The sequence below is a fragment of the Eucyclogobius newberryi genome, unplaced genomic scaffold, assembly GCF_026437365.1.
Source record: "Eucyclogobius newberryi isolate DKJ021-1_F unplaced genomic scaffold, fEucNew1.0.hap1 SCAF_1, whole genome shotgun sequence".
NCBI classification, from domain to species: Eukaryota; Metazoa; Chordata; class Actinopteri; order Gobiiformes; family Gobiidae; genus Eucyclogobius; species Eucyclogobius newberryi.
Window position 1 is genome coordinate 36,678,738 of NW_027315723.1, and position 72,089 is coordinate 36,750,826.

Here is a 72,089-nt window from a genome sequence, read left to right on the forward strand (position 1 = left end):
AATGATACAAAGTTTTCTTGAATTATGATCAAATTGAAATTGTGCACATTGCATGAATTAATATCTAGCCTCGCTTTAAATGACTTGAATAAAAATATTATCATAATTTGAGTATTTTTGAGTACCGGTAGTTAGATTTAAATACTTATGTGATGTACAATATTTCGCTGGTTTTGATCATTTACAATTTTATAATTTTTGAAATAAAATTAATTTGACCATGAGGTAAGTAAAAAAAGATCTTACCCCAATGGCAAATAATTTGTCTTGATGAGACGAAATCTAAAACAAATTTAAACAAGCCTGGAATAGGTCCATCTGAACTAATAAACATTGAAATTAAGATATCCTGAAATCAAGTCATTTTAAAACCTACTGCTAAATAGTAGTACATACACTAATCTTTATTTTTTTATTCACATGTTTGATGATGCCTAAATAATAAGCTAAAGCCTCGTTGAATCAATAGCTGGAGCACTTCCCCTCTCTGCCCTTGACCCTTTTGCAGACACGCACCAGACTCGCCTCGGCAGTCGCCCTGTGTCACTACGGCTCAGCGTCTTCCACTCTAACCTGAAGGAACCCTCGCCTCCCCTGCCCCTGCAAGAACCAAGCAGACCTCCAGCTACATGTGCACCCTTCGCTCTGCCCATCACTGATAAACAGGTTCCGTATGGGGGGGGGGCAGGTTGTGGCTTGGCTGGTCGGCTGCTTGGATGTTTGGTGTACTCCGCTCGGCCCCTCCAGTCAGAAGAAGAGCAGCAGCAGCGGCGGAAGAGACAGCACTGGCCTACAGACACTCCCAGTCAGCTCTGCATATGTCACATGTTAATGACATCAAGTCCAAGGCCACCCACAGACCGCAGCTCACCGCAGGGTAAGCACACACACACACACACATTCACACACATACACACATGCACACACACATACACATATACACACACACATACACATATACACGCACACACACATACATATAAGGTGATATCATTTCACTTTTTTAATTTTACAGATATTTCACATTTGTCTGATAATTAGACCTCAACGAATGCGTTCAAAGACATGTTTAAACAGATTTATGTTGGATTGACATAATATCATCTGAATGTCGTTATCCAGATACTACCAATGTCAATATTGTCCACACATAATACATAGACTAGTGTTCTCCGCTAATATTAGTTCTCTTAATAAATATGGCCAAAAAATAGATCGAGAATATTCTTATTTGTTTTGATGCGTGCAAATAAATTAATATGGATTTTTTTTTCAAGGATTGTCTCCCAATGCAGTTTTTATTGATCCAAATCACTCTAAAGAGGTAAGATTACATTTGTGAGTTAGTAACGTGAGCACGTTTTCTCACATAATTCTTGAACTCAAATAATCAAATTGTTATTTTGATGTCGATTTTTTTTCTTCTTCAAATATTTGTACATGACTCACTCATTTCTTGTATGCAATAAATAATGGCTACTCAGCCCATTTCTGCAAGCTTCATCTCGCAATTAATTTGGCACACTAGACTTTTTCTTTGCTACTAGAGCCAAAACACATCTACACTTGTACCCCTGATCATAATAGTGCCCAGTCAAATTTGCATCCCTGCCTCACTCTTGTAACCACTGAAAGGACATCGTTAGCATCTTTTGTCCAAACGTGTTGTGATTCAGGCCTTCATTCCCATTGTGTCGGGGAGCTTTGCCCTGGTATCGATCACGCCTGTGCCAACTGTTTGTTTTGTCTTTTGATATAATGCGGTACGCGCCCCGGGGTTAGGAGGACTCTCGCTAAAGGGCTTTTTGTCAGACGCTGTCACGCTCTCCTCTCTGCTCTGCGCTTCTTATTATTCATGGTTCTGTGTGCGTTTGTGCGGTAGCCCCCCTGGATCAAACGGGCCCATTCGCCACGCCTCGCACCCACCACGGCTGTGTGCTTCCTCCGTGTGTGTGTGTGTGTGTGTGTGGACTTGGCCCTGGATCAGTAATGACAGGATTTGTTAAACAGTAAATTAATGAATAATGAAATATCCAGTGCCTTGCTGGAGATGCCCGAGGTGACGCAGTGCCTTCGAGCAGGAACGACTACAGGCCTGGCGTCTGCTGCGGGACGTCCTGTATGGGATAAGTCAGGGCTTACATAGAGCAGGGAGAGATGGAGCCGGCTGAGGGTTGTAACCTGCATGCTCAATGAAAAAATCATGATATTTTCCTAATTGGTAAAAAAAAAAAATCTATTGTAAACAGTATTGTTTTCATTTTTGGGGGAGTTATTTTTCAAAAAGAGTTGACTCAAACGATGAGTTGTTTGATGCAATGATAACATGCTCCATCAACACAAAATTTTATATGAATTTAGTTTATTTCTTTAAGAAATTTATAAAAAATAACTAACATCAGCCCTGTTAGTGGTTTTGATGTAATTTGATTTGGAAAATAACATATCATTAAACACACAAATAATTTTACATTAAGCACTATTAATATAGTCTTTGTGAAATGTCATGTAATGGCACACATTACACCCATATTTAGTGTTGTGCCTGTTTATTTCTCTTCCATTTTGAACTTGAGCAGTTGTGGTGCCGTGTGTAACCTGCATATTTACTGACAAACATTTAAAGAGGCCCTTGGCTATAGATGCGGTCAACATATTGCAGCATATGTAAATACATCGTGACAAAATTGCGGTTGTCTGCCAAGTTCTGTCAAAGTTCAATCTAAATTATTTGATATATAACATATGGTAGCTACATAGAAAAAGTGAACTTAATATTAATATAAACATAACTCAATATTAATAGAAAATATTCCTATGTTTTAACTGATTGAAAAACATTGAAAACAGCTGTTGCCTGAAATTGGGGAAATGGCAAAACTTGTGTACTTCCTGTTCTGGACCATATGAATCCCATTTTCAAGAAACACAGTAAGTCAGTAAACACTAGTCATTTCAAAAACACTATGAATCTTAAAATTAGGTATTTTAAAAATGTGTTGGTAAAACTCCTAAGAAGAGTTTATTTTATTAAGATGAGGGTAAATTTTACTGTTCCCATTGGCATATTTTTCCTCGGCTTTTCAAACTCCAGATCAGGATTATGATAAGGAGAACCAAGCTGGAGGATCGGTTTATTGTACACATTTTGTGTTGATGGATAAAAAAGAGCACTGACGGAAACCCAACAGAACAGTGGTGCAACCCACAGAATGAGCTTATCCAAGGAATCAAACCAGGGAACTTCCTGCTCTGGGGCAAGAGCGCTAACCAATCTCTAATGTAACACAATTGTCATCAGATATAACACATTTGACGTTGATTTTCCACCAATTTAAGGTTACTACTGTTGGTGCTACTACGATTACTAAAATCCCAATGCCCATCCTCTGCTTTGAGACATTTTATTTCCAATCATGATAAAAAATAATTAGTATATTTTTCCCATGAAAGACTAACAAAATATATACCTATTTTCTAATATTTGGATGTAATTGGATATGGGTATAATAATGTTTTGATCAGTGCAGTTAAAGCCTTGTGTCCAGAGATCCCTTTCACCCTGCCCTGGTTGTGGGACTGGGACAGGGACAGGTTGGGGCGGGGCGGGGCGGCGGGGAGTGAATAGCTCCAAGACATTCGCGTGCTGAACTCTGCACCTGCGTCACGGCGCGTTCCACTCCACGGGTCACCCTCCGCCCGTGGGACACTCTCCTTCTCCTCTCCCATCCCATCTTCTTCTGCTTATTATCTTTCCATGGAGCTGCTCTCCCCTGGTGTAGCTCCCTGGTCATTAGCGTGTACGGCGGTGGATTCAGAGCACACGAGCGGCCCGCGAGGCACCACTCTGTTCCCCCTCTGTGTGAGTGTGAGCCAGAGAAAGGCCTCCGATCCCAAACCAGGCGGGATGTACAGGCAATTATCCGCAGTGATACGACTGGAGACGATTTTGTGCATGTTAACCATTTGGAAGAAAAGACACCTGTATTTCGTATGTGATAAATGCCTCACGGTTTTAGTTACAGGAGCTTTTGAAAGATATATTTAATCCCCTTTTTTCACATGTATAAATGAACTTTGCAGTGTTTTGGTTAAAAGATAAGCACTTTTACGGTACCAATCATCATCTGGAAAGATCTTGGCATACAAATGTGTTCATCTTATCTTATACTATCAGATCATCACTTTTTTTCCTCAAATGTTGTTTTGTTAACATAACTTTTATCATATACAGTGTTGTCTATATTATTATTATTTCATCAAGACTTTTTCTATTCATTTTTCTGCATCCTTTCACAACTAGGCGATGCGGGTGAGGGTCTTGCTCTGGCTGGGACACATCAAAATGTACCTCCAAACTGCCATCCTTCTTGTTGAAGGTCTAATGCTTAACTCACTGAGCCACTGCTCAGACTATTTGTAATAAGGTAGACTTTCATTTCTATAGCTATAACTAATAAAATCTTGAATATGAAAACCATAAATCCCATTAGAAAAGGCGCTGTGGGCACACCCGTCGTAATAAAACACATGTTTATTATCAATGTGATAGAAATGAAATCACTGGACAATTAGAAGCATGTCTACCCATCATCATCACCATGACAACAGCTCTAGAAGAACAGAAAAACACCACGATCCTGTCCCCCAAATGTCACGAAGGTCAAATCACAGATAAATAGGTCTACTCCAAAAATAACTGGCGCACCTATTTACACAACCACCCATTTAAATTAAAATAAATAATATTTACACACATAAATTAACATCACGGCTCCATGTTTTTGTTCAGTAACCAGGAGAAGCGGTTTCACCTCACCCTTTTACCCACAATGCATTTCTGTGTGGAACCAGAGACAGTAGGACGGAATGGACCAGGAAGGGAAGAGTTTTTATATGATAGAGTCCTAAAAGCATCCCATTCAAAATAGTGCTGCAAGTAAACATTCTGCAGACAGGTCCACCATTTTAGCTGACGTGACATGTCTACCAGTATGTTCTTTACCATATCAGTATCCATATTGGTTGTTTTCAGATTCCAGGATCTTCTTATGTCCCTCTTAAAACTGGGGTCATCAGTGTTCTTCAAAATGACTATTCATAGTATTTATTTAAGAGGAAATTAAAAAAAAAAAGGAAAATCCATAATTGTTGCACATTTTTGACAAGGTCCAATATCCCACTACATTTATCCAACTGCACCACAAAATCTCTTTAATAATTATTCACAAATTTACCCTCCTTTTTTGATTATTATGAATTATTTGTCACTTGGTCACTGATTGCCCCTTGGCCATCCAAAAATACACAAATCATACTTTGTTCACAGAAACACACTACAATTTAATAAAACATTCAAATCCAGTGAATTGAATAGTGGCCAAAAAGCTCTCTACTTCTGCCTGCTCCAACCCCTCTGCAATGTCACTCTTCAACAGTCAACAGCCAGGCTTTTTTTGCACCTACTCTTTCTTCCACATGACATTACCCATAAGCCCCTGGTCCTTTTGTCCATTACTTTCTACTGCCTCCTCACACACAAATGTTAAGAAACACACACACACACACACACACACACACATACTCTCTTTATCTCTCTCCTCATGCACACTCACACACACAAAGCTGTTATCGGCCGATCAAGCCTTAGTCTCTCAGGATGCAAGCAGAGGGAGGAGGAGGGGGGGCGGGTCAAAAAATGATGGACCACAGTAAGCACCATGTCCTCGGGGGGAACCAAAAGAACGTAACACAGATGAAAAATCCCTCTGTGCGCGCTGACACTGGCCCAGGGCTATCTCCAGCTCCAGCCATCCTCCACCCTTTGGCCCCTTTGTGGTCAGTTAGCAGTACGGTGTAAAGCTAGAAGTATCCCGCCTCCCGTCTGACGAACTTTTGTTTTCATTTCCGCTGTTTGTCGTCCTTGTCCGCGCCCTTGTTGCCCTCGTGCCGGTTGTTGGTAGGGTTGTTGAGGAACATCTTGTCCAGTCCTTTGAGAGCCTCGGTGAGGTAGTTCTGCAGGGAGGTCAGGGCGGCGCAGATGGCCGGAGAACCGAAGCCGTGCGTGATGAAGCTGAAGTGGGACAGGCAGCTCTGGATGCCGGGCTCCAGGATGGGGGAGGGCCGCGAGTTCCCCAGCGGAGTCCTGTCCTGGGCCAGCAGGTCTGTGAACTCCTTACACAGCTGTCTGCAGGGGACAAGAGACAGGGAGTCAGATAAGGGTGGGATATGGGAGGAGAATGCAGAAAATAAGTCTCTCCAGGAGCAATAAAGTCCACCCAAAATCACCACTTTAACAAAATGTGACCAAATGAGCCAAAATATATATAAACAAATATCAGCTGTCTTTAAGTGTGCTGCACATCCCTTTGAATTGAAATAATGAGCAAAATATTTAACTATTTTTATTTACAAAACTTTTCCCACCGGCAGTGTTATTCTGTATTGAAGGATGGGTCAAATGCAGAGGACAAATTGCCTTAACCATAATCAATGCATTTCACTTGCAGACCGGAGACAACAAACAAAGGGCGATTGTTTGTTGTCGATATGAGTTAGGAAAGTTCCAATTCATATTTTTAAGAGATGTACTGTAAAATCTTTTTTGTTCACCTTTTGTTTTGTTTTAATAAACTCCTTTTGGGTTGGGCTGATGAAAAATGGCATGCAGTGACAGTTAGCCAATGTCAACATGGCATATTTACACAATTTGCTACAGAACACCCTTAGTAATATTTTACCTATGTATTTGCATTATTTGAATTTTACATTAAATTACAAAACATAGTAAGTTTTACAATGTTTTTTTGTTATAAAAAAAAGGCACTAAACACCTGGTCATACACACACATTTTCTTTAATATTAGTACTGATATCCTTAATTGTCTTTCAGTCACTTTTTCTATTTACATTACCATTTCTCTTGTATATGACAAGCTCCATGAAAACAAACTTACATTGACAGTCAGATAAAAAAGCATTTTACTTTTAGGTTTACTTTTTTAAGAGTACTATTGATTTTTTAAATTTACTTAATTTTGCTTCTAAAATAGTCACTATTATATACATATTTTGCTCTAATGATTATATTTATGTAATTTTGATTATCAATTAACCGAATCATCTTGACACCCCTAGATGAGAGCGGTTTAAGATTCTGTGACCTGCTCATTTGATAATGGCACACATCAGATATACGTCTCAGTGTTTATCAGTCTCATGTAGGCTCCTCTTGCGGGTGAGATTTCCCTACAACGCTCGCGGTCTCCGGCCCACGTACTTTATATTCATATGCACCGCACACGCCCCCTCCCCTCTGTTTGCGGCCTTAGGCGAGAGCTGCGGCGCATGAGTGACAGGCTGCGCAGGACAGGCCCAGCTGGGGTGGGGGGTAGAAGGCCACCCCGGGCTACACCCAGGGCCGTGTAGCTGTTGTTTCGCCACGAATTGAAACACTCCACTGCTAAATAATGAATTTCTAACAGGCACGGTATTGGAACAGGTTTGGATGTGAGCATCAAACAAGCGCCAAGAACGCAGGGTGCATATCGAGTGAATCCACGCACCCATCGGTGGATTATGCAGCGAAGGCCAGCAGACTGTTTATGTAGCTAAAAATACAGGCTTCCTCAAGGTGCATCTGCCAGGTGCTCGGGTAATGATTGGACTCCGAAAAATTATCCAAAAACATGGTAACACGTTTGAATAACTAAATCATAATAAACCATGTATAAATATGAATAAACAATTATATTTAATGACCTTTATGAAGTTGTACAATAAATGAGAAGCTATACATTGGATATCTCCATTTCAAGTGCAAAACATATAACTTTGTTTAAATTGATTCGTTATTCAAATATTCTGTATCACTAAACAACAATATATCTACACCTTAATTTGCTTTGATAAAGCATAAACAAAGACTGAATTCATAATGTACAAACTACTACTTCTACATGCTACTTAAGCGGTTGAGGTTATTGGGTTTTCATTTGTAATTTTAGAAGGGACTAAACCTGAATCATTCTTAATATAATGTGTGTTTGTTCATTCTTTACTAAGGCTAATAAAAGAGTAGTTATTATAAAGTGTTACCAAATATTCAAATATGTATATGAGATTATTAATCAAATAAGACATGATTAATGTAACATGCACCCTTCATTTCGGGTACATTGAACATATTTGTTTAGTATGTTTAAAAAGCTTGAATTCCATATGCATTATTTCTTAATCAGCTGTTATGTCAAGAGTTCATTCAATGACATTTTGAGATGAGAATCACTTTATTGTTTCCAATATATGTGATATGGGTGGAAACATATTGTATTATTAGTATGTCATTGTCCCTCAGGGTTCTCAAAAAAGCAACAGTGTTTAATTTCATATGATTTAATTTTGATCCCATTTGGGGATATAAATGTCCCGTGCTTTATCCTGTAAGTGTAGCCATTATGCAATTCATATTCAAATGTCATTGTCTTTATTGAAATGTGGAGCAGAGAAAAATGAATCAGAGGAATGCCATTATTTCTAACAGAAGTGTGTTTCAGCCCTTAATCAACCTTCCTCTTTCATTATTATTACAGGGTTAGAGTTTTTATTCTGCTGTCAAATTTATGGAAATTACCCCATGCGCGACCTAGACAGGAGTCGGGACCCATTCATTTTCGTAGTTATCCTATAAGATTATACAGGATGTTTTAGATAAATGGAGAAGGTGGAGAAAGACTGGTCATTTAACTGGAAATTGTGGTGGTTCGATTGGTTGTTGTCTCTTTTAAAGCGAAACACTTCCCACCATGCCTATAATAATGAAGCTTATCGCATGTAAAAAAAGACGTTGTGATTTTTCTAAATTTGTATTGTCTAATAAGGATTTTAAGACATACTGATAACCCTAGGGGACTTTTTGTCACGTTAACAGTTGGCAATTTAAGCAACTGAAATCCAAACATAACGTTTTCTCCATTTCTCCAAGAACACTTAAATTGTACTTATTTTTTAATCATGATCTCAAAAATTCACAAAAAGAAAAGATGTTTAGTGTATCTAAACTACTTCCGGTTTAACGTCAGCTTTTGCTGCATTTATTTCCCTTCTCGGTGACTCTACACTGCATTAGTTCACTCAGAGCCCTCACTACAACAGCTGATTTCACCATTTGAATATTTCCAAAGCTTTTTAATGCCATTCCCTTTATTGCTTTTCTGTGTTCGCATTTATGGTTTGTATTATGGTTGGGGAGAAAATTACATTGTGTAGTCCAGTGGAGATGGGGGCAGGTAAAATGTCTCCTGTAAATCTGCGGCTGTACACTTATAGCATAATGTGTCTTTAGAGCACATCAGAATTTACAGTTAGTCTAATGTTAAACCAACTAATTACTAACTACTCAATTTACTCAATTTAGTATTGAAGTATTTAGTATTTCATTTTTTTACCAGCAGTTCCTCAAGGTTGTTCTATCTCACTTTTCTGCACATTTTGAAGTTGTTTTGGCTAACGTATCTCTGTGGACGTTTTGCACTGCTGCTGAAAACATATCGTATTTTATCAATAACATTCACTTTTTAGCATTCAATCCCATGCTCTAATTGTGCACTTTTTGTCACCTTAATAAAGTTACCATGCATTTTATGGATAGGAATATGGCTCCAGAAAAATCCCACATATCATTCTAAAATCTGAAAAGCATCTCATGCAGGGTCCAATTTTTTTATTTTTTTTATTTTATGGATTATATTGGCAATTCTTCTTTGCCTTGTCAGCCGCCCAAACATAAAAAATAATGTTGTTTTTCAGGGAATTATCAATACAATGTAAACCAGTCACTCTCAATGCCATTATTTAGCATGGTTACGCTTAAATCCCCCTATTTCTGCTGTGTGGTGTTGGAGCCTGAATGCTTGGAGCTTTGACGTGACTTATAGGGGACGTATAGCACTCACTTGGTGGCGAGCAGCATGTTCTTGCGGGTGTGCAGCTCGTTGGGGTCGGTATGCTGTCGGTTCAGGTACTCGCTCACTGCTTTGGTAGGGAACTCCGTCTCACAGATGTAACCGAAGTCTCTCGCCAAGTGCACCGCCTCGCCTGTGGACGGGAGACACTGTTTCAATTCATTTTCATTTCCTGTATATCATTCATAAATGTGTTTTCTGGAGTCTGGCTGAATTCAGATTTGGTCACATACTGAATATTATGAAAGAACAAACACATGGATGCATAATGTGAACAGACAACCATTACCAGTGGTTTACCGGGCAAGCCCAATGTGCCATGCCCCAGACACAGGTTTAATATACCAGCTTTCTAATGGTGTTTCTTTGGCATTGCAAGATAAGGTTGTGTGTTTAATTAGTGAATGTCACTTTGAATTATGGTCATAAATCTACACAGATAAAAGCAAAAAATGTGTTGTTGATTTCTAATTATTTGACTGTAAGCCCTTGTGATGATCAAAATTCTTATTATGTATGTTGTGTGGCAAAACACCACTTAACATTAAATTGCAGGCAGATTAGAATACAATATAAGAACTAAAAGGCGTTTGCTGTTACATAGAGCAATTGTGGAATGAAAGGGCCTGAGTATTTAATTGAAGTGTTGAATTAATTATCTCATTCTTTCCTTGTCCAAAGTGAGAGTGATTGTCCTAAACTATCTTTAATAATTACAGTCATATGGAGGATGGTGGTGCTGAGTTTGAGGATGGCTGAATGGACACTAAATGAATTACCTTCTACCAGAGAGGTGAGTAGTGTGACATTAGCGGCCTTGCGTCTCCCGGCTGGTAAATTCAGCCCGATCTTCTCCAGCTTCTCTCGTAGACACTTGCCTCCATTTTTAGACTTTGCTCTAAGAAATAACAAAATATTCAGAATATAATACATACTGAATTCTCTATGATACAACTAAAATCAGAGACCATATGTTGGCTGGTCTGTTGCTATTGATTCATGCAATTCATTACGCAATATGGATTACAAATTTTGCTTAATGATTTAGTTAAATTTGCATTTCTTTAATTGGTAATAAGGCTAAATGTGATATGATTCATACATTCCTGATGTTAAAAATTACTGTGATGTCTATTACATTTGGTTACAACAACAAAACAAGAAAAGTATATGCCTTAGTTTGTGGGAACCATGAAAAGATGAAAGAAAGAAAAAATCTATTTGAAAAGCATGTTAAGATATAGATATTGACCTTCTGAGCACACCCCCCAGCAGCGAGGCGTTGAGGCACTCTGGAGGGGACAGTCTCCTCTGGACCTCCCCCACGGTCACTTTGTATTTGGAGGTGGAGCTGAGCAGAGACAGGCGGCCCGGCACCGAGCAGAACACCTCGTTTATGTTGACACTGATTCCGCCAATCAGGCCGTCCTTCCCCAGCATCAGACCCACGTGCTTGTGAGGCATCGGCACTGAGGAGAGCACAAGGCACTGGGTAAATGGTGATTTAAACATTACCTTTCATTTATGACATATTCAGTCGGTATTTATCTCCCCCGTGTAGCTTGTGGTTACTCCTGAGTAAGGAGCATGCCCTCCCTCGGTCTCATTCCCTTCCTCAGCTTGTGACTCTCTCCGTGGGGGCCCTCCTGGTCTAATGAAGCGTCAGACACGTATCGGGCACTTACTGTTATTTAATGTCGCGCGACATTCTGATTACCACGTTATCGATCGTTGATTGGCCCTTGTTTCTAAATCGCGTTAACCCCCTCTTGTTTTTCCTGCTCGCACGGCCGGTTTCCGTCTCCATCCCAGGCCCTGTGCTGGCTGCTCGTGGTGGGCCAGTGTGCGGTGCTCCTGATGGCTCCTGATGGCTCCACAGGGGATAATACTCCAGATTAGCTCTAAACGAGCTCACGAGATTCTCTGTGAGCGGTGCCATTTATTACATCAGCGGCTAAATGCCCCGCGGGGAGCGCAGTCACTCAACGTCCCGGAACTAAATCAACGCGCTTCAGGAGAGCGGGGCCTGTCAGCGCGCGCGTGCGCTGTCACAGCCCCGTCAAACCCGGGCTAACGGGATACAGGAGTGACAAACCCTGCCACTCGACAAGTATTCCCTTTATCCAATATTTTACGCACAGCCACAAAAAACGTGTATAATGGTTCATTTCTTTTGTCATTGCATCATAAACATGTCAATTGGCTATTCAAATTGTTAACCGTGTGCATATATTTTGACATACCTTTCTTGATTACTGACTGGTCCAGCAGGTTGGTTCCGTTAGTATCATCAATGGTCTGTTTGAATTAAAACAGGCATAAGTCATACTTTTCAAACATTTCAGCTGTTTTTTTTTATTTATTTTTTATACATATCATTGTTGTTTCAAATATTGCTGTTGTTCAAATATAATTGGCTAAAACAAAAACGTAGACACTAAAATATTCCTAAACATATCTGACCTAAAGCTAGTTTTAAATCACCTTTAAAACTCTAATAAACTCGTCTGTCTATAAACAGCTACAAAGGTCTATCTATCATCGCTTCAAATAAACGACTTGTTAAATTGATGTTCATTTCTTCACAGGAGAGAAATAAAAGGGGAAGAATGTTTTATATCGGGGTTAATAAAAGCGTGACACAAATGCGCAAAGCCAGAATGAGGCGAGGTTAAATGGCAAACAATTCGGGATGGCTGTGCCCCGAGGCGGCCGGAGAGAAGATGGAATCCATAAAGTCCATTTGACTGGTCACCCTTTCCCTCTCTATAATCTGCACAAGCTTCTCGGGAGCATGTATCCGTGAACCAAGGGGCGATGCATAAAAAGGTAGAAATACATATTTATTTATTTTTCCACAGACTACATACAGTTACTATAGCTGCGTAAAAATAAAAGTTTTAGGCATATATTTAAAATTGGTGAATGTATTTTAGGCCTACATAATTTTAATAATCTAAAGAGTCAACTATAACCGTACTTATATGGCATATGGAGATATATAAATCTTGTCGCTTCTCGTTTTTACTGAAGCCCAGAGGAACACGGACTCACCGACTAACTCACTTATTTAAAAAGCTGAAGCTGGAGTTTTACACATTTTTGTTTTTGTTAAAAAAAAATGAACATACGTCATATGTCGGCTACAGCCAAAAAACTGTAGGCAATATTAAAAATACTCAACATACTTTTTTAATATCAATACACATAACAGTAGGATATTTAATGCGTCCGTCAATTGATTTTATGTTTGTAAATTAAAACAAATTCGTTTTAAAAATGGTTCAATGTGTGCATCTGTCTCAGCGTGAAGACGCGCGCACTTGGGTTTGTTGGCACCTCTCACCTGAACGTCCTCGAGGCCGTGCAGTCCGTGGAGCAGCCCGTCCCCCATCCCAGAGTCCAGTCCCGGGTGCGCGTGCAACAGGACATCGGGCCGTCGCATGTGTCCATAGTCCCGACGCGGGTCCAGTCCAATCTGTGGCAGTGAGGCCCGGGGCTGAGCGAGCAGTGATGCGCTATCCACGCGCTCTCCTGACGCGTCCTGCCGCTGCCGCGTTCCCCACGCGCCTTGTTGGCTCTGGTGGAGTGAGTTGAGGGCATATGGATCGCTCACATGCGAATATGGATCCTGGCTCTGGTAGTGCGCCAGGGGCTGGTACGGGGGTGGGAAATAAGGTGGCTGGAAGTCCGAGGAGGGTGCATGGGACAGAGGGGGTGCGCTGGAATAGGGTGTCGCATGAGACACCGAGCCCAGCTGTGACAGGCGCGAGCCGTGGCTCGAGACGCCGTCATGCCGGTCCTTGATTACAGGCACAAAGAAAAGGAAACAACAAAGAGAAAGGGGAGAAAAGGGACGTTAGAAGTTAAATGAAGACTTTACCTCCAAAGTCAAGTTGAAGCATGAACCTGCCCTAGTTCTCGAGACCTGCCTATCGGACTCACCGTGGAGTAGGAGTGGACCAACATCCGCAGACTATTGCAGATCACGAACCAGGTCTCGGGGTCTGGGTCTATAGAGGTCTAAAGCCGGTGATAGTGCCGCTCGTGCCGCTTTTAGCTCCGCTTGTGCACGTCCTGCCCCGGAGCTCCCGCCGCTCTGAGTGTGCGCGCGCCCCTAGCCCCGGTATATGCTGTAATTGTTATTCATGACTGAGACTTACAGGAATATTAATGCGCGCAAGGCAGGGGACTGGCGACACGCGGAGCGTGAAGCCTCTCCCTCGCGCCACCATCAGTGACGTTTAAATTCCGTTGAGAGCCGCTGCGAGCACGAGCTGCAGGAGACAGACGGGACTCAAACAGAATCCAGAACCCAGAGCTATTCCCTGCGCAAAACCTTTCACCTTAAGGCCCTTTGGCTCACAAAGTGCGCCACTTTCGAGGCTTTGAGTCCCTTTACGCGTACAGCAGCACTAACGCACTGCACCACATTGCAATATTGAAAGAATAGCATATGTAATTATTTATAAAACGTTATAATCATACTCTACAAACTTGTCGAGGAACACTTTTATCTTATGATATTTATAATAGATCTCGACTGATATGTAGTGGGCGATGGTATAAAACCCACATTGAAGCACGCGTAAAATCGCAGCGTTGGCTCCGGGACCCTTGCTTCTTTTAGAGAACTTGTTTAACTGCCTCTTCTTTGCAACGATCATGTCCTGCGGCCCGAGACAACGACTTCTCATCGAGCTCCCCTGACCTCCCATGTTCTCCTCAGCTGCTGTGACAGCTACTGTATGTGTCAGCCTTTACATTGGCTGCTGTCCTCTCCTTCTCACTGTTTAGGTTTAAACCAACTAACCTTAACTACCTTAATAATAATCATAATAATAATAATAATAATAATAATAATAATAATAATAATACATTTTTGGTTTACCTTTTCATTTTCTCAAAAGTACAAATTGCAGCCTACGTTCAATATGGTGCAAAAGCATGATCACAAACTATATAAATATAGGTCAGTCTAATGCGATAACATTCATTAGCAAAACGGGTGCGAACATTTCACTTTATATTAAAAACTCAAATTCCCAGAGCCAATCCTCAGATTAGCCTCCAGTTTTTTGCTCAGGCCTCTAAAATCACCCCCATTCACCTGCACCCCACATTAAAGGAAAAGTCCATGTTTCCAAAAGTGCATCAGATCAATAGTGCATCAGAATGTGTCCTTACCTCATAAATGTCTTCATACTTGACATTCTCCACTAGTTTCCACAGCATGGTGGCGTCTCCAGTGTCATAAAGCGAATGCAGCCGAGTGAGGACGAATGGATGTCTGAAGTGTGCGTCCCTCCTCCCCCTCACTCTGCCCGCCCCCTGCTCCACGCTCAGCTCTGGAGGTGCCACTGGGGGACCCCTCTGGAGAAAGACTTGGAATTGTAACATATTTTATTATTAATTTAAAAAAAAAAGACTAAAACATCCAACTTTGATCATAGATTTAGTTTAAGGACAGCACATATTTGACTTTTGTGGTTACAGTTCATTAAATCAGCAAACATTGATTAAATTATACTGCTTTTACGTTCCAAATGGAGCCGTTAATTGCTAAGATTTTGTTTAAAAATTACAGAACTCTTGCCTAAAAGTGGTTACACTCTGGAAAAGTGCCACCTTTGGATAATTACATATTTTCTAATGGATTTAGGGATATTAAAGCCATTAAATCTGGCTCTGACCATATTAACTTCAAAATGCACGTTAAATACATATAAAGTTCCCATTATAAAAACAATCAAGTGAATTTCTATCATGTGAGAACAACGCCATTACGTCAATAGTGAAACAGAGACACAATTTCCAGGTAATTGCAGTATTAGACATGATTTGTCACGTTCTTGTCATTAGTGTGACTTATTTATGTTTCACAGTCTTCCCATCACTTAATTGGCTCAAACTGTGACATACAATACTTTTTAAAATTAGTTAATAACTTTATTTAGTATTCAACTTAAATGATCCTCTCATTCAAACTATTCATTGAGCGTTGTACAGAACATGATAATGAGGCTGTTTGTGAGGCTCAAGTGCGTGTACACTGCTCCCTCTAGTGTCCAAATATTATCAACACAGTCACAAGTGAAACTGAAAGACTCCTTGGTGTGAAAGTTGGACCAAAAACACACAACTAAAGTTGAAAATTCTGTTACTAATATTACTGTTAGCATCACTCAATGTGCCATATTAGGTAAATGTGTGTTGCTAACACAAACTACACATTTCAAATTTGCTCTTTGAATCAAACAAATTATTATATAATATAGCCTATGTTAATACAACATAAGACCATGACATTAAATATGTTATTTGAGTGATAATATACCTAGTAGTAGCGGATAATTGCAAGGATATAGAGGGGAATCTACATTTACACATGCTACCAAAGACTTATTTTGTTATGTATATTTATTGGTGCAAATTGCCTCAGTTCTCGTAACCGTGTGATCCTGGTATATTTATGCACTTGTCTTGTTCAACATTGTTTCCTTATTGTGTTTGATGTTCTCACAGAAGCCAGTGTGGGACATTGCATGAATGTTTAAGAGGACTTCTGTTGTTGTTTCTTCACTGGGACTTCGTGGTGCCAGAACTTCTTCTCTCTCTCTCTCTCTCTCTCTCTCTCTCTCACACACACACACACACACACACACACACACACACACACACACACACACACACACACACACATACACACACACCCACACGACCGTGAGCCATGGCAGATGTCCCCACAGCCTGTACGTCCCGGGGCAGGACCGAGGACTGTACTTGTGCTCCTGCAGGGCTTTGACACACCACTAACAGCATACATTACCCACGATGCTCTCTGCTTCTGCTCACCGTCAGCCTTTTGTCTGCTAGTAATAAATGCAAGGAACAAACCGATTATTTATTTACCAAAAAAAATCTTAACTTACTTACGATTCCACAATACTGTTCGACCCCACTGCCTGTTTCCACGTGACAATGACTTGTTTACTTATTCTCAAATTAAAAAAGTAGCCCTGCAGTACAAAGGTTTACCACTAGGCGCCAGTAGAGCACTACAAAACAGCAACGCACATTTAAGCGCACTATAAATTCAACTTTACTGATTTATCATACTGACTATACTGTTGCGCTTGTAATGTATACAGTACATTTATAAAGTACACGATTATTATTGCTTTATGTTCCAAAATTCTAGTTATGTAAATGTTTATCAATTTACCCAGTGCTAAAAGCTGTTCGATCGTGTTAATGGTTTGCTCTTAATATTCCTCAAAACTTATCTTTCTTGGATTCATTGATTTACTGGTGTTTTATTGCTGAAAAATACCTTCAAAAACATGGATTCTTAAAGTGAGCGGCGGCGCCTCTCCACAGATCTGACCTGTATCTTGGCATAGATGAGATAAACATCATACTGTGAAGCATTTCAAGCGAAGCAAAAACATGTTCATGGAAACAAGCAGGTGACAGGAACAAAAGCATCGATTTGATTATATTATATTATTTGTGACCAACATGCTCTGAAGCTTCTCTTTGTTTTCCATCAACTTTTCTGTCAATGGTCAAAAGAACTATTGACTGTTGCATTTGCTGATATGTAAAGTGACATACATAATTCCTGGTATGCAGGTGCAGAGTACAGCACTGGGGACAGTGCAAGAGGAGGACTGTGCTGTTCCTTGATGGATCAGAGCTGGAAAAGGAGAGGTTTTATAAAAGACTGACTGGGGAGGAGCAGGATTACAGCCTCAGCAAAGGTACACCAGAGACATGGAGGATCTGAGTTTGTATTCAGGACAGGTGAATAGTCCTTTATTTCAATCTACAGTAGCAGTTTATCTTCTTACTGTTTTTTAAGAAATTATCTGTTTTACTTCCCAGTCCCTCGGAAAAAGAGAATACAACACTTTATAGTAGTTACTGTCATTTGAATCAAATCTTAGTCATAGTATTATTGGTATCAGTAGTGTGGATTGTAATTGTAAAAAAAATAACAGTATTTGACATTGAATTTTTAATTCTCTTTAGTCGCTTTGGTGTGTGTTGATTTTCTTCTCATTCATTCATAATAAACAAATAGTTTCTTAAGAATGATACAGGCTTATTTAATACCCTAACGCTACAAAGCCTGAATCCTTCTCAATAAACTGTTCATCATTATGAATGAATTCTTTGTTCATGATTAGTTATTACAAAAGTGGTGCCACCAATCCTTGGGTTTGTCTGTTTGTTTGTTTGTTTGTTTGTTTTTAAACCCTGGAGGCAATGGTAGATGTGGGAGCAGTTGTTTAAGGGGGCCGATGGTGCAGATTGGCAGCCTTTCTTCTTTCAGTCCAGGCAGGGCAGATGTGGCTAAAGTCTTAGCACCACAGAGTCTGAAGTGAACAAATAATGAACCAAATTGTTGGTAATATTATGGTAGTGTTGTAGTATTTCATATTTTTTCCACCCCAGTAACTATTGTTTTAAGGAGACACTTATGATAACGTCAGAAACGACTACTTCCACTACACAATTTACTTCTTTACAAGACATTAAAATACTCACTCATTCAATACAGATGAAGTATATCAAATCAAGAAGAGTGCTGTGATGTCTGGCAATGATAATAGGCCCGTGCATTGTAACAGATCAATAGCCTGAATTCTACTTCGCCTGCCCTGTTACATTATGCATATGCAATGTCAAACTTGTGATTTATTCTTGTCCGTTTGTCAATTTTATTTTATTTTTCTTCATACAGAGGCGATGTATTGATTTCATTTCCAGCGCAATTTGATCAGACTCCTTCTCATTCCAACGCGGCGGGGTCGGCAGGGACGTCTTTCATGGGGATTACATGTTTATCACGCGAGTAATAATCATAAACAAAAACGTCATTAAGTTGTTTTCCGTGCGCTTGTGTGGGTGGCGATGTATACTGTGTAATATGTACGCTGCTAGTGAGATGCCATATCCATCAAAGAGCCAATTTAGAAAGGCGCTTCTTCCCATATTTCGACTTTACAGCTCCAACGTCCACGCGCGATATGATTGAAGCTCCTGCCAGCGCCTGACGTTGATTAAAACATGTACGTCTTAAAAAATGCCAACTTTTTTTGAGCAGTCTTTATTCATCTACATAAATCAACAAACAGATATTCCGCCAACATAAGTGCGATTAGCTCCTTAAATTGGTATAAGGCACTTGGATCTGTCAAGCTGTTTGGAAATCAGGCGTCAAGTGGAAGTAAATATCACGTGATGTTTTCCATTGTCAGGGGTTTGATAGGGCTTTGAATGCCACAGTCAGTCAGTGTGAGTGCGTCAAAATGCCCTGCTATTGACATTGGTGGTGATAGTCAATCAAAACAGAGTATTCTTCTCTTGCAGTGTGACGAGGAAGTAGGACTGCACAATTTAGCGCAATAATCCATATCGCGACAAACTCGATATGTCTTTGATTCCATTTTATTTATCAATGTAAAGCTTTGTTTTGAGTCTGACTATCAAATGAGCAACGACATTTTAGTTTCAAAGTAATTGAAATTGTTGTGTCAAAAAGTATTCCTAAATATTGCAATTATATCATTAACACCATTATTAATAACACTATCACCAGCACTGTTTTCTCATCCAGTCCTTTGAGGAAGTAGAAATCATTTTCCATTTTGCGACAACGAAAAATCCGCACCTAAAATGTATTAATGAAATATGGTGTCCTTTTTCTATTTCACTCTTCCCTGTGCCCTAATAATGTATCCTTTATTCATGTAGGGATACCACATCAAACCAGTGTCAGCGTTATCTGAGACCTTCTTATGTCGGATGTCCTTCCTTACTTCGACTGTGAAGGCCGTTTGGATGCAGTGTGTTGCCCAGACACCCAACGACAATGCACTTGGGTGAGTTTTTGTTCCTCTGGGCTTCCAGTTTGCGAGCACATGCCTGACCCACTGAACCACTGCCCCCTAAAGCCCTTTAATAAATGAGTAAGTATGCCAGATGAAAATGCAAATCAGTTAACAATGGAAATGGGAACTCTGACCTTAAACTTAACCCTTTGCATTCTACCACCTGCTACATTTCACCCTTTGTAACTGGCATCTTCTGTAATGCCCCATTGTCAACACAAATGAAGTTAGCTCAGTGGTGGAAGAAGTGTTTTTCAGTTGTGTTACTTAAGTGAAAGAAACTGTGTGGCGTTTGCATGTTTCTCCCTGTGTCTGGGCAGGTTTCCTCTGATACTACTACTGTGTTTTCCCCCAAATCAACTCAAAACATGCACAATGGGTAAAAGCCCTCCAGCTACAGTAGATTGACCAAGACTAGCTCAAGATCTGGGGCTGGGTCGCCGAGCGCTGCGGTGGTCACTGCTCCTGACAGGTTTCTCCAGCGGCACTGACGGATGGGTCAAATGCAGAGGACAAACACCCCTATGTGGACAATAATGTACCTTGACCTTAACCTTATTAGTTAAAGGAGCAAAAAAGTATAACAAAAAAATTATGGAATTCTGTAAGTAAAAGTATTGAAGTGAATGTTGTGATGGCAGAAAAAATAGAGTTAGTTTTCTTTGTATATTTTATTTGGCTCATTCCAGGCAGCCTCTAACCAGAGTCAACCAACAATGTAGTGAAGTAGAAAGTAAATACTATAGAAGTAGAAGTAAAAAGTATCCACTGTAAAATGTAAGAACGCCTAAAAGACTGCAGTATTTTGACTTTTGTACTTAATTTCTTTGCACCCCAACATTAGCCTACGATGCACCTATCAAAAAACCTGAAATCACCAAACACTTTGACTATTGCTGTCTCCGGCGCTGCTCCTCTCTGCTCTTTCCCACCTGAGGCTGCTGCTGCTGCTTAGCTTCAAATCGTGCTCGACAAATCCTATCACTGTAAACGCGATTCCTCTTCTCATTAGGTGCGCTGCAGACGTGACCTCTTTTTAAATGACTGCGGTATTAAAACGTAAACAGCCTACAGGAGCTCAATGGAGGCGCCAGCAGGCAGATGCAACATTTCTTCTTGAGGTTTTTTTTTCTTCTCTTTTTCTGAAATATAAATAAGCAGAGGAGGTGATAGAAGTCGAGCAAACTAAGGACGGATGAGAAGAAAGCGTTCGCAAGGGGTGGCGTTTCAACTTGGCTTTTATAATGGAGATAGCAACGTGAAAGTTTGGTGATTGTGAAGTGTTAAACTACTCCTTCAAAGTGGTCGTAAAGGTTCATTTACAGATGCATTAGTATGGAAGATAATGTGTTAGAGTTATACAATTCAAAGTTCAGAACTAGTGTTGGCAGCCTTGGTCGGTTTTAGCGGAAAAAACCTTTTGATTTTTTGCTCAAAGTATAAAACGGTCATGTCCTTGTGGGAAAAAGGAAAAAAAAAAACCTTACATCCTTTCTCACACGCTAAATACACAAAGCACTCTCTTTTTGTCATTTTGCACTATGTTTAAGAACAAAAACTCTGCTAAATATGAAAATAAAATGAATAATAACTAAAATAATTAAGACTTTCTGTACATTTTTCAGCACTTTTAGAAGGGTTTAAGTGGGTCAAAAATGTCTATGATCCACTGTTTAAGAATTTTAGCAGTTAGTTGGGTTTGTGGGGGTCAAAGTGTCCAAAATGACATCACCAACCGTAAATGTGAATCATAGACTCTACATATGCTTATAATAATATTATTATTATAAGCATATGTAGAGTCTTATTTAGAACTAATGATCTGATTAATTTGCTGCACTGATTTGCACAATAATTTGAAGTAGTTCATGCCAACGCTGTAGTTCAATCCCCGCTCTATGCTTCCTTTGTGTCCTTGGGCAAGATACATCGCCCTAATTTAATCTGAGATGTTCGCTAGGAGACAAATACACAAGTTGACAAACAGAATAAAGGGAAATTCCAATAATAATCATGTTCAGAAATATAGAAAATACAAGCAAAAGGGCAAAACTAATAGCAGAACACAACCGTCTTTATTAAACACCAGCGTTTTAGAAGGTAGGGATTTTCACATATATATTGTTGAAAGCCTACAAGAAAAGTAATTTAAATATTTATATATATCTTTACAAATGTCCATGTCGGAGAGCTTGTGCTGGCTGAAAGTTGCGGTATCTGGATAGTGTACAAAGAGAGACATGCACAGGGATGTCGCTGCCTGTACAAAATGGAGTTTGAAGTTTGATCCTTGACCTCCCGTTCACACACACACACACACACACACACAGCAACGCACATATTAAGACCTAAAGTGGTGCTACAGAAATCAATGATGGCACTCATTGTACAACATAAAATAATGATAACAACAAAAAAACATTCTGTAAACTTCAGCGTGAAGCGAAGTACACTTGATATGAAGCTTATTTATATTATTGAGAAAATAAAATATACAAAATGAATAGTTTTCCAATAGCAGTCAACTGGATTTTTCTTTTTTTTTTTTTTTCACACAAATTTGCTGGTCAAATTTTATGAAAGGTTGGAGTAGATGGCACCTTTGTTTGATATTGAATGTGTGCAATTAAAAATAAAACAGATAGAAAAAGTAATTAAAATCAATAAATATTAAATTAAGTGAAAGCTCCTCTCACACAGGCACAGATCATCAGTACATTTGGAAACATATTTTCAGTAGCACAATTCAGTAATGCGTTCAATACACACTATTTTTTGTTAAATTTGTTGAATGTGACTCCAAAACTGATTTTTAAAAGAAATAATTTAAAATCTGACTTCAGGTGGTCTGCAGCAGTTCATTTGAAGCATAAATGCATCTGACTTTAAACTTACATGTCGCCAGATCCATATTTTTCTCACCTCTAGAAGAACTATTAAAACAAATTGTTTCCCCATCATTTGGAAGAAAAATACATAGCGCATTGTAATACCTTTCATAGAACTACTGAAACATATTCCACAACAGACTAATTTGTTGCAGCTCATAATAACTTAACAATAAATAACAGATATAAGTTGCAAAACCTCTTTCGCTCTCTCTCACACACAACCTGACTCTCTTGTTAGACGCAGCGCTCCAAGGCACAGAGATGCTACTCAGTCTTTTCCGTTTTGCCGTCTTTGTTTGGGTTGTCGGCCGCTTTCCGGAGCTGTGACTTTTCCGTGTTCCCGCTGTTGATCTGGTCCACGGTGGACTGGCTGGTTTTGCCGTTGCCGGAGTTTTTGTCCAGGTAGTTTAGCATCTCGCTTAGGACCGTTTGGAAGGTGCTGAGGGCTGCGCACACGGCCGGAGTGCCGAAACCGTGAGTGATTAGACTGTGGACGAGAGAAGAGCATTAGCAGTGCCAAGCTTTGATTATATAACAAAACACGCACGTATACAATTTATTCAGCAATATGATGATTTTGTCATCTCTAAAAACTCAACGTTTTCTCACAGACATATAGACCCTTTAAAATGCACTCTGGAGGCCACTGGAGGCAAAATGAAGTAGAGGAAGTAGATTTTCATAAATACTAATTAAGTATTTATAATGAAAAGTAGGCGACAATTTGGAAATCATTTTTGTAGTAAAATATGTATATGTAGATAAAATGAAACGTTAACAAGCATTTATCCAGTAATTTTTTTATATCAAGATATTGCCTTCATCATAAATGCAAAGTGTCATAAGGAGACTGCATTTTGAGTTGAAAACATAATTAAATAACAGATTTTTTTTTAAACAGAATAGTTGCAATTGTGCAAAACTAGCTGTTCCACAACATTGCATAAAGAGTGCAGAAAATGTAAATTCAGATTTGATTTTAACAATTCACTGATGATAATAATGTCTCATATTGTGTTATTTCTAACTAAAACCGACTTCACTGTCAGGCACATTCAGACAAACAAGTGTCCCTGAAGCAGAGAAATCTCCTGAACATACGGCTCTGACCTCAGGATGAAGTAAAGACACAATCGCTGCTCATATTATGTAATTTCAAAAACTTGATTGCTTCCAAAGTTGAACTGCAATAGTCTCACAGTAATATTTGCCAAAATGCCAAAGACTTGCAAACTATTTCTTACTCTTATAAGTCCATTGGGTTGTTCTCTACAGTCTAAAGTTCAGAATCAAGTCAAACAACTTAATATCTGATCCATTAGTATACAATTGATACCGACTGTCGATATATACCCTGCCTTGTCTTATCTGACCTCACAGTGGACTCTTGCCGGATATCATTGTCCATCTCGAGCCTATTTGCACTGCACAGGAAGTGTACTTGTCATTGCTGCTTATGCACCCACTAACACATTGTATCTCGGCTGTAAAATACAGGAAAAACACAATGTTATCTGCTGCAGTTGAATAGATGATGCCATAGACGTGACATTTCTGTTAACAAGCCTCTCCCTCCTCCTCCTCGTCCCAAATGAGCGCCAAATAACGAACTGCACAGCTGCAAGTTCGGGGGAAACAGGTGCCGTTTATACGCTCACCACAAAGCAATAATCCTCCAGCTACTCCTAACCATGACCATGAAATATCTGGAGCAGCGTCTCAGGTGCTGCACAGGTTGGCCCGCACCTCGCAGGTAGACCAGGGTCATTGAAGGATGTATCAAATGACAGTTTTGTCTACCTTAAAACCGTTGCTTTGAAAAGTTCAAATGCAAAAAACGATTAGCGTCATTTGAAGGTTTACAAGTTGCTCTTTGGGTGCGTTCCCCCTCGCACTTGTTTGGTCATTGTTCGGTTCTGATGTTGCCTTCATTTGGTCTGTTCTATTTGTATGTGGTGTTTTTGCAAGTGTGAAGTCACTTTAAGGGTGAAATGGACGATTTTTTGGTCCAAATCTGAGTCTCATTTCCTCGTGGCGAGGACTGCCATTAGTCCTGCCACGTATCAATCATAGAACGCACTTACCGCTCACCTGCAGCCTCGTTCTGGCTCGTCCCCAGGAGAGCAGCACATTTCCCTGTGTCTAAGTGCATGGATCTATCATAATATAGTTCCCTCAGTGTACAGGACAAAATTAAGACAGAGAAAGATAGTTCGAGCTGACTCATAAGAGACGGAAATCTACAGGAGATGAGAGATGCAATGCGATCCGTCGCGCTAATAAACAAACACACGTGTGGCAACGAGGCTTTTTTGTGCGTCCGCACGGTGGGAGTGCACATGCGCACTTCCACTTGAGTTCTCAAATAAGCAAAAAATCGTCCATTACGTCTTTAAGTTCAGCAGTGTTTTGTCTAAAAGCCAACTCCATTTTAGTGCACTCAAAATATTACTCCATCCCTTCTTGAGAAAATCACCTCAACTATTAATATTGAATTGAAGCTACAATAAAAAATGAGGACGTCACAGATTTTACTTTCCCTGATACAGTACTTTCAGTATTTTCAAAACAAACATCTAAAAGGATCTACAAAAGGCTCTTCAACGTGCTATAATAAAAGAAAAATCCCTTTCTCACCATATTGATTAGCATTTCCTTTCATTTTAATCAATTGTATAGTTTCTGTAACTGACGACCTATTTATTTTGTATATGGACAACATGTCATTACCTAAAGTGTGTGAGGTGTCTCTGGATGTCCAGGTCCAGGATGGGGGTTGGTCGTGAGGAGCCCAGAGGAGACCGGTCTTGACTCAACAAGTCCTGGAACTCCTTACAGATCTGCCTGAGAGAGACACAAAGAGACTAGGCTTTACCACCCAGGCAACACAGATTGAACAGCTGCAAGGTTTTTCTACTAGATGTCAACTCATTCATTGCGGTGTCAAAAATGTCGCCTTTGTATATTTTGAACCACAGGATTTTAAGATTATTTAGGATTATTGACCTCATATCAACGGTGAATGCCTTAATTTTCTTTCTTTCGTGACCAGCTTTATGAAATCAAACTTTCTGAAAGAAAAAGTAAAGACAATGTGAAGATAACAGCCAGATTTAATTTGGAGTACAATTTTTTTTGTTTTACTTGTTAAGATTATATTGGGGCCTGGTAAATAGTGATTGTCTATTAAACGAATAATCTTGACACACCTGAGCGCACAACAGCAGAAAAACATAGAATATGCAATAAAAGGCTTAATATTACAAAAGCTGATATGCCAGATGCAATAGATGAATAATTTGTCTTACTCAAGGGCACAACAACAACAACAACAACAACAGCGATGCTTAAACCACTTAAACTGTATAGGGTGTTTCTTAGCCTATGTGGTTGCTAGACTTTTTTGCGAAATTGGACAAATTGACATTGATTCAGTAAAAGATACAAAAATAACAACCAATGACTAAAATAAAACGCATTCTGTTCTTACTTTGTGGCTAGGACCATTTTCTTGCGTGCACTTGTTTCTTTCGGCTCGTTATGCTGTCGCGCCAAGTGTTCGCCCACTGCTTTACTGGGGAATTCTGTCTCACATGTGTAGCCAAAGTCCCTCGCCAGGTGAAGCGCCTCTCCTGGAAAACAAATGAAAAATGTCATCAATGGGACAACAAAGTACTTAATCTATTTACACCTGGACTGTATTTGTACTTCACTGTTCAATAAATGCTTAAATGAATGTGTACCTTCCACTAACGATGTGAGAAGTGTAACATTTGCTGCTTTCCTCCGTCCTGCCGGGAGATTCAGCCCTAAACGATCTAATTTCTCTCGAAGACACCGGCCACCATTTTTAGACTTTGCTCTATGGAAAAAACAAACAAATAAACACCATTATTAGTACATTTTCATTGCCAAAATGACATGCAAATTGGCGTTTCTTGCTCAAAGACACAACGGCAGAATAAAATCATCTAAAACAATACCACGATCATTGTCATCACTTTAGTCCTAAACTCCAGTGTGCCCAATTAAAATTAATATAGATTTAGTTTCAAAGGCATAAAATCAAACCAATTAAATCATGTTATATTTTTGAAGTCTGGTCCCCTTGAGTTTTCGTCTTTAGTGTCACTCATATTATTTATATTTCTGTGCCCGAAGTGGCATGTGCTATTTTAAAAAACAGTCCAAAAAGTTATTTATGACATGTCAGAAATGTATTTGTACGGAAATGTTTGATCCTTCTGTGCTAAGGCCAAACATACATACGTTTTATAAATTAAAAACTATTCTTTTCTATTTTTCTTTAAATTTTTGCTAAATGCTTAATTCATTTCATGATTTACATTCTTTATTTAGTAATATATAATTTGTTTTACACCAGATGCCCTACAGTCCCCACATAACTGGAGGATGCCATGTGGTGTCTTGCCCCAGGGCACTAAAACAGGATGCACAAGGTCTGAGTGAGACCCAACCTAACCTCCTGTGCCTCTGTCTCTATCACAGTTCTACGACTCTTAAACTAAATGTACACATTTTGATCAAACCAACTCGTAACTCTCACTATTTAAATTGCTCTGTTGATTCTTCTTCCAAAACGCCATATTCTCTGTTCTTCTCATCCCTCTTCCCCCTTCTCTCTCCATCTCATCAATAATACAGATCTGGCAACCCGTGCGTTCCTGCTTTTCGTCTGATCTGGCGCGCCTTGGCTCGGCCTCTCCTCCCTCTGGCCCTCTGGGTTATAGTGGCCTCCTTTTCCTACAATGGCTTTTTGATGGATCTGGATCACGTTTCATCTCATGGCAAATGCATTGATATAGACAGCAAACACCAATATTTACTGTTAGAAATTTACTTCAGTTATATTGAACCAGGGATTGCACTGGTTCTCTATTAATTGAATGATTGTGTGTGTGTGTGTTTGTGTGTGTGTGTGTGTGTGTCTGTGTGTGTGTGTGTGTGTGTGTGTGTGTGTCTGTGTGTGTGTGTGTGTGTGTGTGTCTGTGTGTGTGTGTGTGTGTGTGTGTGTCTGTGTGTGTGTGTGTGTGTGTGTGTGTGTGTGTGTGTTTGTGTGTGTGTGTGTGTGTGTGTGTCTGTGTGTGTGTGTGTGTGTGTGTGTGTGTGTGTCTGTGTGTGTGTGTGTGTGTGTGTGTGTGTGTGTCTGTGTGTGTGTGTGTGTGTGTGTGTGTGTCTGTGTGTGTGTGTGTGTGTGTGTGTGTGTGTGTGTGTGTGTGTGTGTGTGTGTGTGTGTGTGTGTGTGTGTGTGGAGTTGCGAGTTCGAATATGGCTCGAACTCGCAAGGTAAATTCTCTTGTCACGCCCGGTCAATACAGGTCATGTATGTTTATTGCATCAGTGAAATGTCTGTCTGGAACAAAAATCAAACTTAATCAAAATGTAAGCGTTGTAAGACCACAGCTCCATTGAGATCAGGAATCTATGTATAGTAAAAACATATTTACAAAAGCAAAGTGTCACTAAATGTCCTTTGCTTGCAGATGTGTGTGGGACTGACCTGCGCAGGATGCCACCCAATAAGGAGGCGTTGAGGCACTCAGGAGGCGACAGGCGTCTCTTGACCTCAGCAATGGTTACTTTGTATTTGGAGGTGGAGCTGAGCAGAGACAGGCGTCCCGGGACAGAGCAGAACAGGTCTGTGGGATTCACTACACACGTACCTCCTGGACAAAGAAAGGTATGATGTGTTAGTTTGTAATGTACAATTGTCTTTACAAGTACACCGCTGTATAGACTCACTCAGTATATGAAAAAAGTGCAAACAAACTTTTATTTTAATTCTTCTATAGCTTAAAAATGTAACTGATATCTTTAAAACAAGTGCAATTTACTTCCACTAATTATTGGGATGTTTAAAAACATTTTAAAAATAATGCAATACAAATACATTGAACATTACACTACAGATTTATGTCATAGCAGTAGGGCTGAATGTTTTATTAAAGAAAACTGAACTATGAACTGATATAAACTAAAACAAGAAATTACATGTCAGAACATTTGTGTGTGTGTGCAGAGGAAATTTTCTTATTTGAATCAGTCTTTGCTATTTGCTAAATGCAACCATTCAAATTGTAATTTTGATTTGATTGTGATATATCTAGCACTGCAGATTCTTATTCATATGTAATAAAATGAATACATTATGCATGGTTGTCCTTATTGGAAGTGCAGAACAGCATTTGAAGATGATGTGAGTCAATGGATTGTGGATAATTTTATTTCTAACTACTACAGGACCAAATAGGCCCATATAAAAGGAATCCAGATCAGTTTATGTGATATGCTGAAGAATATGCTGAAGAATAACCATATTAAACATTATCTTGAGCTGGCTGTTGTGCTTTGTAACACGATGGAATGAGCAGCTAGTTTAGGTTGAATGGGGTTGAGCTGAAGCTGCAGAATGAGGACATCCTATGGGACAACATGGCTGCTGTCTGCCATGGCCAACTGCAGCTCTGTCTGCCACATATCTATAATTCAACATCAGCAGAAGAGCCTTGGTTTCCTTCTGTTCTCCAAATGAGCTGGAGTTGAGATTCTGACCTGTAGTCTCACTGTCTGATGCTCTGTCTTGTGCAGCATCACAGTGAGTCTGCCCCTCAGAGCCGCGGGTCTGGGTGATAATCCTGGATAGACAGTGTTGTGGTTCGTCAGGATCAGCCGGCACAGGCCTGATGAACTAATGCCCTCTAATATCCTAGCCCAGTGTGAGGAAGTGTAGCGTGTGCTGCACGTGCTCAGTCCGTCTGGTAGTGACGAAACAGGCCCTGCCTGTCTGTCAGCTTCACGCACACTGACAGGGCGCGCGCCTCTCAAAGCTGTGGGTTCACATCACATTAATTCCCCTAAAAATGTTTTGATTCAAAGTAGTTTGTATTTTATGTTGCCAAGGGCAATCGAAAAGCGCTATTGCCGATAGTGCAGTCAGTGGAGCACGCGGGCCCAGAGGCGATAACGGTATTTAAGCAACGGAGAGTAGCCTGGGGCTGCGGCGCGAGCGGCGGGCGGATCACACGCCGAATCAAGCGCCTTTTACCAGTTTGCCATGAAAATTAAAGAAAAAGAGACACGGGCCAAATGTCATCCTCCTCATATTTTAACAACAATGTTTAGAGATCCTAAAAAGCTGCAATGTCTTAACAGAGAAGACAGAGGCGTGTGCACAGAGGCTGCTGGCGGGAAGAGTGGAAGAGGGAGAGCAGAGTGATTAAAACACAGACGACTCCTCCTAAGTAGGATCCGCGTTTCTTGAGTGATTTTCTTTTGAAAAGGGTTGTGTGAATATTCATGGCGCCAAAGCCGCAGTCAGAAAGAACAACATTAATATGATCTCGGCTGAATCCATCCCCGCGCTGCATTAGCATATCAAAGCGTGCGCCTAAGGCCAGAGAAGCTATCGATACGCGAGCGGGAGGTAAAGCAAAGATTATTGGTTGTGATGGTTGCAGCGGCTGAGCTCAGGGCCAAATACGGCGCACCATTAACCGAAAGTGATAGCGCAGGGATTCCCGCGTCAATCCGAGAGAAAAGCCCCAACACCAACCAAAGCTGATGAAAAATTAAACCTGAGACACAGACTTCCTCTACACAAAGACACAAGCTTCCTCTGCACGTCCACACTGAGACACAACCTTCCTCTGCACAGACACAGACTTCCTCTGCACAGAGACACAACCTTCCTCTGCACAGACACAGACTTCCTCTGCACAGAGACACAACCTTCCTCTGCACAGACACAGACTTCCTCTACACAGAGATACATACTTCCTCTACACAAAGACACAGTCTTCTTTTGCACAGACACAGCCTTCATCTACACAGAAACACAAGCTTCCTCTGCACGTCCACACTGAGACACAACCTTCCTCTGCACAGACACAGACTTCCTCTGCACAGAGACACAACCTTCCTCTGCACAGACACAGACTTCCTCTACACAGAGATACATACTTCCTCTGCACAGAGACACAACCTTCCTCTACACAGACACAGCCTTCCTCTGCACAGACACAGCCTTCCTCTGCACAGAGACAAAGGCTTCCTCTGCACAGACACAGCCTTCCACTGCACAGACACAGCCTTCCACTGCACAGACAAAGCCATCCTCTGTACAGACATAACCTCCATCTACACGGACACAGCCTTCCTCTGCACATAGACTCAAATTTCCTCTGTACTTCTACACAGAGACACAGCCTCCATACACAGATTGCCTTGCTCTGCTCAGAGACTCAATCTTCCTCTGCACTTCTACACAGAGACACAGCCTTCGTCTGTACAGAGACACAATCTCCCTTTGCACTGGCAGTCCTGCGTGCCTGAGAGTGTTTGCTTCTTGTGTGTATTATCATGAGGGCACTCACACATGCACATAACAGAGACTGTCCAAGGACACAGTGTTCCACAGTATTATTGCCCAGGCTCCACCGTCTGCTCCTTCACTCCTTCAGTAACACTGGGTACACGCTGCAAACACGGGCTTCCACAGGTCTGTTTCCCTCAGTAATAAATAATGATTCACTCTCCCCCCTCTCCCCTTTGTTTGATTTGTTTGAGCTGCTGAAAAGCACAATCAATTAATGACTGTTTTATAGATCATGGCCATGTTAGTCTCACCTAGTCTCCTTTTTGTAGTTGAATGTACAAATGTTAAACATGCAGTGTCTCCACTTTATATTTTATGTCAGCTACTGCTACTACTATTCAAACAAATCTACAGAAACAACTTGGTTGTTTGCAGAAGTCCTTAATTCATCATTTGGTGCAAAAGTGTGTTTACATTCACCTTTACTTGTGCTTAGAGGTGTGTGCTTTTATTTTCAACACCAAAATGCTTGTTTCATGTACATATTTTCATCTGTCATTGTAAACCTATCATCCCCAGGTGTTTTTGTCAGTTTGCATTAGTTATACAACAGCATCTAGTAACAGTGTTTGCTTCTATTGGCATCTTAATGCCCTACAATAATCAAGAACAATGTTTGTCTTTCTGATCAAGTGTGTGCCCCTCTAAATAGCATAAATATTCCATCAGACTGTGCTGTTTTGCCTGCTCAGTGCAGACGAGCTGTGCGTCAAGTGCCTACAGGTTTTCCACTTCAAAAGCAGGAAATGCTGCTGCTAATGTAAACTCGGATGTACAGGCTGCTAACACGACTGCCACAAAACTGCTGACACCGGTGACATTGTGTGCAGCGAAGTGCCTAATTGAGTGACAGTGGGTTTTTCTGGGAGGACGAGGAGAGGCAGAGGGCCCGGTGCTAGTCATGTAACATGTTGACAGGAGACAGCGGCGTGTTTTAAAGCTGTGTGGCTGCAGTTTGTCTATGTTTTGTCGGGAATAAAGGTGAGCAAGGGTGAAGGTGTGATTGGGTGAGGGGGTCCAGGAGGTATGAGAGGAGGCGGGGCTTACCTCTGCGGATGACCCCTCCCTGGCCGTTGAGCACCAGCCCACACTGCGCCTCCACGGAGCCCTGTGGAGACCAACAGAGTCGTTAGTAACAGGTGGGGTACAAGTGGAATCTTGAGTTATTGCATTCATATGAATTAGTATTTTTCAGTATTTCAACATTTATTCCCTTTGCTGGACTTTTATTTTTTTCAATGAGAATAACAATGGCCAATTAATACAAATGTGTTAAATGAAATACAATATTAGCAGCTTACCCAAGCAGCTTGAGTTCGAATTCCAGCTTCAACAATTAGCTGTATATTCACCCTTCTTTCATCCCAGTTCCAAGCTAAAATTGCCCTGTCTAATAAAGCCATTGGGCCAATTAAATAAATAAATAAATACAATAACATAAAACATACCAAACCTAAACTATGGTAACAAAACCAAATGTTGGAAAAATAAAATAAATCCTAATGTTTTTATAAACAATAACCTTAATCTGGTACAGTGTCAACTAGATTTACTTCAGTCAACTTCATAAATGTCATTTTCCCCCTGCTTTATGCTGCCATTTTGCTCCAATGTGAATCTAATTGTTTGGTAATACTTAAATGCATATGTGATATGAAAGAAATGAGAGGATACAATCGATAATTGATTTGAAATTAAATTACATTGAAATGAACTGACTTAGATTATAGGTTTTGTTATCTCAAACTATCCATGTTTGCTACAGATGAATAGAACTTAATTATAGCATTAAAAAAAGAAAGAAGTTAAATCTACAATGTTTCAGAGTGATGAAAAATGTGCGCCTTTAACACTGAAAAAATCGTTTGGGGGCCATAAGTCCTCAAAATGGCGCCTGTTTAAACAGAGAGATGAAAAAGCTGATGCTATTTGTTTCACCAGTTAAATATTCTTTAATTTCACAGCACACCTCCCTGCCTCGCAGCTGCAACCCTCGTCCTCAGAACAGTTTCTAGTATAGTCTTTTTGTTAGAAAGTGCAGATCACTTAAAGGGCTTTGAGGAATATCGAGGGCACAGTGAAAATAAAGGATGCGCCTCACGGCTGGAGCAGAAACGAGTCTAATTTGAAAAGCTGCAGGCGATGGCGCAGCAGGCCTCACCCACTCTGAGAAGAAAACGAGAAAGTGTCCAGAGTAAGTGTAGCAACAAGCAACCTGTTGGGACCTACAGTCACTATAGAAATAAGTTATATGAAGCTGGAGCAGTGCTAAAACCTGTTTGCGCCGCCATCTTGCTCCAGAATCAGACCATATCAACAATGTCATCAAGAGAGAGAACACACGCTTTTTATTCAGAAAACAGTTAATCCCTCGTGCGCGCCTCAGGCCTGGCCCAAGCAGCCCTGATTAAAACCGAGTGTAAAAAGCAGCGTGTTTTAGCTCTTTTTAAGCAGTCCTGGCGCGGCTCCTTTCGGGGGCCGCAGCTAAAGTGATTATAGAATCAATATACAAAAAGCACAGAGGTCCTGCATGAATTAGCCCCGCGCCGAGGAAAGGTGTGGCAGCTGCCTTTGTTCACCATGAAAATCTCTTTAACGCCCTCAAAGATGCGTCCGGGCTGCACGAGACCGTGGCCACATCTGTTCCATGTCCACGTCCAGACATCCACGGGTGCACTGTGGGCAGGTTCACGCGCCCATGTCTTCTCATAAGACCCCGGACCTGAGCTTTCGCCAAACAAATCCAACCTCTTCTCACTATAATAATAAGCCCAGAATTAATTCTGCATTAGCGCGTCTTTACGCGGCTCTCCAAATAGGATAAGGAAATATAAGGCTGCTTTGCCAAGGATAGCACCGGAACAAGCCTTAGGGGCTTCGCGCCTATTTATTTATTTGTGGCAAATTACATTTTGTCTCAAATAAATGTATTTGAGAAAGAAAGATAAATAGGTCTAAAATATTTTAGTAATCTTTTACGGAATGTATGCGTGCATATATGTGCATTTATGAGTGTAAACTATGCCTATATACAGCATAGATTATTAGATAATAATAATAATAATAATAATAATCCTACTCACGTAGACTTGATAATATAATAATAATAATAATAATACAAGTAATGATTATTATTTTGTAGTTTATAGCCCAGTGATAGCCTAAGTAAATGTAGTCGAACATTTTTATATTTTTTGCTTTTGCACAAAATTATATAAAATGCAAAAATAAATGTATTTTTGTCTTAAATAATATCCGACATATTGTACTTGCTATTTGAAATAAAAGTATTTGGAGTGTGAATGCTGCTGGCGCCTTAACGCCTGTTAGTAAACAAATAAACGGCTGAAGTGATTAGTGAGTGTGTTAACGTGTGTTTAACCAGAGCCGCGTCTTACGCGCTCAGATGTCGCTGCGTAAACCCCAAAGTTGATTGACGTTAAGTCTGTAATTGGATAAACTACGGTGCTTTGTGGCACTCGAGCGGCCTATTGTGCCCGCAGCCCGATCCGTTAATCCGGCCTTTCCCGCAGTCTCAGGCGGACACACACAGCACACAAGCCGCGCTGCTTCATCTCGCCATTTCTTTACATCCACAAGATTTATGTAAAGTCTGGGTCACGTGTGTTTGTGCAGAAATAAAGAGCGGATTGGACAAAAGGATTGAATAGACTCTAGTCAATTAACCTTTAGAAACGGGCTGGTGCACACTTGACACGAGCTTAGCCTGCGCCCTGTTCACTCACGTTTACTTGTGCTCAACAAATCTATCTGAATGTGTTTTAGATTTAGTCCACAGCAGGACCAGAGCCCTATGGTTGCCTGTCAACGTCCAGACTGACATTTCGACCAGACTTAGACATCTGGTGCTGTTCAATATTTCTGGAAATAGTGCAGAACAAAAGGGGGTGGTGCACTGGGCTTTGTGCGGCTCTAACGGGCCAAGCGCAGGGGCCAGAGCCGGGGCCTGGTTGTTCTGGTGAGCTACAGGGGGACTGATACCTGCAGGTCGTCGCCAGCGGACGAGGGCAGGCCCAGACCGGCCCCGGGCAGCAGCCTCTGGTCCGGGTGGTGCATGCCGACGCCGTAGGCCTGAGAGCCGTGTGACGTCATCAGAGACAGGTCATGGCGGCGGTAGGCGTCGAGGCAGCCGAGCTCCCGCCGCTGCTGCTCGTCCAGACACGAGGACTTGAGAGCCGAGCGTGCGCTGTGGAGGTTGATGAAGTCCGCGGGCTCTCCGTGATGCAGCTGCTGGTAGTACTGGCCCGAATGCAGTGAGTTTAGCCCGTAGGCCTCGGGGGCCACTGGATGTGAGTGCTGGAACTCGTAGTGGAAGGACTGGTGGTGCAGGGGCGTGTACTGGTGGTTGGCGGAAAAGTACGGCGAGGCGAACTCGGTCCCCGCCGGGGCCGGGTAGGTGAGCGGGGAGGAGGACGAGTAGGCGACCGAGGAGTTGGCCACGGACTCCAGGCACCCGAGCTGCATGAGACGGTAGCTGTTTGATCCGTCGTGACGTATCTAGGAGACAATAAAGACATGGTGTCGTTTAGCATCAGCCCTGCTCTGCGCCAAAAACACTCTCCAAAACACACTCAAAGCGTTTTTTCACGCTACTCCACCTGAAGGAGATGTCACTTCCACGCGACGCGGCAACAGGAGCCGTCGGTATTTTTCCCCTCCCTTTGGCATGCCTGTCACTCTGCTCGCAGCGTTTTAAAGGCATGCTGTTAGATATTATTATTATTAGTGGTGCCGCTCAGACGGAGGGAGGTGAGCCGCGTGGAGAGTCTGTTCCGCCTCAAAATGCACTAATCACAACAAGCTTCCACTTCACAAATAAAAAATAATCTGTAGCTTTAGGAAAACTGCCTCGTCTACCACTCTTCATTTGCTTCTCCTTTTCTCATTGCAAAGCCTTAATGCGAGTTCTTAAAACAATCTAAAGACAACAATCTCCGACTCTTGTTGAAAGTATTTTTCAATTAAAAATAATTGAATTACCTCGGCGTCGTGGACAAGCCCAGGGAAGGTCGCTGACATTGTGCTTTCTCCAAAGTAACCCGTGTTTGTCTTTCCTCTCTTTCTGGCTCCGGGGTCGAATAATAAAACTCGTGTTAAAATCCTCTGAAAAGCGAGAGAAAAATTGAAAAATCCTCCTTTTGCTGCGCGCGTAAAAGGCAAACGGCACAGAAAGCTGGCGGAACGCGAGCGTCTCCCCTCTGCACGGACGGGGCTGGCGCACGGATTTTGTACTTGCAGGGTATTTCTCGGCTGATGTCGTAGGTCCCTTGGTAATATAGAAGTTTTGAAAATTAAGCATCAGCACTGAGGAATGGGAGGACAATAGACGGAGCGGAGCATCCCAGGAGACACGGAATAAATATTGTATCTACGCCTTAATAAGGAACCAACTGCTTCTTTCAACATTTTTCTCGCCTTTTCTGGACATTTGCCTTTTTTGACCCGTTTGTCTTTTTTACCGAGTCTGCTGTTCCATTTTATGCGCTTCTTATTTGTTTTTATTTTTATCAAATGAATTATTTTCATTGTCTGGATTTTCAACGAAAAATGTAAGTTTGGTTTTATAGCCTATATTAGCGTGAATATGTTATAAATATACATTTATTCTAATTGATCTTTTTCTCTTTCTAGAAAGTATTTTAGTTCGAACGATATTGTATTCTAAATTATATATTTGTATGCATGCCTTGATATTATTTTCATTTTTGTTGGGTTTATAACTGTTTTGATGCCAATAATTACGCACACGCTTTTGCTTTTTTACGCACAGATTTCCAGCACATTTGACCGTAAAATTAATTTTGAAATCTAAACAATTTTTTTGCTTTGTCTCAATTTTAATAAAATAACATTATTATTGTTATTTTATAGTCTATATAATCACATTGTTATTCTTTATTATTATTATTAATGCAATTTTGTTGCATTTAATAATATAAATACATGTATTTTGTCCCCAAAATCATGCATAACTTATTTTTCATTGCAGTTCTCCTAATAACTGTTGTATTCATTATTTGATTTGTGAATGAATTCATTTTTCGGTTAGTCTGCAGTCCTCCTGACCCCTCTCCTCTCTTTTCTCTCTCTATTCTCCTCAAGCTGTAACTCACCTGAACAAGCGCCCTCAGGGTGGTCCTGCTCGAGCTGCACGAGCTGTAGAGGGAGATACAGTGTGCTATTTTAAAATGCTTTATTTCACATTATCCACGCGTTCTGACCCTAAATCACACTAAGAAATATAGTAACAGGTGGAGGTCTACTGCACGTTTCCATCTAAATCCCACATCTAATGACACAAATATGGAGTGATGCACTTAAAGCTGGAGTGCCCTAAGGCCACAAGGGAAAGCAACAAAAGCATGAAAAGCTCGTGGTCACAGCCTGAAGAGTGGAGATGGAGATGGGAGGAGAGCTCTGCCTATCACGTCTTAGCTGCTCACACGAGGAGAGATAGACCAATAGCCTGTTAATTTCGAGCAGCAATAATCACTGCTGTTGTGGATGTTTTTAACTGTTTCCAAAGCGACCCGCTGGTGTTGGTAAAGCTGCAACGTGACGCTAGGACGCGGATTGACTAGATTTTAATTAAGGAATATTTCCCTTCCCATCTGTTGCCGGGATTAATAACAACAGCAATATTATACCTTAGATGCCCCCTCTATTGTGGGTATAAGCACTCTGTTAATGTCTTGGACAGTAATATGAAATAGGCAGCTCTTCTTCTAAACAGTTATTTCAGAAACGAGGGGGTTCTGCTTAAAAACTTCCCAAGGCCTTTTATATTTTAATTACCGATTATTTGGCCTCGGGCTCAAAATGTGGAGTCTCTGCGCGACCGACTGGCCGGTGAAGGCCTCTTGTCGCATGTCAGGTAAAAGGAAAAACTGCTTGAGACATGGGGAAAAGGAGGAGGGATGAATGGGAAGGCCACCGGGCATTGAGAAAGAGAGCCTTTGTGTCAATTAACCAAGTGATTCCTTGCGTAATTATAGGTTTCATACTCATGTTGGGTTCATGCAACGATGCTAAATCGGATACCAGCCAGAAGGGAAGACTTTAAAGGTGGGGAGGGGCGAGTTGGATCATACTACGGACAGGTAATGGTCCTGACACAGGCCTGGAGTGGAATATGAGCCGCTTAACCCGCTTTCTCTGATCGGGCACTGATCAAACAGGACATTTATTAACGCTTGGGGTGCAAGTTGTGAGGATATTCTTAGTTCCATGGTAAAACTTAAGCACGCATCGTGTAATTTGGGTTATTGTTGTGCTTTAAACTCAAAGCACCAGTTGCACTGTGACGGTCCTGATATTTTGGGCTCAAAACAGGGTGACAGCGAGTCTTTACCGGGGGCTGGGGAGACTGAGTGCGGTACCAGATGCGCAAAGATGTCCCGGACAGGAGCCAGTCCATCTGCCGCCTGACTAGGCAGGGAGCGAGGGGAAAGGCCCCGGAAGCCCGCAGCCCAGAGGCGAGAATTTAGAGCAGCCCCAAAGGTTTCTGAGAGATGAAGCCTGTTAGACACTTTTTATGGCCAAAAAAAGGAGACAGGCTTTCCATGCGTAATTCTAGATTCATGTGAGTGAAGGTTACACAACAACTATATTAGCTTTAAAACGTGTGATTGGTATGGTGATAAAATATAAACACACACATACGTATAATAATAATCACAATTTATATATATATATATATATATATATATATATATATATATATATATATATCGTGGATGTCAGGTCTTTTTAGTCTCTCCTCGTGTGCTTCCTCTGCGCGCCGACTGGTTTAATGGTGGGCCACACTTTATTTATAATAGATCAGTCCATAGCCTGCAGTCATGTGGCCTATTGCTACCACAGTAAACAGAGCGCCTGTGATAAGTCTTTCAGTTGTGCTTCAAGACTTCGGCGCGGGGTGATAACATGTGATGACGCGTTTAGTGCAAGTACCAGGCCATAATGAGCCCATCGACATGCATAATACTGTTTAAAGAGACACTGTATTGGGAGCTAACAGCGCACAATGCTGTCTGCTCACCCAGTCTGCGCGCGTCGGTCTAGTGCGCATGTGTTGGCCTTGTTAAAGAGTCTGTTGTGGCTGTTGTGTCCGTTAAGTCGCTCGTCTTTGGCCCTTTTTCAAGTCTGCAACTTCTCCAGCCAAAATAATACGGACTGGCATAATGGAGGGCGAGTGGACCAAGCAGCAAACGCGCCACAAACAGCGAAAAGCAATTAAGAAAATGGCCACTGTGACCTAGATATGGATGCGCCTTGGAAAAAAAGCACAGGTTAATATGCTAATATGGATCTGCTAATTGTAGGGATTTACTTGTCGGTTTGACGAGGAAGAGGGGAGGAGGGGAGCGGTGGAGGGGGCCAGAGAGAGGAGGGGCCCAGGGGCGTCAGGAGCTGGTGGTTTAAGCCTTCAAGAGCTGCAGAAAATTAATTTGTGTCCGATGCAGTGCGTGAGGTGAGAAGGGAAACAGGTGGTCACTCTTGAGATGGACATGCAGGCAATAACACCGAGATATACCAAATATGTTGTAGCATAAATAAAACACATTTAGTGCATGTATAAAGCAAATGTGTTTTATAGCATTTTAATATAAGTTTGTTATGTTAAATTAAAACAGTAATGTCTCTATTTCAGATTAGGGCTCTGACTATTCATATTTTGGGCGACCAGCCAATTATATCTATTGTATATATATATATATATATATACTTTCATTGAATACCAACCAAATGCCTTCTAAAAATAATATTTTTTTAAAATCTGAAATAGTATAATTTAGTATAATATATATATATATATAGTATAATATTCTGTTTTGAAAATGTTATTCAAAAAATGTTACTGTCTTTGTTATAACGTTTTGTATTTTGGGTGTTCTAGAGTCTGTATTGTAAAAATAACATTCTCGGATTTTATAGCCTCGTCAACTAATCACGATTAGTCGAATAATCGTTGCAGCTCTAATGTCAGATTTAAGTATTGTGATCAAATCAAAAGCCTACCATGCTAAAACCAAACCAAAGAAACACATTTGGTCAAATAGGCATATACGTTTCATTAATGGACTATAATTAAGGCAAAAAGATTGTATTTTCTAAGGAAAAATAACCTGAAATCGAAGTTTGAGACATTTATTTATGTTTATCCCCTGTTTCTTGCTGTGATGTTTTTATTGATTTGTTTAAGCCTGGCTGGTTAAATAGACCTAAAGATCTAAGATAAAAGACCAATAGTAATAATAAAAAATATGCTTTGAATTGTTAATAATGTATTTGTTATTCTTTTTTGCTTGTATTGGGTTTATCACCTATGTCTATATAATTCCCCCCTAAGAACTAGCGCGCTAAGAAAATTCCATGTGTATTCGTTATATGCACCTTTGATTCTCGTCTTCCTCCGTTGAATACAAATCATTTTACTTTCCCCCTACACCTTTAATGCCTAAAAGTATCCTGGGCATCTCGATACTGCCAAGTGCACACATCATATTAATTATTACCGCCCCAGGGTGACACCCCCATCTCACCCACAGCCGCAGGACATAGTGCGGCTACTTCAAGGCCCTCCACCACCTCTCCTGGAAACAATAAAACAAAAACATCCCCTTCAAAATGCTCATTGTATAGTTATACCTGCCACAATGTAAAAAGAGAGAGAGAGAGAGAGGCCACTGCAACGGGTATCATCTCCAGTTTGTGCAGCCAATTAGCTCCTTTAATTGTTGTTCTTTGTTGCACTAATTATTGCTGAAGTCAATCGGGGGCAGTGGCGGTTCTAGTGCGGCTCAGACACGTGTCATATGGCCGCACAAACTTGGGGGAAGAAAAGGCCAATCTGCCGCTAACGGACGGGACAACCAGCAGCATATTGTTAATCCTTACGCCATTGCGCAGACAGCAATAACAATAATCAAATCAAGCCTTATGCGTAACGGGGATCCCAGCGTGGGCAAACATGTTCCACAAAAAAAAAAAAAAAAAAAAAAAAAAAAAAACTGTATTTTTTTGCAACTTCAAACCGATCAATTAAAGCCAGCGTTTTTTACTGTTACAGCCACAATTCATGCATAAAAAATTGATGTCCCCCCCCCCAAAAAAAACCTTTAACTTCCGCAGCTGTCTTCAGTGCGTGCGTGAGTGCGCGCGTCCCGGAGCAGATCGATGTTCATTAACTTATTTAGAGTTATCTGAGAGCGCGCACACAAGTTAAAAGTCTCCTCAGCTCGTTTCCCCCTAGTCGTGTTTTTGACGGGAAAGTGCAAAATGTTTTTCTTAATTTTCATCATTCTCCCACATGCAACAGGCAGTTCAGATCGTATATTCATCATTTATGTTTGTTGTGGAACATGTTTATTATATCTACGGGAAAGCACCGTGTGTTCTGGCTCGTCAGATGTGGATGTGAACGGAAAGTGCTGTGATTGGTGCGGACATGGCTGCAGGCTCTATCAGTGTAGTCTCCTTCCTGTGTGGTGGGTTCACTGCCACGAGTCGAATGGGGATTTTGACCTTTGTGGCACTGTTTTGCAGACAACTTCAATTGGGTTGAAATTCATTAAGAAACTGGAAAGAAATGTGAACATGCGTTGTTTTTACTTTTATTCTGTGCTTTTATAACGTATAGCTTCTGAATTATGGGCCTGGGAAAGTCAATGCCAAGGCCAAGCGTGTATACATAGTAGATGTGATGTGTTTGTAACTTTATTTACAGTCATTTCTAAATAAATGCATTTTTTTCCGTTTTATTGAGAAGTTCAACTGAGATATGTAGGCGGTAAGCTCTGTGTATCAAAATGTGTAAGTTTACATTTTTATCATCCTAGGCAATACACTTCACTTATTATGACTTGGCTGACTGTTGGTGCTGAGGTAGGGTAGAAGCCTACAGGTTTGACCAAAAACAATGTGACCTTATATGCCCTGCACTTGTTGGCCTACTGTCATTAGGTGTATTCAAAACAAAACAAACTCAGGTGTATAAAAAACTAAAACTAAAATAACAATATTCAAGATACAGACAGGCCTATGTTTATCTAAATCGAATACAGATGAGGATGCGTCCTTTATAAATAGATGCACCTGACTTGGATCTACTGTACTGAATAGCATCAAACATCATTTTGTGGCTGTACTCAACACTCTGCACCATTGTATTGCTCTTACAACTATATCAAATGTATTGTTTGTTCATTCTTGTGTTCTAAATAAATGTAACCCCCTTCATAACTTTGACTCTGTGATTTTGAATAAACACGTTCACGTTTTTTCTATCACATATTGTACCTATAATTATAAGTCTCACTTCATACATCTCAAAAAGTATAAATAATATAAATGTCTAATTTGTATAGATGCTGTTAATTTTGACTGCGAAATGTCAGAGAAACACGTTAGTCTCCATGGCCCGGGGCACGGCACTGATCACGTGTTGTTTAACGATGCGGTTCCTGTCCCAACCAGCAGAGTGCGCCTGTCTGGAGGTGCAGCCAGAGGGGGGATTAACACCAGGTCTATGTGATAACACAGTGCCCTCACCCACTCCTCTGCAGTTTGCTTTCTCTCTCTTTCTCTTTTAGAGGAGGAGAGGAAAGGGCGTGTCAGGTTCAATGTCTTTGATCATGTAATCCAGCTGTAATCGCAGTAATCTCAATGTAATGTATGTTCATGGAGGGACAATGGGCCTGTAATGTACATGGGATTATCCAGATGAAGAGGCCGACACTGACACTGCTGCAGGGAAATCTTTAACTATCAAACGCTTTCGTAAAGTCTCCCGATCCAGACACAGCTTGTAACCCCATTGTATGTTTCTGTACAACGGCATTTATTAACGGGATTATACATTATGTGACAATAGGAATGGGACGAGACACAATTTCTGTGAGATTGGGTCATGAGAACGAGTCAATATAAGACTTTTACATAATTGTTAAAAAAATAAATTATGTCACAGTTGTTAGGTGTGTTAACAAATTAGATTATCCATGGTAATTATTTCCATTGAGATAAAAGATAGTCATGGTAAAACAGTAGTGGAATCAATCAATCATTCAAAATTGTACTACAGACTCAAAAGAGTTATTAGAATATAAAAGAAAACACTATCACTTTACAGTAGTACAGGAGCATAAAAAATAGCAGGTGTTGATGAACAAGTCTTAGTATACTGTATACGTTTTAGGCTATATTAAATGTTTATTGAAGATATTAATCTATAACCAACAGATATTATACACTTGTTATTCTTATGAATACCCCTTTCAAATACAGGGGGGTTTCTTCATGTATTCCATTTTGTCAACCATGTGACAAAAAGGAACTATCAAGGGGGAGGGTAAACATAAACAGAAAGTTATATTTCCATCCAAATCTACCATTATGGGAAAATCAATATCGGTTTTGTACACTAAACCCAGAAGAAACAAAACTTCTGAGCCTTTTGCCTTGACCTTTTCACTATAACAAGGCTCTTGGCTTCAACAGATATTCAATTTACTGTCTGCTAATCCATATTTCCCAACTGTCGTTTTTACCCCTAAAATATCAAGGGATCTGAAATCAAATTTTAAATGTACATAGCTTGCAACCACTTACGATTGGATAAATTGGAGTGTCAGCTTCACAAATAGGCTATAGATACTCCAAAGAGTTCAGAAGAAGATTTCATTTTAATCGAGATCAATTTTAGTGTGTCAGGGAAAATCATGCCAGCAGAAAACAATCTTGAGCCCCTTTGGGAAACTTTGACTAAACTTTGATTTGGTTCAGTTTGGCATCACCCTCCAGAGAACAGCTGCTCAATATTTTAAACCTTTAATATAACTTCACATATATACATCACATACTGTATACTGTACTGATCAATTAAACAACCAGGTTAGCATGTGTTTAGCCTCACATGGCTCAAGTGTCATGAGCGCGTGTTGTCTCCTTCATCACACTAAAACATACACTTAATCCTTCAGTCAGTTAGTTATTACGCCAAGGTCCTGGCTCAGAGAGGTCACCCACTGCCCCTGACAGGTCGCTCCATGTCATAGAACGATGGGTTGTTTGCATATAACACATTTCTCTTTAAGTCCACCTCACCCCATAACGAAACATTCACCCTGAAAATGACCATTCCTGTTAAATCCACCGCCTCCTTACATGACCACACCTCTGTTAGGCCAGTCTCCCTGTCAGGCCACCATTTGCCCATTGATTTCCCCCCGCTGTCTAACTCATCGCTCTGCCTCCGAAGCTTTTGTTTACTCTCAGATACAGCAAGAGAAAAACAGCAGTGTGCAGGGGAAGAGAATCTAGACAACAACAAACACTGGGCCCGAACCGAAGTTGAAAGATGGTCAATTATAAGAGACTTGTTGGGCTTTTGAGCCTTTTGAGCTACCATACCGTGTTGCCTTAAGTCGCTGGAAATCCTGTTTACAATCAGCGTGGATGTAGCGTACCTTCAGTGTTGTTGTTTTTTTGTTGCAACCACTCGAGATCATAGGCTGGGGGAGCTTTATGGCAAGACAATTTAAAATAACACAATTGCAAACACTGCAACGATGCGAGCAGGAGTACAACCCATAGGAAAGCGGGGCATATCTTGACTGCTGTGTAATTACTGGGGAGAGCTGCTTTGCTGTGTGCACAATGATCTCATTTAAGAGTGCAAGCCATCAAAAGCCACGCCGGCACACATGTACGCCGCGGAAAACCTTTTCAAACAGATGCAGGGAAGTAAACACGAGGCCTTTCCAAACCCGCTGGGGATTTTACCATTCCACGGTATTCCACGTTCAGTTCCCAATCTGACTTTTTCCCTCCCCTTTTCCCTGCTTTCTCTCTCTCTCCATCTCTTCCTCCTTTGTCTGCCTGATTATGCGCTGGATCCCTGGGTGCGCTCCTGACTGAGATCATCCACCTGTCAATCAGGTTCTCTCTTTTCCTTTTTTTATACACACACCATTCCACCAGTGATATTGATACCGAGAAAATATTAATGACTTCACTCACCTGCAATACACTGGCGGAGCTTGCACTTCCAACACATAGGGCCCATGCAATTCATCAAGCAAGACACACTTGACTAGGGAACTTCCCAGGCAAATGGGAAGAAAAAATAACATGGTGAAATAACGTATGCTTTTGCGTTGGTTTGGAATATATCAAGTGCAACACGTAATATAGGCCTGAATAATGGATTTATTTCAGTATTTCAGCTCCAAACCTGGCAATGTTGGTGTACTAGCCAGAGAGGTAACCACGTACCACAGGGTTGTCTGCTCAATCCACTCTACTGACAATGCATCACCTTTCTTGCTTTTATGAATGTCTTATTGTGTGGATAGTCGGAGGGGCCATGTTTTATATTGTTATTATTTTATTTTATTCACTTTTAGTTAAACCTAACCTAAACCTTTTTCAACTGTGACTTGGGCCAAATGGACTGTGGCACACTCAATATAAAACAAAATTACATTTGCACAAAGATAAAGGCCTTAGAAAGTAACAACAGAAAAACTTTTAAAAGCGTCCACTTTTAAAATCAGTCTGCACCCAAGGGATAAACAAATGATAAATGTCCTGCGAACTCAGGACATAGAGGCTTTCAGTTGTCTGTACACGTGAGCAGGAATAAGAAGAAGCTCAGCCGCAAATAGTCTTATACATCCATCACTATACGTTCCATATGACACTCCCAGAAGGCCTTGCAGCCATGGCATACAGTTCACAGTGAGGAGTAAGTCGACCATGACCTGTCACAAATATGAATGCACAGTGACACAAATTTAAAGATTGAAAGAATTTGATAATGATTATAATAATGGACACCACCACCACATAAATTTGATATTAAAACAATACGTGAATAAGTGAGCTTTAAAAGAGAGTTCTAGTATAAAGCTTTAGTACCTCAAATTAGAGACAAACTCTATGGGGTTACCCTGGGAAGTCGTGATTGGAGGGAAACTAATCTGGAAGCAAACATCTATGTGCTAAAATAACTGCTTTGTCTAAATTAAACACTAACTTCTGGGACTGCAATCGAGAGAGTAGACTGCCATTTGTTTTGAAGTTGTAGAACAATCACGCACCGTATCATCGGCATAAAAGTGCTATGACATCAGACAAATCAACAATTTTGGGCCTAAAATGTCAAAACTACCTACTACTGTTTTGCTATATTTTCTTTCTTTACATAAAACTCGAAACATTTACTGTGATTCCATAGCAACATTATAAATTCCTACAACAGGTATAACTATGTTGTTGTTGCTTGTTATTGATTGTGCCTGCATATTGTATGGAGTGTAGCATGCATCTTTCAGAATATTGTCTAGCTCATCACAGTAGTTGTATTCTCCCAGCACCAGCATCAGTCGATGTACTAAACTAAAGATGAAGCCCAAACACCCGCCTCTTATTTTTAATTCAGGAAGTTGAGGTTGTGTTGCTCTGCGGGAGTTTGTGCTCATCTACTGAATGCACATTATTCTGAAGGTTTCTCACAGAGAGTCAAAGCTGGCATCTGTCTTTTTATGTCTTTCATCTCTGACTAATCATTTTAAACGTAGTAATAAAAAGAACCAATACCAATACTAAAAACCTTGCTTTGATGACTGTGTGTGAAGGCTACAAGTAACAAGTATTGTGCTGATGTCATAAGAGGAACAAATACAGGTACATTTATTTGATGATTTTACATTACATGTTTACATTTGACCAATACAACAAATTGTCATATTGAAAACTGTGAATGTTCCTTATCCGTACATTACCTTCATATATATAACATACATATATTTGTCATTCAGCTTTTGCAATATAAGAAGAAAACAGGACTGCTGTACTACTAGTTTACTCCCTTTAATAAGTAATTACAAATACGTGCTCAGGACTATCTTTCAGCTACTCTGACCATGAACATGTCTCAAGAGTTGGTCTCTGGGTACAAGAACGGTTACCAGGTTGCTGTTGGGCTGGGCAATGACAAAAAATGTATCAGGATGTTTTTCTCCTTTTTTTCTCCATTACATATTATTTATATAAAACAAATATCATGTTTTAATAATTGCCATTTAACACAAAAAGCCAGATCTGGATTAAAAAAGACACTGAGCTGACCAGTGACAATGAGAAACATGAATTGCTCAGCCGTGCGTCGCCTTGATCAAGAATGGGTCAAATGCAGATCATTGATTCCAGCATGAATGCGGTGCAGTAAGTAACTATGGATGTTGCACGATCACAGATAACCTCCCCTTTAATCTTCTATAATTCCTGGACTTAGTATTGGTCGAACTCATTTTGTCAGATGTATTGCAGGCTGTGATTCGTCTGCCTCCTCCACTCCAGGCCCGCTCCTTCTCGCAGACACAGTAATGGGCGCCGGAGTGATGTGTATATTGTGATTCCACTTGCACATTGTTTGTGTCAGGCGCTCTCAGCTGACAGGTATGAGCGCGAGGGCAGGTAGGAATTATCTTGTCCATACAGCTCATCTCATTCGCCCCATCACTCCGCCTGACGTCCCGGTGCCGTAGCCTTGTGTGCTCGGAGGTTACCATGGCAACCCCGGGTCTCATGGCTGCATAAGAGCACACTTCCTCGCCTCCGTGCATACATATTTGCGGGCTACAGGTGCCCATAACAAGTATCATCCCCTCACCTGCGTTTTGATTGACACACTGGAGAGTTAGGAAGAGCCAAATCACAATTAGTGATGCAGCTAATTTCCCACAATGCCCTGCAGCCACTGGGCGACCCACAGCGCCCATAGCCAGCGCATCAATATTCATGTGATGGAGTATGAATATGCAAATGAACCAATCCGGAGTCCAGGTGAAGAAGAGAGAGGACCAATTGGAGCTGTCGTGAGTTGGACAAACCAGAAAGTGGCATCAAAGGGGAAATGATTAGCATTAAAGATGGTGTGGACGATTTTTTTCAGCAAATTCTTTATCATATTTCCTCGTGGCGTGGATAAATCATTTGTCCTGCCACGTATCAATCATAAAACGCACCTACCGCTCACCTGCAGCCGCGTCAGGCTCGTCCCCACGTTTCCGCGTGCCTAAGCGCATGGATCTATCATAATATAGTTCCCTCAGTGTACGGGGCAAAATGAAGACGGAGAAAGACAGTTCGAGCTGACGCAGAAGTGGACAGAAATCTACGGGAGACGAGAGATGCGATGCGCTCCGTTGCGCTAATAAACAAACGCACGCGTGTGTTGTATCAGTCCGCACGGGGGAGTGCGCATGCGCACTTCCGCCTGCGTTCTCAAATCGCCGAAAAATCGTCCATAACGCCTTTAACTAAGCCAAGGCTTCAGTGACTTAATGTATGCAGAGGTCTTATTGAAGTGAGACCATAACTTGAGCAATTAGTTCAAGATGTGCACTTAATTCACTGATGTTTGAAACCTGAAAAACTCCCTCACTTAAGTCAACCTTCATTTTAGACTTCCTAAAAAACTACAGCATTTTAATTGAAAGAAGACATCATTGTTTGCAGATCCCCAGCCACATGTACTGTTTGTGCCAGTCTTATGCCAGTTTGTGCCATTTTCATGAGTGGAATGTTTAACAATTCACAACAGCACTGCAATATAAAATAGATTTGTAAAATTTGCGTAATGCACATAATACCAACACTGTATTCAAAATAGATTTAATTGGTTGATTTATCAAATACATCTAAAAATCCATTAACATCTTATAATTCATACACTTTGAAGAGCCTTGATAATAAACAAAGACTAAATTCATCATGGACAAATCATTTATTTAGAATGATTCAGGTTTAGTAATAAATACTTAATAAAACCCTAATCCAAACCCCAAGATTAAATAGTTACTCTGAATATTTTTTAATAAACTATTAGTTCATTATGAATGAATGAATTATACATGCTTTATTGAGGCTAATTAAGATGTGATTATTGTAAAGTGGTACACACAATTTATCCGACAGAACTTTGAATATGTTACATCGTCTCATCAAGACTAAAGTGTCAAGTAAAGGTTTTTTTCATGATTTTATTGAATTTTGTATTTATTTGAAGGCAAGGCAAAATTATTTGCAGAGCATAATTTGTACACAAGGCAAATCAAAATGCTTCACACAACAAGAAAAAATGCATTAAAAATCATAAAACAGACAAACACATAAAAGAGAAGAGAGCAAAGAAAATCCTTTCAGTCACATGCACAGCTAAACAAGACTGTTTTTAGCTTCGGTTTGAACATTGTTAGAGTAGAACCTGTCTCACATCTTCAGGAAGAATGTTCCAGATTTTAGCTGCATAAAACTGAAACACAGATTCCACATGTTTAGTCCTGACTCTGGCACCAGCAGGAGGCCGGTCCATGTTTAGTCCTGACTCTGGCACCAGCAGGAGGCCGGTCCATGTTTAGTCCTGACTCTGGGCACCAGCAGGAGGCCGGTCCATGTTTAGTCCTGACTCTGGCACCAGCAGGAGGCCGGTCCATGTTTAGTCCTGACTCTGGCACCAGCAGGAGGCCGGTCCATGTTTAGTCCTGACTCTGGCACCAGCAGGAGGCCGGTCCATGTTTAGTCCTGACTCTGGCACCAGCAGGAGGCCGGTCCATGTTTAGTCCTGACTCTGGCACCAGCAGGAGGCCGGTCCATGTTTAGTCCTGACTCTGGACACCAGCAGGAGGCCGGTCCATGTTTAGTCCTGACTCTGGACACCAGCAGGAGGCCGGTCCATGTTTAGTCCTGACTCTGGACACCAGCAGGAGGCCGGTCCATGTTTAGTCCTGACTCTGGCACCAGCAGGAGGCCGGTCCATGTTTAGTCCTGACTCTGGCACCAGCAGGAGGCCGGTCCATGTTTAGTCCTGACTCTGGCACCAGCAGAGGTAACATGTCAGAGATGTATATAAAACATTTACACAAGACCAACAAGAACATTTCTTACATAAAGTGAAGTACAGCTCCTTATTATTAAATGCCAGTGAAAAAAAGTATTCCTTTAATTACATTTTATTTATTTATTTTTGACAGACAAATAGAAATGGGGAAGAGATTTTAGGATGTGCCACAAATTTTTGTAGCCGGACTCGAAATCACGACGCTGCAGTCAGCTCACATGGAGTGCACATGTGCTACTCGCTTGGCCACCAAATAGCACTTCATTAACTATTTCAAAATGTTAACAGACTGTGTAGCAAGTTCAAATCTAACAATAATATCTTCCGGATTTATGTTGCTATTAGTTTGAGTTTTCAAACTGTTTACAAGTGTATACTTCTATGGACAACCAGACCTCGTCAAAACAGCCTTCTCTTAAAGGTCCCATAACATGCAAAATCGACTTTTCCTAGCTTTCAACCATCTGTTCTGCGCACGCTGTAGAATGAACACCAGTTTTATTTAGTCTCAAAGTAGACTGTTTCTCACTCACTCGCGCGGAGCGGCGCACCGCGGAGCTTACAGCACACAGCTGTGGGGCACACACTACGTCACGGGTGGGTGGGGCACACACGCTCTCTGAGACTACGTCATGGGTTGGGCGGGGGAGCCAGATCGCTCTTCGCAAGGGTGGGGGCGAATATCAAACCAAGCCGTTTGCATTTCCGGGTTGGTGAGGGGGTCCAAGATATGGGTGATATTTCTAAACTATTATGTTAAGGGTGTTGCACAACCCTTATTATTATCAATTATACACTTAGGATAGACTACTAAATGTGAAAAAAAGCATGTTATGGCACCTTTAATGTCTGGTTGAGTTCAAAGTTCAAGTGTGAATAGAGCATGCTAATACAACATCTCATATTTTGCTATGTAAAAAGCTTCTTGTGCTTTGACATGCCAGGAGCTACAGATCTGAAGAAAAAAGAGAAAAGCTTTGGTAGATCACAGACCATTAATAATCAACCCTGAGTTCTGAGAAAAATAGTTCACATTGCTGCCTGCTATCATTACTTTAGTCCATCTCAATATCTTTATAATCTTTATGTACCATGCACTAACTACGCCCACCCTCTCACTAAACAAAATGCACTCATCTTTTGGTGATGTGTTCAAAGCAAAGGATTTGAGCTCGTTAAACCACGGCTCAATCGAGTGTCTCGCAGTGTGGTTGTTCATGCCTGCTCAATATTGCTCAAAATGTGTCCAAGAAAGTGTGAACATTTAGAAATATGCCCTATTATGCAACAAAGTTTGAATATTTCAAAATGAGGTGGTGCAAGGTCATATTTATCGTAGTTCGTATGTCTTTTTGTTCCAAGGTATTTGGTATAGACCAAAAAATACCACAACTTCATGGTGGAGAAAATTAAAAGGAAAAACAGAACACAATTGTGTTTTTAATTTGCTTTTCTCGTGTAGAATTTGCATTGACCCACACTTGATGCTGCAAGGTCAGGACCAGTGGAAAATGTAACCAAAATCTTAAATATTAGAATGTTGAGAATATGTTTACGGCAGAAAGAAGAGCGCCTGTCTTTTAATTGCATTTGTTTTAGGGACTGATTTGACTGTATATTGTTGTATATGTATTGCTCACTGTAAGTTTTTGGTGTTTTTATTATTTTATTCTGTGTTTTGTGAAGCACTTTGTGACTTCTGTCTGTGAAAGGTGCTATACAAATAAAATGTACTTACTTACTTACATGCAACCAGACATAGATAGAACATGCAAACTCCACACAGCGAAGTTCCACACAAACCTCTACCTCTATCATCTTTTTTAGTGTCAGTCCACCTTCATATCAGATCTACAGTCTTCACACATCACCCGCCGTTCTCAATGGGTCTATTAATCTTTCCATAGGCTGAGCGCGCTTGGACTCGTCATCATTACTGTACGGCTGGAGCAGAAAGTATAGACTGTGTGCTTTGGGGGACACGCTTACCTCAGCCGGGGCAGAGCTGTACTTCTTTATTCTCTGCTTGTAAAAAGATGCTTTGAACGTAACTCTTCAAAGCACACGGCAGACGGCCAGCTGCCAATCACGCTGGCCAATCATCCCCCGCATCGAATGTAACGGGACAGCGGAGCGTTTCACGTGGTGGTAATCTAGAGATGTGAAAGATAAAACGGTAACATTCATTCTGTAATGCAATAATCGTGTATTTGATAACTTCTTTGTGTTATTCAGATTCAGATTGACAGAAATTTGGCTGCTATTCTGCACTTTTGCTACTCTCCGATCACCACCAATACCACATTCGCTCTGACACATTTTTATGCAAAGTACGATAAAGTGTTTAGCTCACAACGGCATGGGTCAGTTTAAGTGTAAGATTTTATATCAATTCTACTACTCCAAGATGCAATTTTGTTTTCACTAATTAAAGGTGCACTAGGTAACTTTTGGGGTTCACCATCATGTCTATATGAAGATGTTATTGGTCTGCCCGGAATGTTCCACTGTATGGCATTTAACTGATCCATCATACGTACATTACATTGAATTAAAGGTATTTTGTTGCTCAGAAATACCTTGAAAAACACAGATTCCTACTTTAAGCTGAATCGCGTCTCCACAGATCTGACCTGTAACTTAGTCTGGTTGTGTCATCCGCTTGTCTCCGTGGAGATAGACAACTTTAATGACATACTGTGGAAATATCTCAATAGAGACAAACACAGGCCCTCCAACAAAGTTACATCCGGTGCACCTTTAAGCAAAAAAAGCTGTATGCAATATCGATGGTGGGGTTTGAACTGCGGACCTTCTGGTAAAGCGGCGCCCGTCTGCGTTTCTACCATTATTTGTGTTATTGCTTTCTATGTTGTGCTATGGAAGCTTTCTGCCCCGGACCCACAGCAGCTCGAGGAGTAAAGGGCTCACGTGGAGCAGAGTTCAGATCAACCTGGTTTACTTCTGTATACTGTGTGTGTGTGTGTGTGTGTGTGTGTACTGTGTATACTGTGTGTGTGTGTGTGTGTGTGTAGGTGTTATTGAGAGGCAGGGCTTTCCCAAGAGACATCTTCCATTAATTGTGAAGTGAAGGAGCCTGAGGGCGACACCGGGGACCTCCATTAAACACAGACAGGCAACTGACAAGCTCTCTCTCCTTCTCTCTCTCCTTCTCTCTCTCACCCTTTTCCTCTCCATCTCTGGCTCTCTCTGCCGTTCTCCCTCTCTCCCCTTCTGCCCCCCCCCCTCCTCATTTATCTTCTAAAATTCAAATTCACATTCAAATTTAAACAAGGCTCATTGCGATGAAAGCAGCAACCTTCCTAATGTTCACAGAGCAATAACAACACACAAAAGAAAATAGTTCTGTTGATTCGGGGCGGCTGCAAACAAGGAGTAGATCACCTAAATGCAGCCGCTTGCATGCATAAAACATTGGATTTTTGCACATTTTCAAGGTGCAATTACAATTGTTAAACAGACTTTGTTGTGCTGGAACCGCTATCTGTTTTTGTCTGACTTTATGAGCCGAGTTGGGTGCAAGTTGTTAATTTACTTTGCAAGACTTTTAACTCAGGGCTAATTAGACTTGTAAAACGTCACTACTTTTCAACCACCTCTTCGTAGTTAATTTCTGTCCAGTGCTGGTAGGTTCGCAGTGATGGATGGGTGAAGCTTCAGTCCAAACTTGCTAATACGGTGTGCGTTGTCCTGGGATCGGCTATGGGTGCTCTGGGTGCCTTCTGTAGAGCTGGCCTAGGTCCCATAAGAACTTATTTCCAGAGAAGGATAATTATGGCAGGTATAATGCCTCAGGAACTGCACCCGATTCCCAAAAGGATCTGGATTCGGAATGTTGAGTCCGAACTGCAAGTCAGCTACATCCAGTCCTTAGCACTGGCTCTCAAATTCCCACTTGTAAGATGACTAATTTTAAAGCATTATAATTAGTCTACAGAGTTCTGAGGATGATTATGGCCCATTTCTCCTTGCTCTTTGTATGCTAGTTTGCCTTTATAACCACTAGAGGGCGCAGCAGTAGTGCTAAACGTCAGCCTTCACTCACCTCTTGACTTTTGGCCATCACACTTGTAGAGAATGTCCAGTGCTCTAGGCAAATGCCAATGAACGTAATGGAGTCCACCTTACCTGTGATTATCAATAAACTACACAATACACACTAGAATACTACTACGACTGCTACTACTACACACTACTGCAGGCAAAAAATACACAAGATGCACATACGCCACAGCAGATGTTAGAGATTAGTGTGTGTCTATGGGTGTGTGCGTGTAGCATAGCCTCGGGCACTCTTCAACAATGCATTATTCCTGAGTGCACCAGTTAAGAGGGGCACTCCATCTCCATGGAAACCGCCCCAGCTCTAATGTAAACTTGGGGGTAGGAGAATAAAAGTGAAAGCAATTGCCCCCACCAGAAGCAGCACCCTTTAAGATTGATGAATTAAACAATGGGAGGTGGAGATGATAAACAAAGGGAACTGAGGTGAAATTCAAGTTTAGATATTTTGTAATTTAAATTTATTTCATTTTTACATATTTATGATTGCTTCATTTCAATTTTTTTAAGGCAAGATGCTGCGGGCAAAATTCTTTTGTTTTTTTGGTCAGTTTGTGCTCAACAAATAACACTTTCATCGGGAAACAACAAAACTGTCCGGTCTGCACCAAAATATGTTATTTAATTTAATCAACCTGCATCCATAAATGTATGTGATCTTCAAATGCGTTTATCTCAAAGGACATTTTTCTCCCATAGAATCAGAATTAGAAAAATGTCAGTGAACAAAAAAATCATAAACAAGAACTTGCTTTGGCGATAGTTGCAACATGAAACAACAACAATAATAATAATAATAATAATAATAATAATAATAATAATAATACCATAGTAATACTAAGAGAAAATATGTAAACTATGGCATGCATAAAAATAAGTACTTAATATGTACAATAAAAATAGACATAGACTAGAGAATTTGACTGAATAAATACACGCAATACATACATAAAGATCGTCTATAAAGTAGCACCTAAAGATGCCAATCTTTGTGAATCCAATTCCAAGCCTGATTTGTTGAAGTTTTACCTAGAAAAAATAGTGACAATTTTAGTAAGATTTATCTACTTAAAAAACAAATTAAATATTTGAAAAAAATCCCTTCTGTGAAAAAGAAATGAATAGATAAACATGGCTTGATACATTTTCCATATTTTTTGTGACCCAAATATGTGTCATTTAATTGTGTCTGTATATGAATCATGCATGTAGTAAACCACAGAAGTTTTTCATTGATATATCTACATTTAAGATTTGTTTCTATTCTCCTGCAGTGTCTCACCTTAAGTGATCTCTGAAAGACTCCATAGTGATTCTTTTAGGTCACATGACAACAAAGAACAGCAGTAAATAATATTCTGGCAATTTCTGTTGAATCTCGAACATTGTGTGTAAGTAATCTCAAAAAGTCTAAACACAAAAAAGCCTAGTAATCATTTTTTATCCTCAGTGATCAGCTGGAGTTTTTGTTACGCAAAGGTCAATCGCCTCTGTCAATAAAAGCATGAGGTTTGGAACGTTGGAAGAAGAAATGTGTCTATTTTGATATTAAATGACAATGGTAAATGGTCTCAATTTATATAACGCTTTTACACAACACACACACACACACACACACACACACGCACACACACACACACACACACACACGCACACACACACACACACGCACACACACACAGCACATGGACACTGAGGGCGAGGTGGGTTAAGTGTCTTGCCCAAGGACACAACAGCAGTATTCACCTGATTGAGCTGGAATCGCACCGCCGTCCTGCAGGATTCGAAATGCCGAACTTTGGATGAGGAGACGCCCACTCTGAGCTATACTGCCGCCCCACGAATGATTGACATTGGTTAATTTGAGAATGTTTGTCTATTGCTCAGCCCTTACAAAAAGGTTAAACATTGAAATACCAATTAAGACTAAGACTGAGCAAAAAATTACAAAATGTGATTTGTTTGAATAAAATGTAAACGTGCTCATGTGCTTGTAACACCAGCATTAATCGCTTAACGCTGGAATTTTTTGGGAACTTATTTAAAGCAAAAGTTAGTAAACTGTCCTCTTCATCAGCCCCAAAACCCTTACATCAAATGCCCCTCTTCTGTACTCAAGGGTCGATTGAAACTACCATACCGTATTCTTTCCATTGCTTTACCAATCTTTTAGAATGCTTTGACAGAAAGCCAACCCATCACGGGATATTTCTTCTCATTAGGTGACAAATTCTAAAATAATGAGTATTTTGTTGTGCACCTGTGACCTTGTTTTCTAAGGCTCAGTTGATTCGGGGACAATTTTGGACAGTTTTGGCTGTATGGTATTGTTTACCTGTGGAAACCCGTAGCCAAACCACAATTGCCCAGAGATTCTACATGTTTCCCAGTCAATTTTGTTATTTATTATTGACCCCACAACATTTCATTAGCTACTCATCTTCCATAAATCTGTCCATGCATTTGTCTCTCCCTTAGAGTCAACTCGGCCTCCTCGACCTGCTGCTCGCACGTCCGGCACCTCATCAAGATAAAGGGGCATTAGAAAACCACACAGGTAGAAAAACCAGGGCAACGGCTCCATAATGGCGGTGAGAAGCTAAAACTCTCTGTCTCCCCCTCGCTCCCCCTCTCCATTGGAATGGCTGGTGTGCACTGTACAGGTGACAGCTCAGATGAGGACTGGCTGCAGGCAGATGCTTTGCCCTGGGCACATCCACTTGAGCGTCGCACCGCATTAGTCCCCGACCAACCTGTCACCCCCAGCAAGAGACTGATCGCGAGCAGCCGCCTTTAAACAGCCAACACGCCGTGTTTCTATGCACAAAGCTGAGGAGAACATAGGCCGAGGTGAGGTTATTTACTGGGGTAAGTGTGGAGAATTTTGTAAACAATATGACTGCTTAGTGCCATGAGCTAACCACATCACAATATATTTTTAATGTAAGAATTATAAATGTCTTCAAAATCTGCACAGTTTGAACAATTAGTGATTTTATTTCAAATAGTCTATAGCAATTAGCTTATAAATTAGCATCTATGTGCATAGCACTTCATAATTGATGGATAGCTTGCAACCAAATTAAGAACGTTTCATAAATAACCACAGTATTGCCCAAAGGCAAGCATTGATATAAAAACAAATTTTATTTTGAACTGATTTTTTAAACACTAAAGAACTTTTTTCATCCTAGATTCTTGAAATGTTAGTATTTGTGTCTGTTCCGTAAACAGGAAAATTAGTAACGATGTGTGTTTTGCTGTGGATTTGTGAAATTCCACTTACATAAAAAACCTGGACTATTATGAAAGTTATATGCGCCTAAAGTTACATTATAACGCTATGGTGCAATTTCCCACTGATGGTTGAACAGGAGACTCATGAAAGAGTGACATACTTTTCATTCATGGCCCATAGACTTGACTTAAGAACACCGCACCCTCTACAAACTCAATTAAGTTGCCAACTTTGCAGCCATTGACAACTTGAGTCTTTTCCAAAAAGGCTCATCTGTGTGTACTGTATTTGTGCCTTTTCTTCCCGCCGCGGTCCGTCAGTGCTGATATGCCAGCGCGGGCGACTAACCGGAGTTGAGTGGAGTCTTTTGTAGCGCAGGCGAGGCCCTCAGGCACAGCCCCAGACCTAGAAGAACCCACCACCACTCCCCCATCTCACCCCTCCTCACCCGCTCCCTCCCTCACTCAGCGCCAGCCCTACCACTACAACTACTACCATCAACTTCCCCCACATGCATATATGCCCCTGGAAAAGATGTGATGTGACAACTGGAGCCAGGGCTAAGAAGACCTTTTTTTTTCCACCCTCGTCAGACAGCGAGCGTTGTGTGTGTGTCTGTGGGTGTGTGGGTGGGGTGGGGTGGGGGTCCTTCGGATGGTGGTGCTAGTGCTTCGGTGCAGGGCGGGGTTAGCTGATGGTCTAGTAATGAGGTTTGGTAGGACAGATGTTGGGATTCAGTGTTGAGACATAGCGAGTGATGGTTCATTAAGAAATCTCTCCCCTCTGTCTCTCTTTCCCTCTCTCTTCCTCTCGCTCTCACTTTATCCCACACACATCCAACTGCATGTCTTCCTTGTATTTTCCTATCTCTATCGCTGCCTCTTCTCCTCTCTAGTATGATTTCCTATGCCCCAAGCCACTGACACAAGCAATTCTTGCCCAGTCTGCCGCAATGGTGCATCTCTGATTAACTTTTAATGACTTCACTAGAACAGCCTTACACTTCCCATAGCCACACACACACACACGCACGCACGCACACACACACACACACACACACACACACACGACAGGGAGGCCAATCGAGCTGGATCAACCCTGAAGTTTGCTCTTTCGCTCGAGCTGCAATAGAAGCGTTTCATGTTGACAATCGTAGGTTGAACGATTGGGAGCATTTTGTGGACCTTTGAGGGCTGGAGCAGTGTCAAGAGCACTGATCGCCTGTGTTATAGTGAACCTCTGTGGTCCAAGTATTCATACAGGTAAAGTGTCACCTGCAAAGCACCAATGGAAATCAGAGATCAAATTAGAATAAGCTTTAATGTTATTGTTTTTTAACTTTATTTCCGATAAGTATATCTACAATATAAGTAAATGTATTATTATAATTATTATTTTAAAGCTTTACCAAGGGAGTCTTGTTGTCGCAAGATAACAATAATGTTAATACAACAAAAAGACTCAAAACTAAATAATTTTTTCCCTCAGTGTGATAAAATGTGAATATATGATTATATTTCTGTGATGTATTTTATCTGCATAATAGTGATATTTTATCTGCATCATTAGTCTAAGAGAAGAACGGGTGTGTGACAGCATTTGTTTGTGAAGGGGTCGTAAAGATGGGCCAAAGGATGTTGCCCCAGAGGGGGGGGTTGCACCCCCCCTTGCAGGCTTTATCTCTACGGAAAAATACCAAGTGCCTTGATGTGAGGCTGACCAATGAGAAATGTGACCCGCCTATTCCAGAATATCTAATAAAACCAACCAGCATGGGAAAAAACGGTGTGAGACGCGGGGGTGAGACGCAGGAGGGTCAGCCAGGCTCCTTACAACGGCCTGGCTGACACAGTCCCCGCGTTTTCTCCCATGCATGCCACACAAATGTCTGATGTTTCTGTGTCGTTTAATATTCTAAGTTGAATTGTGTTCTCAATGTGTTAAGGAATAGCATCGGGTGTATGTCTAATTCCATGACATTTTCTGGTCCTATCGAGCCGGACGACCAGCTGCCCTTCGCGGAGATTGACGGGTGAATCGGTGAAGTCTGTGCACAGCTGAAAGAAGTCCACTTTTCCCGTGGCCGCCCATCGCACCTCAGTCTCCGCGAGGAGAGCACGTCGTTTCGAAGCAGCAGGAGAACACAGGCGACGAAGAAGGTCAGACAAAAATTTTGTGTGTGAAAAAGAGTTAGCCATAAAACGTTTTTATGCATTAGTTTGATATTTACTGGAAAAATATTGTAGACTTATGGACGAGATAAGTTTCTCACATAAGCAAGGCAGTTAGGTATTACTGAGGAAATACCCAGTTTAATATTACTGAGGAAATATGAGTGAATGTAAGCGCTGTGCACGAGCGAAGTAAGTAAGAGAGAAGTGTGAATGTGTGAATGAGGATTAATAAGTGATTAACTAACACTAAGTGAGAATCACAATTAATCATACAAGGGTCACAAGGCGTTATTCTGAGAGATCTAAAATTTGCAGTCACGGGTGAATCTTAAACACCACGTTTATGTCCGGAGGAATCTAATAAGGAATTTTCTCTAGAAGCTTGACATTGACCGTGACTGTAAAGCAAGTAGCATTTCTCTCAGACGACCGAGACCACATAATGCCAGAATTATCACCCCAAACTGTAAAAAGACAAAGGAAAAGTCATAAGAGGATTTTGGAGGGAGACTTCCAGTATGCTCAGATGACGTGGCAGAGAGGGGGAGATAAGGGGGGTCAACAAGGCAGGAGAGGAGAAAGCAGTTCAGAGGACGCTCTGAACTGATGAAATAAGAAAAACTAAACTCAGCTGGTTTTAAATTTTAGTATTTCAACAAATTTAGGGTTTTGTTTGATTGACAACAATCAATTATAAAGATTGTATTAAACTTGATAAGAGATGAAGATTATTTCAGATTTTTATAGATGGCCAATTTTTTGGGGAATGTGATCACAGACAGGACACTTCCTGTCCCCGACATAGAAGACAAAAGTTGTGTTTTTACGGTATCGTGTTTTTTGAGTGCACAGAACAAAGCCATGTTTTGTTTTGTTTTATTTTTGGACATGACAAAATTATCTTTTTGGACTTAATATGTAACCATAATGCATGACTAGATGAAAGTACAGGACGAAAAGACGGAAGTGTTTTTGAATTTAGAATCAAATACAGGCACAGGCCTGGAAGTGATAATGTGGGCAAATGAGTGACTACTGATGTTTTTGGACATAGGAGTAGAATGAGTAGTGAGTAAAGTGATAGTAAAAGTTATATCAGTAACTTATTTATTTGTATTATCATGAGGAAACCTCGTATTGCATGTAGACGTAAGTGAGGGAATAAGTTAAATAGTGACGTCCAATGCCCTCCCAGGAAAGACATGAATGGGTCATTAACTAGGGCAATTTACGCAGAAGTGGGGGGACATGGGACATACATGTGTTTATTAACTAAAGACAACAGGACACCAAGTCATAAAGATAGCCAGAGATAACAGGGGCTATTGACTGGCAAAGAATCTGGAGAGGACTCAGGATGGAGCAGATGTCGTTATATTTACGTATCACAGTGACAATTAACAGCAACACCTCAGGGGGGGTTGACGTGATGGGTATTAAGGAGAAGAGTTAAAATTAACAGGGAAAGAATTTGACATTCTAAAGTAAATACCTGAAGGATTGTGGAGATTCAATCAAGAATTGAATAGATTTAAATAAGACAATATCATCTAAATTTAGACGCTATAGAAGTTATGAAAACCAGTGATAACAGGAACTTAACATTGCAGGACTCAGGACGGAGTCAGGACGGACCCGGGGGGAGGAGTGTAATGCAGAAGAATACATTTTATGAGACCCGCAGATTACCTGAAGATAGTGAAAACTAAACAGGGGGATGGGTAATCAATGCATGAGTTTAGAAGCAGAATGACAGGGATATTTTAAAGATAACTAACTGGAATCCCAGGGGATGCAGCGTCTGATACTTATATCAGCAGCAAAGAGAAAGTAAAAGCAGGTTTCAAGTGAGGGTAAGAGTAAGTGAAAAGAGAGAAAGAAAAAGCAGGTTTAGAAATTTGGAAATGGGTGTTTCCTCCGTTGTGAGAGGAAGACAGAGAGAGAGACAAGGGGAAAAAAGGGTTGATACAAAATAAGATAATAAGATAAGATAAGATAATCCTTTATTGTCCCACATGGGGAAATTTCATTGGTGCAACGCAGGTAGATACAGAAGAACAGAACAGATCACTTATAGGAAGTCTGAAAAACACTTTCAGTAGAAGATCTCCTATAAATAAATAAAAACTCCCATAGACAAATAAATACATAAATACCATTGCATGTGATCCCGACGGTAATTGCACATGAATATGTGTCATAGATTGCACATGAATTTCACAGTAATTGCACATGAATTCCAACAGCAATTGCACATACGACAGAATTGCACATCAGTATTAGGTTAGGTCAGTATTGCGACGGGATAACGTGACGATCTCCGGGTAAGACGACTGTTGTCCGCAGTTTCATGAGTTCCTCCTTTGTGTAAACGCGGTACGGCGCCGGCCGGGGGGCGGGGCCGGAGCCGGGGGGCGGGGCCGGAGCCGGGGGACTCAGAGCCAAGACACATCGCAACGACACGACGAAAACACTCAATCCAGCCGAATAAAGTCAAAACAAGTTAATTTAAAGCGATTCCAGTGCGTGTCCCGATCGTTCGTCAAGTTCCTCTTTCATATAAACGTGTATATAAACGTGTACCGACGACACGCCGTACTTTAGCGCGGCCGGAGGGCGCGGGGGGGGGGGGGGGGGGGCTGGTGGGCTCGCTCGGAGCTAGCTCACGTCACAACAACACAACGAACGCAACGAAAAACGCTCAAATCCAGCCGAAAAAAGTCAAAAACAGTTGAATTAAAAAAACTATTCCAGCGCGTGTCCCTATCGTACAGTAAAATAGAAAAAATATACTAACTATATTTACAAAATATAGGAGATAAAGCACAATAAGTGTGAGAAAGAAGAGAGAGCGTTTACACCGGGCTGCCAGCTGTACCAGCGCCTTATGACGTATGATGTGCCTTATAACCAAGGGGAAGGTTTAGGATCATTTTGATTGTTATACACATATAGACTTGCTAGAACAAACTAATGCACAATGTTTGTAAAGCACCACATGAGCAGGTGTGAGAGATTGAGTTTGAAACTCACCTGAAGCACATATAGAAGATTAGCACATATTACATTAGATGGGTGATTTTATTCAGGCCACACCAACAGAGGAGATGTGAAACATTTTAAGTTGTGAACTGACCCTTATGGCCAGCTCAACGGGGGAATTATTGAGACAATTATTATTGTTTGATGTATTTGTATTGCACACACACACACACACACACACATACGCGCGCACACGTGGAGACCAAACGTTTAGAGTTTGAAACTTTTAGAGTTTGAAACATTTAGATTTTTAAACATTTGGAGTTTGAAACAAATGGTGGTAAAACAGATTTACAAGTTACAGATCGCAGAGGCAGTGTCGGATTACAGACACACAGGGTGGGGGCCCAGCGCCGTGGAGGGGGGGGCTCAGCCAGGGATGTGACCACTGAACTGTGAAAGGTCAAGAGGTGACATTGCGGAGTGGAGTGACAGACGCAATTCCATCTCTTCCTTGATTACATACTGGATTAGTGAACGTTGTAAACTATCTGGATTATTGAATTTTGGTTAAATGTAGAATTGTATAGAAGTTTGAGAAATGGGCAAAGCCATATCTCAAAAAGGAGGGATATGTACGTGTAAACAAATATTACGAATCAATAATTACTAAAAAAAAAAAAATTGTAAACAAGAAAACTGTTTGAAATACACTGAACTGTCGAAAAGACTTTGTTTATCACCACAGCAGAACGTGTTGGAGATGTGGTGTTTACAGAGACGAGCCAGGTGGACGAGCAAAGTGGACGGAGCCACACCGTGTCGTCCTCACACCGACCATTGGAGGGACGAGAACATGGGTGCTCTCATGGGAAAGTGAGAGAAATGTCTGGACAACACAGCGGCAGATCCATAACATCGCAGACGCAGGACTTCGTTTGTATGAGTTTTGTCCAGAGTCTACGGTAGAGTACGATACTCTGCTACGATGAACGAGAGCCAGAGGCTACGGTGCGCAGAGTACCATACTCTGTGGAAAAAGAATCAACAGTTATCATCATCACAAGCGATGAGGATAATATGGGTGCTGAACACCTGTATTATGCACGGGACAATCGGGACAATCGGGACAAGAGGGACAATCGATCAACATACACAGACATGGGAATATAGAGGGAAGAAAATAAGTGATCAACTTGAAGGAAGGTTATGAAATGTATAATGTATAATGTACAATTGACATGACAGTAGCTGAAGAAACACAATGGCATATTATACAGCCACAGTTGTTTACACTAACTAAGAGAGTTTTTTTATCTGCTACAACATAACTACATGTAATGTTAATGAGATTATGAATTGAGATGGGAAATGTACCAGTTCATATGTGTCATAGGTGTGACCGAAGCGAGCAGCGGGAGGAGGTCTCTTAAGGAACCAAGAGAGGACGTGATATGGTGGTACGATGGTACGATGGTGATGTGGGGACACTTGTGGGACGTTGTGCCTATGTATCCCTTTTGTGGCCAGCCATGGTCATAACAAAGACCAGCATCACCCAGAACCATACCGCAGGGTCAAGGTCGAGAGGTTAGAGGACAATCTGGTCCCAGTAGCACCTGATACTACGTATTTGATTCTATTGGGGTGTCCAGAGGTCCCTGACGAGTCAAACTGACTGACCACAGAGCAGCGGGTTTGAGGGCCTTCCGCTTGTACTTCTATACTTCCCATCACACCGCACAAATTATAGACAAGATAAATTGTCTGTTTGTCAAATTACAGAGATTAACCAATCTGACTCAAAATTTAGGACAGTAATGCTGTAGAAATGTTGTGGTCATGTGTGTTCAATGTTGAGAACTGTGCATAAACTTTTTGTGTGTAAAAGTGTCATTTTAACACCAATATGAAAGACATGTTGAAAACTGAAAAGAATAATGTGTTTGGCATATGAGACAGTAGACTAATGCTTTGATAAACAGGAGGGAAATGTGATAAAATGTGAATATATGATTATATTTCTGTGATGTATTTTATCTGCATAATAGTGATATTTTATCTGCATCATTAGTCTAAGAGAAGAACGGGTGTGTGACAGCATTTGTTTGTGAAGGGGTCGTAAAGATGGGCCAAAGGATGTTGCCCCAGAGGGGGGGGTTGCACCCCCCCTTGCAGGCTTTATCTCTACGGAAAAATACCAAGTGCCTTGATGTGAGGCTGACCAATGAGAAATGTGACCCGCCTATTCCAGAATATCTAATAAAACCAACCAGCATGGGAAAAAACGGTGTGAGACGCGGGGGTGAGACGCAGGAGGGTCAGCCAGGCTCCTTACAACGGCCTGGCTGACACAGTCCCCGCGTTTTCTCCCATGCATGCCACACAAATGTCTGATGTTTCTGTGTCGTTTAATATTCTAAGTTGAATTGTGTTCTCAATGTGTTAAGGAATAGCATCGGGTGTATGTCTAATTCCATGACATTTTCTGGTCCTATCGAGCCGGACGACCAGCTGCCCTTCGCGGAGATTGACGGGTGAATCGGTGAAGTCTGTGCACAGCTGAAAGAAGTCCACTTTTCCCGTGGCCGCCCATCGCACCTCAGTCTCCGCGAGGAGAGCACGTCGTTTCGAAGCAGCAGGAGAACACAGGCGACGAAGAAGGTCAGACAAAAATTTTGTGTGTGAAAAAGAGTTAGCCATAAAACGTTTTTATGCATTAGTTTGATATTTACTGGAAAAATATTGTAGACTTATGGACGAGATAAGTTTCTCACATAAGCAAGGCAGTTAGGTATTACTGAGGAAATACCCAGTTTAATATTACTGAGGAAATATGAGTGAATGTAAGCGCTGTGCACGAGCGAAGTAAGTAAGAGAGAAGTGTGAATGTGTGAATGAGGATTAATAAGTGATTAACTAACACTAAGTGAGAATCACAATTAATCATACAAGGGTCACAAGGCGTTATTCTGAGAGATCTAAAATTTGCAGTCACGGGTGAATCTTAAACACCACGTTTATGTCCGGAGGAATCTAATAAGGAATTTTCTCTAGAAGCTTGACATTGACCGTGACTGTAAAGCAAGTAGCATTTCTCTCAGACGACCGAGACCACATAATGCCAGAATTATCACCCCAAACTGTAAAAAGACAAAGGAAAAGTCATAAGAGGATTTTGGAGGGAGACTTCCAGTATGCTCAGATGACGTGGCAGAGAGGGGGAGATAAGGGGGGTCAACAAGGCAGGAGAGGAGAAAGCAGTTCAGAGGACGCTCTGAACTGATGAAATAAGAAAAACTAAACTCAGCTGGTTTTAAATTTTAGTATTTCAACAAATTTAGGGTTTTGTTTGATTGACAACAATCAATTATAAAGATTGTATTAAACTTGATAAGAGATGAAGATTATTTCAGATTTTTATAGATGGCCAATTTTTTGGGGAATGTGATCACAGACAGGACACTTCCTGTCCCCGACATAGAAGACAAAAGTTGTGTTTTTACGGTATCGTGTTTTTTGAGTGCACAGAACAAAGCCATGTTTTGTTTTGTTTTATTTTTGGACATGACAAAATTATCTTTTTGGACTTAATATGTAACCATAATGCATGACTAGATGAAAGTACAGGACGAAAAGACGGAAGTGTTTTTGAATTTAGAATCAAATACAGGCACAGGCCTGGAAGTGATAATGTGGGCAAATGAGTGACTACTGATGTTTTTGGACATAGGAGTAGAATGAGTAGTGAGTAAAGTGATAGTAAAAGTTATATCAGTAACTTATTTATTTGTATTATCATGAGGAAACCTCGTATTGCATGTAGACGTAAGTGAGGGAATAAGTTAAATAGTGACGTCCAATGCCCTCCCAGGAAAGACATGAATGGGTCATTAACTAGGGCAATTTACGCAGAAGTGGGGGGACATGGGACATACATGTGTTTATTAACTAAAGACAACAGGACACCAAGTCATAAAGATAGCCAGAGATAACAGGGGCTATTGACTGGCAAAGAATCTGGAGAGGACTCAGGATGGAGCAGATGTCGTTATATTTACGTATCACAGTGACAATTAACAGCAACACCTCAGGGGGGGTTGACGTGATGGGTATTAAGGAGAAGAGTTAAAATTAACAGGGAAAGAATTTGACATTCTAAAGTAAATACCTGAAGGATTGTGGAGATTCAATCAAGAATTGAATAGATTTAAATAAGACAATATCATCTAAATTTAGACGCTATAGAAGTTATGAAAACCAGTGATAACAGGAACTTAACATTGCAGGACTCAGGACGGAGTCAGGACGGACCCGGGGGGAGGAGTGTAATGCAGAAGAATACATTTTATGAGACCCGCAGATTACCTGAAGATAGTGAAAACTAAACAGGGGGATGGGTAATCAATGCATGAGTTTAGAAGCAGAATGACAGGGATATTTTAAAGATAACTAACTGGAATCCCAGGGGATGCAGCGTCTGATACTTATATCAGCAGCAAAGAGAAAGTAAAAGCAGGTTTCAAGTGAGGGTAAGAGTAAGTGAAAAGAGAGAAAGAAAAAGCAGGTTTAGAAATTTGGAAATGGGTGTTTCCTCCGTTGTGAGAGGAAGACAGAGAGAGAGACAAGGGGAAAAAAGGGTTGATACAAAATAAGATAATAAGATAAGATAAGATAATCCTTTATTGTCCCACATGGGGAAATTTCATTGGTGCAACGCAGGTAGATACAGAAGAACAGAACAGATCACTTATAGGAAGTCTGAAAAACACTTTCAGTAGAAGATCTCCTATAAATAAATAAAAACTCCCATAGACAAATAAATACATAAATACCATTGCATGTGATCCCGACGGTAATTGCACATGAATATGTGTCATAGATTGCACATGAATTTCACAGTAATTGCACATGAATTCCAACAGCAATTGCACATACGACAGAATTGCACATCAGTATTAGGTTAGGTCAGTATTGCGACGGGATAACGTGACGATCTCCGGGTAAGACGACTGTTGTCCGCAGTTTCATGAGTTCCTCCTTTGTGTAAACGCGGTACGGCGCCGGCCGGGGGGCGGGGCCGGAGCCGGGGGGCGGGGCCGGAGCCGGGGGACTCAGAGCCAAGACACATCGCAACGACACGACGAAAACACTCAATCCAGCCGAATAAAGTCAAAACAAGTTAATTTAAAGCGATTCCAGTGCGTGTCCCGATCGTTCGTCAAGTTCCTCTTTCATATAAACGTGTATATAAACGTGTACCGACGACACGCCGTACTTTAGCGCGGCCGGAGGGCGCGGGGGGGGGGGGGGGGGGCTGGTGGGCTCGCTCGGAGCTAGCTCACGTCACAACAACACAACGAACGCAACGAAAAACGCTCAAATCCAGCCGAAAAAAGTCAAAAACAGTTGAATTAAAAAAACTATTCCAGCGCGTGTCCCTATCGTACAGTAAAATAGAAAAAATATACTAACTATATTTACAAAATATAGGAGATAAAGCACAATAAGTGTGAGAAAGAAGAGAGAGCGTTTACACCGGGCTGCCAGCTGTACCAGCGCCTTATGACGTATGATGTGCCTTATAACCAAGGGGAAGGTTTAGGATCATTTTGATTGTTATACACATATAGACTTGCTAGAACAAACTAATGCACAATGTTTGTAAAGCACCACATGAGCAGGTGTGAGAGATTGAGTTTGAAACTCACCTGAAGCACATATAGAAGATTAGCACATATTACATTAGATGGGTGATTTTATTCAGGCCACACCAACAGAGGAGATGTGAAACATTTTAAGTTGTGAACTGACCCTTATGGCCAGCTCAACGGGGGAATTATTGAGACAATTATTATTGTTTGATGTATTTGTATTGCACACACACACACACACACACACATACGCGCGCACACGTGGAGACCAAACGTTTAGAGTTTGAAACTTTTAGAGTTTGAAACATTTAGATTTTTAAACATTTGGAGTTTGAAACAAATGGTGGTAAAACAGATTTACAAGTTACAGATCGCAGAGGCAGTGTCGGATTACAGACACACAGGGTGGGGGCCCAGCGCCGTGGAGGGGGGGGCTCAGCCAGGGATGTGACCACTGAACTGTGAAAGGTCAAGAGGTGACATTGCGGAGTGGAGTGACAGACGCAATTCCATCTCTTCCTTGATTACATACTGGATTAGTGAACGTTGTAAACTATCTGGATTATTGAATTTTGGTTAAATGTAGAATTGTATAGAAGTTTGAGAAATGGGCAAAGCCATATCTCAAAAAGGAGGGATATGTACGTGTAAACAAATATTACGAATCAATAATTACTAAAAAAAAAAAAATTGTAAACAAGAAAACTGTTTGAAATACACTGAACTGTCGAAAAGACTTTGTTTATCACCACAGCAGAACGTGTTGGAGATGTGGTGTTTACAGAGACGAGCCAGGTGGACGAGCAAAGTGGACGGAGCCACACCGTGTCGTCCTCACACCGACCATTGGAGGGACGAGAACATGGGTGCTCTCATGGGAAAGTGAGAGAAATGTCTGGACAACACAGCGGCAGATCCATAACATCGCAGACGCAGGACTTCGTTTGTATGAGTTTTGTCCAGAGTCTACGGTAGAGTACGATACTCTGCTACGATGAACGAGAGCCAGAGGCTACGGTGCGCAGAGTACCATACTCTGTGGAAAAAGAATCAACAGTTATCATCATCACAAGCGATGAGGATAATATGGGTGCTGAACACCTGTATTATGCACGGGACAATCGGGACAATCGGGACAAGAGGGACAATCGATCAACATACACAGACATGGGAATATAGAGGGAAGAAAATAAGTGATCAACTTGAAGGAAGGTTATGAAATGTATAATGTATAATGTACAATTGACATGACAGTAGCTGAAGAAACACAATGGCATATTATACAGCCACAGTTGTTTACACTAACTAAGAGAGTTTTTTTATCTGCTACAACATAACTACATGTAATGTTAATGAGATTATGAATTGAGATGGGAAATGTACCAGTTCATATGTGTCATAGGTGTGACCGAAGCGAGCAGCGGGAGGAGGTCTCTTAAGGAACCAAGAGAGGACGTGATATGGTGGTACGATGGTACGATGGTGATGTGGGGACACTTGTGGGACGTTGTGCCTATGTATCCCTTTTGTGGCCAGCCATGGTCATAACAAAGACCAGCATCACCCAGAACCATACCGCAGGGTCAAGGTCGAGAGGTTAGAGGACAATCTGGTCCCAGTAGCACCTGATACTACGTATTTGATTCTATTGGGGTGTCCAGAGGTCCCTGACGAGTCAAACTGACTGACCACAGAGCAGCGGGTTTGAGGGCCTTCCGCTTGTACTTCTATACTTCCCATCACACCGCACAAATTATAGACAAGATAAATTGTCTGTTTGTCAAATTACAGAGATTAACCAATCTGACTCAAAATTTAGGACAGTAATGCTGTAGAAATGTTGTGGTCATGTGTGTTCAATGTTGAGAACTGTGCATAAACTTTTTGTGTGTAAAAGTGTCATTTTAACACCAATATGAAAGACATGTTGAAAACTGAAAAGAATAATGTGTTTGGCATATGAGACAGTAGACTAATGCTTTGATAAACAGGAGGGAAATGTGATAAAATGTGAATATATGATTATATTTCTGTGATGTATTTTATCTGCATAATAGTGATATTTTATCTGCATCATTAGTCTAAGAGAAGAACGGGTGTGTGACAGCATTTGTTTGTGAAGGGGTCGTAAAGATGGGCCAAAGGATGTTGCCCCAGAGGGGGGGGTTGCACCCCCCCTTGCAGGCTTTATCTCTACGGAAAAATACCAAGTGCCTTGATGTGAGGCTGACCAATGAGAAATGTGACCCGCCTATTCCAGAATATCTAATAAAACCAACCAGCATGGGAAAAAACGGTGTGAGACGCGGGGGTGAGACGCAGGAGGGTCAGCCAGGCTCCTTACAACGGCCTGGCTGACACAGTCCCCGCGTTTTCTCCCATGCATGCCACACAAATGTCTGATGTTTCTGTGTCGTTTAATATTCTAAGTTGAATTGTGTTCTCAATGTGTTAAGGAATAGCATCGGGTGTATGTCTAATTCCATGACACTCAGAAAAAGTAGTTTTTGGAAGACTGCAGAGCCCAAGAGCTCTTGTCCTCATAAGGAGTCATAATCCTGCACAGGAGTGCCTGGCTGGAGGAATACCCATATTGTGCATGTCAGCTTTAGGGGAAATCAGTTCTCAAGAAGAGCATGCCATGCGGGGATCAAACCTGGGACCAGTGAGCAAAAAGTCCCAAACCAAAAAATCAACCCAAGCCACAGAACTTAATATATAACTCCCTCCTATGAGGCAGCTGATTGACAGCTAAACAATTTGATCTGTCAAATCAACTATCATTCTGTTCATTGGAAGTGTTATGTGTTATTTAAAAGGGTAATTTGGGATCTTATTGTGCCCAAAACACTCAAGTTGTAGACAATTGTACACATTATAACCTTAAAACAAGACTGAAATGTGTTTTCCCCAAACCGCACACATCCCCTTCAGAAGCAGTCTCGCTCCCATCAATCATCATTGTACACTTTACATTCTGATCATACATTTCTGTTCAGCCGTGGCTTTTTTCTCCATCCGCTGCTGTTTCTACCTCCAGGCAGAACATAAAAAAACACATAATCATAAAGCCGCACATAAAACAATACAAATGAAACCAATACAAGTAGATATTGCACAGTTGGCCATTAAAATGAATTGTCCCTCTGAAGTTTGCCGTCTGGCTGTCTTCATACCTGCTGAATAGGCAGACACGAGTATTGATGAGTTCAGCCATTTTGTTTTTTCTCGGGGCAAAACTCTCTCTTTCATGTTTGTGATCAGAAAGAAGGAAAACAGTGATGAATTAAACATGCCGTCGTGATAATGCCTCTGCTGGATACATACAGTACAGTAGAGAGAGGACGTGTGTATGTGCATGTGTGTGTGCGCGTGTGTGTGTCTTTTTCTGATACATTTTTTGAAGATAAATCTAATGCTCTCACTGCTGCTTCTTGACCAACAGGTTGTGCAAATACAGTGTGTTTCCTCGAACAGCTTGTTTCCAGTGGTGCAAGTTGTAACTGCAGAAACATTTCCCCTTCCCAGTCGCCTTTGTGTCTCAGTCAAAGGTCTCGGGGCGGTTTAGAGCAGTAGGATTCATCTGGTGTGGTCAGCTGCTCATGGGTCGGAGCAGTTTGAGGGGAGTTACAGTCCTCAGGACAAAAGACATGAGAAAACTTTACACGTTCTGTGTGAATTTTGACTTTTTTTTTACTGTTGTGTGTCCCTTTTAACCTCAAATCCACATCGTCTGCAGGGAAATAATGATTGATTTTGTAACTTTGTGGTGAGATGGTGGATGACACAGTAACACAAGGAGAACACCCAAGTTCTTGTACTTAGGGAAACTTCTCTTACTGTCAGCCAGTAGTCTCTCAACCAAAGTCCCCTCCATTTTACC

At 41.1% G+C, this 72,089-nt stretch overlaps 2 protein-coding genes across 4 annotated transcripts; both read right to left on the minus strand.

Annotated features, from left to right (window-relative positions):
• Positions 1 to 5,334: 5,334 nt before the first annotated feature.
• Positions 5,335 to 15,254, minus strand: tfap2b (transcription factor AP-2 beta). 2 transcript variants are annotated; one of them, XM_072445175.1, is made up of 7 exons: positions 15,150 to 15,254; positions 13,309 to 13,764; positions 12,206 to 12,260; positions 11,215 to 11,431; positions 10,742 to 10,860; positions 9,954 to 10,095; positions 5,335 to 6,187 (listed from the first exon to the last, which is right to left on the minus strand). In XM_072445175.1, exons 1-7 carry the CDS (start codon positions 15,195 to 15,197, stop codon positions 5,902 to 5,904), a joined length of 1,323 nt encoding a protein of 440 aa, XP_072301276.1. In that variant the 5' UTR covers positions 15,198 to 15,254; the 3' UTR covers positions 5,335 to 5,901. The 2 variants fall into 2 exon arrangements, with proteins under 2 accessions (XP_072301276.1, XP_072301283.1); XM_072445182.1 differs by lacking the exon at positions 15,150 to 15,254 and adding an exon at positions 13,908 to 14,069.
• A 7,214-nt stretch (positions 15,255 to 22,468) lies between these two features.
• tfap2d (transcription factor AP-2 delta (activating enhancer binding protein 2 delta)) lies at positions 22,469 to 37,544 on the minus strand. Of its 2 annotated transcripts, XM_072445198.1 has the most exons (9): positions 37,282 to 37,544; positions 36,149 to 36,271; positions 35,150 to 35,665; positions 32,195 to 32,255; positions 28,274 to 28,439; positions 26,496 to 26,614; positions 26,243 to 26,384; positions 25,483 to 25,596; positions 22,469 to 23,239 (listed from the first exon to the last, which is right to left on the minus strand). In XM_072445198.1, exons 2-9 carry the CDS (start codon positions 36,185 to 36,187, stop codon positions 23,017 to 23,019), a joined length of 1,380 nt encoding a protein of 459 aa, XP_072301299.1. In that variant the 5' UTR covers positions 36,188 to 36,271; positions 37,282 to 37,544; the 3' UTR covers positions 22,469 to 23,016. The 2 variants fall into 2 exon arrangements, with proteins under 2 accessions (XP_072301299.1, XP_072301291.1); XM_072445190.1 differs by lacking the exon at positions 37,282 to 37,544 and having other exon boundaries at positions 36,149 to 36,571.
• Between the last annotated feature and the right edge of the window lie 34,545 nt (positions 37,545 to 72,089).

What these genes read in the sequence shown, in the direction of transcription:
- tfap2d (XM_072445198.1), bottom strand. Translation starts at nt 36,187, where the DNA reads ATGTCAGCGACCTTCCCTGGGCTTGTCCACGACGCCGAG. An exon ending in AAAATGGTCCTAGCCACAAA is followed by an intron (nt 25,597 to 26,242) that starts GTAAGAACAGAA and finishes TGTCTCTCTCAG; the next exon opens with GCAGATCTGTAAGGAGTTCC. An exon ending in AGACACCTCACACACTTTAG is followed by an intron (nt 23,240 to 25,482) that starts GTAATGACATGT and finishes TCTCGTCCACAG; the next exon opens with TCTAATCACTCACGGTTTCG.
- tfap2b (XM_072445175.1), bottom strand. Translation starts at nt 15,197, where the DNA reads ATGCTGTGGAAACTAGTGGAGAATGTCAAGTATGAAGACATTTATGAG. An exon ending in AGTATGAAGACATTTATGAG is followed by an intron (nt 13,765 to 15,149) that starts GTAAGGACACAT and finishes CCTGTAATCAAG; the next exon opens with GACCGGCATGACGGCGTCTC. An exon ending in ACGGCCTCGAGGACGTTCAG is followed by an intron (nt 12,261 to 13,308) that starts GTGAGAGGTGCC and finishes TAATTCAAACAG; the next exon opens with ACCATTGATGATACTAACGG.